The sequence below is a fragment of the Cherax quadricarinatus genome, chromosome 83 (genome assembly GCF_038502225.1).
Source record: "Cherax quadricarinatus isolate ZL_2023a chromosome 83, ASM3850222v1, whole genome shotgun sequence".
Taxonomy (NCBI): Eukaryota; Metazoa; Arthropoda; class Malacostraca; order Decapoda; family Parastacidae; genus Cherax; species Cherax quadricarinatus.
Window position 1 is genome coordinate 6859723 of NC_091374.1, and position 72089 is coordinate 6931811.

Sequence of the window (72089 nt, forward strand, 5' to 3'; positions counted from 1 at the left end):
CGAGTAGAAAGGGAAGGTAATGAAGTAACATCATTAGGAGATTGTCGTTGATGTTTAGAAGTGGGACCAGAGTTGGTCCGATGTGGGATGGGCTGGCGATTCGAAAATTGCCGCACCGTAGAGGGAGAAGCCGGAAGCATAGTCAAAGGAAAGCAGAGGCCAGACAAATCGAAGGAGTCAGTGGAAGCCCCAGTACCTGAAGCGGGTGAGGAAACAGCATAAGCAAGAGGTACAGGGGCCTTAGGAATATCCGAAGAGTGGCCAAAAGACGAGGTGAGGTCAGAATGGGGTGCGGTAACAATAAGGGGCCCTGGGGTAGCGGGGTCATGGATCGGGTACTCCATGGTTAGGTTACTTCTTTCTTTTTGTTTTTAAGAAAAAAAAGAAAGAAAATAAAATAAAAAATAAAAAAAAAAGAATAAAAAAAAGGGGGACCGGGGAGGGATAGTTCCTAGGAGGAATGAAAGGGCCAGAAATCTCCCTCCACGCCCAAGAGGACCTCAGCACCGCAAGTAGCGCAGATGCAGCATGGAACCCGTGGCATACCCTACCCATCATGCCAGTAAACCAGCAATCCGGGATAGCAACCTCACATCTGCCGAGCTACCTTGGTGGACAAAAGAGAGGGCGGCCGGATATCCGCCACAAAGCGTACCTCCTTCGGCCACCACCCCCGGAATCCAAAAGGTGGCTTCCAGAGATACACCCGTCGCCCGAAAGACACCCAAAGCCACCCTCCTGGATACAGGAGAGGGATCGGGACATCCCCAGGCGATCCAGATTCCATGGCAAACTACGCCACCGCTAAGAACCTCAACGGAATGGGATGGACCCTGGTACCCTTTCCCCTACCCAGGAACTAGCACGCCTGTGGGAAAAATCCCAAAGGCCAAAAAAGGAAGGGCAAAAGGGAGGGGTGGGGAGGAGGAGGAGGAAAGGAAAAAGGGGAGGATTGGGAGGATGGGATAGGGAAGGGGGGATTGGGGGGTAATTAGGTTCGGTCTGAGGAAGGAGACCAACAGGTCTAATTCCTCAGACCAAGAGCCTCTTCACCACGCCAAGGAGCCCCCCCCCCCCCTTGAAAAGGATGCAATCCAACAGAGGATGGTTACAATTTGAAAATGTCTCTTAGTGGTTTACAAGTCACAAATGTAACTATAGGTATCAACTAATAATGATGTTTTCCTCTAAAACCTTTTACAGATGGAGAGACTATATAATATCAAAATGTTCTCAAGACTTCCATTATGTAAACAAAGATGAAGGTCTGGAAAAAATTAAAAACAGGCTTTTTTCCAAGTAGCATTAATTACTATTGTATTCATGGAATTTGTTAAACCTATGTGGGCCATTTGGCTCTGGACAGAAAGAATGAGACATGAATGGGGAAGAGGGGTGGTCAAGCACATGTGTGGCTTTTGTAGATTATTATAATAAAAAAAAGAAGCACTAAACCTACAAGTCATACAGCACTACCAGGCAGAGAAGGATGCAGGGATATTGGGTAGCAAGAGGGAGAGGGATGATTATTAGGTCATGGAGTGCAGCTGGGCAGTGGACAGTGCAGGGGTAGAGGGTAGGAAGAGATTGAGGTAGAAAGGGCTGTGAGTAGTACTAGAGGCATCATCAGCAGAGTTTGTGCAGTAAATCAGTTGCTGTCAAAAAGTCAATAAGAGAGTCTGGGTCCATCAGCAAGAAGGGAAGGTAAAGTAAGGGCAGTAGAGCAGTGACAACGAGAGAGGTAAATTCTGCGTGCTCGTTGATAGAGTGGGCAGTCTAACAGAATGTAGCTAACAGAAACTGGAACCTGACAATACTCAGAGTGGAACAGGGTGCCTCTCCATGAGATACCTGTGAGTAAGACAAGTGTGGCAGATACGAAGATGAGAGAGAGTAGCCTCCCAACCTCGACACTGATGAGAAGACGGCCAAAAACCTATACTCGGTTTAATAGAATGTAGTTTATCATGGAGCAGATCAGACCAACGTTGTTGCCGAGTGCGAAGGTGGATAGCAATTACAGCAAAATGGTCAGTGAATGGAACACCTCTTTATGAAACTGGGAGGTCATGTACTGCTGACCGCGCAGCAGTGCCTGCCTGTTCATTGCCCTGTAAGTCAACATGACCAGGGACCCAACAAAAAACAATATCTTTTTGCTTGCAGCGTAACCAAAGTTGGATACGAAGAACTAGGGGATGAGGTGTATCAAATTTTCGTATAGCCTGTAAAGCACTAAAGGAGTCTGAAACAACCACAAATGGTGACACAGGCATAGATGCAATGTGGATAAGTGCTACGAGAATGGCATACAATTCAGCCATAAAAATGCTAGACGGGGATAATAAATGCCCTCGCACGACGCTGTCCGGAAACACTGCTGCGAATCTGACGTCGTCAGAAGACTTAGAACCATCGGTGTACATGGCTTCTGTAGAAATGCCACACATGCACCAAGTTTATGTAGACAATGATGGATAGCATGTTGGAAGAATGGTTAGAGGTGAATGTACCAGTAGTAGGCTTCCTCCTGCCATCTCTATGCTAAAACCCTTATCACTTCTTTGAAGATTTCTTACATGATTTCATTATTAATGTGATTAATGACTTGATGGAAAAATGGCCTTATATTTATGACCTAGTAATCTTGGAGTAAAATCAACACCAGTAAGAATATTTCTGAAAATGCACTAGACATATTTACTGAACCTCAAACTATTCTGGTGAATAACTGCTTTACCAAAGACAGTGCTTAATTTTCTCAGTAGTTATTGAACTTAATACTGTATTAATGTCATTTAAGCAATATTTAACCCTTTGACTGTTTCGGTCGTATATATACGTCTTACGAGCCACCATTTTTGACGTATATACGTATACATGTACTCATAAATTCTAGCGGCTTCAAATCAAGCAGGAGAAAGCTGGTAGGCCCACATGCGAGAGAATGAGTCTGTGTGGTCAGTGTGCACCATATAAAAAAATCCTGGAGCACGCAGTACATGAGAAAAAAAAACTCCGACCGTTTTTTTTAATTAAAATGCCAACTTTGTGGTCTATTTTCGTATCGTATTTATGGTTGTATTCTTGCTTTCTTGGTCTCATTTGATAGAATGGAAAACATATTATAGAAATAGAGGTGATTTTGATTGCTTTTACTATAAAAAGAACCTGGAAATGGAGCTCAAAGTAGGGGAAATGTTTGATTTTTGCCGATGTTCAAAAGTAAACAAATGTCATTGTCCAATAAATGTCCAACTACCCATTCTAATATGCAGTCATGAATGGGTTTACATTATTTGTACAATTATTACAGTATTGCAGTAATCTGCATAACAGTAAATCTTCTATATTTTGTTTGAATAAAAATTAAAAATAGAAAGCAAGAGTAATGTCAGAGGGGCCTGGAGACATGACTGATGAACAAAGAAAATGTTATTTTAGAGCCAGGAATGTCTGCATTGTTCATTCTGGACCTTATTTTGAAATTGTCATATTTTTTAATTTTCGTGAAATTGGCCAAATTGCAAATTTCTGACCACGTTATTGGGTAGTTGAAATCGGTAAATGGGCAGTTTCTTGAACTCAGTCGATAGAAAAAATGGAGTTCTAAAGAAATAGCTATGAGTTTGGTCGACTGGAACAATGGAATTAACCGAAAATAGGGCTCAAAGTGGGCAAAATTGCCGATTTGTAAATATTGCCGAGGTCACTAACTTCACGAGAGCGTAATTCCTTCGGTTTTCCATCAAATTTCGTTTTTGTGGTGTCATTACAATTGGGAAAAGATTCTCTATCATTTCATAAGAAAAAAATATTTTTTTTTTTTTAAATTTTGCTACACCAGGAGACACCTCAGGATTGGGGGTTGCAACAGTCAAGGGGTTAATCAAATATGGCCATAACATTCCCTGAGGATCTTGCAGTTTTTGCACAAAGTCAGTCATATATATTTTTTAATTATACTCATGGATTTACCAAACCCTATACCATTTTAAGATTCACTAATGAATTTCAGTATGAACACTATTAATATGATACTGTACAATATATAAGTAAATACACCCACATGAACTTTTAGTTTGGCACTTTCTAAGCAAAATTAAAACAAGCCATATTGGGTTACAATTCAACTTTAAAATCATTAGGACAATACCAGATTTAATATAGAAATGTTTAACATAAACCTAAATTAGGCTCAGCAACAGAGGCAGGATTCACAAACTGGGGAGTCACTATCTTGTTTCAATTATAGTTCTTACCTGATGCATTTTATCCTCTAATAATACTGAAGGCAGAAACTAAAAACTGCATACAGCCTTTATAAAATAACACTTACCTAGTGCTAGTTTGGCTGCCACATATTTGCTCATTCCAGAAGCTCACGGATACCCACCAGACCCAGGCAGCCTGAGGCGTTGCTATAATTTGTCATTAAGTGAGTCATTAACATAGTGCTGTCTTCCCCAATATAATCATTGTCATAAATCAAAATTAAACAGATAAATAGCTGTAGTCCTTTCAGGAAGAAAAATATACTTTGTTATCAGAAGATTGAAGAGGCTCTAATGTAATCATAGATTTTTTCATAACACCTTCGTAAGAGAAGTGCAAAGGATAGTGTGTCAAGGGACACAAAATTGTAATGAAGAACAGACTCACTCATCACCATCTTTGCAAGTTGGCTTTGCAGTAAAAATAGTGATCATATTCATGGTTAGCACTTCCTTTTGATTATAATAATAATAATAATAATATGTAGGTAGTAGGTTGGTAGACAGCAACCGCCCAGGGAGGTACTACCGTCCTGCCAAGTGAGTGTAAAACGAAAGCCTGTAATTGTTTTACATGATGGTAGGATTGCTGGTGTCTTTTGTCTGTCTCATAAATATGCAAGATTACAGGTAAGTCTTGCTACTTCTACTTACACTTAGGTCACACTACACATACATGTACAAGCATATATATACACACCCCTCTGGGTTTTCTTCTATTTTCTTTCTAATTCTTGTTCTTGTTTATTTCCTCTTATCTCCATGGGGAAGTGGAACAGAATTCTTCCTCTGTAAGCCATGCGTGTCGTAAGAGGCGACTAAAATGCCGGGAGCAAGGAGCTAGTAACCCCTTCTCCTGTATATATTACTAAATTTAAAAGGAGTTTTTTCTTTTGGGCCACCCCACCTCGGTGGGATACGGCTGGTACGTTGAAAGAAAGAATAATAATAATAATATTCATGGTGAAGCACTAAACCCATTAGGATCATACACCTCCTTTGAGGGTAGCAAACAACTTGACCATTTTATACTGTTCAAGGTGCTGCCTTGATACTGATTCTTGATGAACAGAATTTGAGCTACCCTTCCCTTCCTTGAAACAAACTTTATTCTCTCATTCCCCATGCACTGTATGACCCCTCACATGTTTAAAACTTCCCTTCGATCACAGTAATTCACAAATCTACTTTTAAAAATTTTCGTCAGACTTGGTTTATCTCACATCTTTACTGCTCCTAGTTAACTAGTAAAGTCTTTTTTTAAACCATCTCTGTTGTAACTCTTAACACATGCAGTGATTACAATGACAACATTCTGCGTGTTCATGTTTATCAATACTGACACCTATGTGAAAACGCTGTTGACACTAAAAATGTAAGTGGTAAACATTTCTTGTTTCTCAAACATTTGTTTATTGACAATTAGTGGAAATATTGTTTGAGAACCTACAATTAGGGAATAGTCTTGCCTATATCCTGATATGAAGAGAAATGGTACAAAATACTGACAACAAAAACCAATGCAGTAGAATGTGATCCTTTATGGACAATATTTCGTCCATGGAACCACCAACGGGCAAAACCTCGTCAATATCAGTTTCCAACAAAATGTATTGAACTCAAGATTTGAAATATGGTCTTTTTTCATTAACTCATCAAGAGTAATAATGAATTATAAAACTACTATTAATTACTTAGCAGAAATGGTATGCTACTCTGAAAAAAAAAACTGTTAATAACTTCAGTGATACAGTATTTCCTGATATGCAAAGCCCATGAGGGTTATTTAGGTCAGTCTATTACCTGTTGCTTGGTCTATGAACAGGTAGTTAGTTATTGCTAATTCAGTTATAGAAGAACTGTGCACAGGCACTTTTTTAGAGTGCATAACTGCAATAGGATTAAAGGTAAACAATACAAATAAACAGAGTATAAGAATTACATTGTAAAACTATGCTTAAAGTGCAAAAACATTTCTCCTTTCATAAATTTGTATGTGTAAAGTAGGTAAATGCTTGGAATATTGCTATTAGGGTCTGTGGTATTTTGAAGTAGAGGACATAAGGAAGGATTGGTATGCATCACCTTTCCTTTACCTTCCATAACCACAGACACAATACAGTCTTGACATTAAATTAAGAAAGTCAACAATAAGTTTTTGCTAAATGAAACTATTATATGCCTCAAAAACAAGGTGTCTCAACGAACATGACATTGAGAGTGGAGTGGCTTGTGCATAAACCACTTTACTGCTAAGTAGATTTAAAAGAAAGAACTGATAAATAAAATTAATTTTAGCCTATTTTCAGAGAGGTGCACAGGATAATGAAGACCCTGTAAGCAGGTTACATATAAAGATTCTAAGCAAATGAACATGTAATATTTTTGCCTTACAATTTTTAAGCTGCTCATTTTAAAGCTTACAAAGTTGGTCTACCTCTAGAATGGTCAACTAGTAACATTTAAAATGATGGTTTACCACAAACTCCCATTAAATACTGCTATAACCCCCCCCCCTTGCCCCACTCTTTTACTGACTGGATGAAAACATGTACAGGCATACAGTGTATACAAGTCTTTTCAAATCCTGAGGAAGTTCAAAATTCCCTGTTTTATTTTAAAGACAAAATATATAAAAAACATTTTAAAAAAAGTTTTTATCACTTGCATATAAACACATTTTTCAAGGCATTCCACTCTAAGGAATACAAGTACAAATTCTCAAGTGATGATGTATATGTACATATGATGAAGACTAGTTTTACAGTGGTGACTGGGGCAACAAGCCGACAAGTAGGAATAAAGCCACAATACATATCAGGTCTTTATTTAAAACATTTTGCTCAGGAATGAGCATTACCAAGTCCTGAGTAAGCTCAATCCTTGGTCAGGACTGACCTTGATAAATTACTCACAAAATCAAAATAACACAATTCCAAACAAACCACAGAATGGCCAAGATTTGAGCCAATGGCAAGCGAGTCCTGAAGTTTTAGGACTCACTCTCCATGGCCTCAATCTCACCCATTCCAAGGCTGGTTTTTTTGAGCTTAATAAAGCATAATCCCAAGTTCAACATTTAAAGTAAAAGCTTGATTTGCAATGCGAGTCTTTATGCCTACGGTAATTTTATAATGTATGTGAATCATTCAAAAATGTATGTCCATGGCCTTGTTTAAATACTATGGGAAAGACTTCAGGTTATGTACAAATCATCTGACTCATGCTAATACTCTGTCAACCAAGATGTTGTTGACATCTTGATGATCATGTGAATCATATTTTAGTCTTAATGATGAAAGTAAAACCAATGTTTATTTTAAAAGAGTAATGGTAGTTTATGCCAATAACAAAACTTCGAATTATCATGAGCTTATCAAAAACAAGTAAAATATGCAGTTGATATTCACTATAGATGTTAAAATAACACTCTTATAACACACAAAATTCCTAACCACTATTTTCCAAACGTGGTACTGTATTTAAAGCAAACAAGAACCCACATCATTTATTAGCTGAATATAAAGCCTCTCAATACACACAACACACCCCACTAGAAATGCACAATCTATCATCCAAACTTATCTGAAGTCTCTTCTTGCAGTAAAGAGAAATATTAAAAGAGCTTAACAAGGGCAAATGAGTGCCCTGAGCCAGCTCCTATAATTTGTAGGTTTCCTGGAAGCGAAACCCTTGATGGGCGATGAACGTTGGTTGTGGTGCCATCCCCACAGTTCCCATGTTCATTCCATCCCCACGTGTAGAGTGAAGTGCTTTCACCAGCACTACCAGTTATTGCAAGATTATGCTCTGATCCACATGCCACACCTCGTATACTGTGGTTGAGGTTCAAGCAGTTTGGAATATATCTGCAACAGAAAGTAACCTTGCTTAAAAAAAAAATAGATAAAATGTTCCTTTACAGTAGCAAGATACAGTCCCAAACAGTTTGTGACTTGGTAATGCATAACCTAATAATTATCAGTGATCCTAGGCACCTCTCCATGATACAGTGTATAAGTTAAGCATCCGATATGCAGTTGCTCAGGCATCCTCTCTCACAACCAATAGTGATGAAAAGGGGATAGCCAAAGCTCAGTTGTGGTTTGAATAAAAATAGCTTGTGTGCTACTTTGATCACTGGCAATTCCAGCAAATAACAAATTTCCATAGTCATGAATTTAAACAATAACATCACAGTTTTCAGGCTTTCTTGCTCGTGTTGACTATTCCTCCTGCACCAGTGTCCAGCAGTAGTCAGATTTCCCTGATATCTATTCTCCATGATGACTATGTCTTGGTGAAATATTTCACAGTGGGTTCTATTTCACTGCAAGTGTTGGGGCAAAACTAAATTCAGATTTGTATTCAGCGTACCAAAATTAGTTAAAAAGCATATTTTAAAATGTGAACTGGAGCCTCTGTTGGCCAATGCTATGCATGTGTCTGAGTCTGTTTTTATAACTAAAATTTTATTAAAGCCAGTAATTAAAATATTTCACAACCCTTAAGAATGCAAGAGTTACCTGCAACGCTTTCTAAGAACTTCACTTGCTGCAGTATCTGAGCTGGAATCATCTTTCTCATCTTCTGAAGGTCCAAGTTGACCATAATCTGCTCTGCCCCAAACATAGACAGCACCAGATGTCACACCCACTACACAGTGTGTCCAGCCAGCTCGCAGCCATGTTACACGTTCACCACCAAAGTAGTTATGTGGGATTGTCAAGGGACAAGTGAAGTAGGCCACATTCCTGTTAATTTGTGAAAGCTGTACAGTACAAATAGCAGTGACATTACAACTTAAAAATTATATGGCTAAAACTCCTGCATAACACAATTATAGCTCCTACTTAAAGACCCTTTTATTATGACATTTTGATCAATTTTAAAGGAAGCTATGTCAGTCTGAGTAAAAAGGTACATACACAAAAATTATGAATTTTTTTTTTTTTTTTTTTTTTTTTTCAACAAATGGGCCGTCAACCACCGAGGCAGTTTATAAAACTACCACAGGCTACATGGCAGCAATACTAAACGGCAGTCTCCCGTCAAGACAAAGTGAACCAAAGAAGAAAACGCATGCACCATCATTCATTCAAATGCCATATTTCAAGAAGTGTATTGACATCACATTTAGACTACCCTCCAATTACAACATCTTCACCCCTTTTCAGAGTGTAACCACTGCCCTTCTGACCTTCAGAACTCTTGTCTGGCTGCTTCCCTGAATCCCTTAATAAAAGTTACCTCACTCACATTCCAACAGCACATCCATTAACGAAAACTATTCTACGACAGCAAATACATATCAAAGAACTTTTGATTAGCAATTATTTAAGATGTACTATAACCCTGCCAACCCCAAATGCAATTAAAAACATAGGAAGTATCCAAAATTTCAACAACAGGGTTGCAGAAACCTAAAAACAAATTTTTATCATACCAGTAATGAAATGAATTCAGAGAGCTTTTAAAACAGTCTATAGAAAAAAAAAATGATCACACTGCCTTTAACTGACTCCTGCCTCACTGACTTGTGGGGTGATGCTGAATGTGGGGCACATTTTAACTGTGTGCCCATGGCATGCTAGATAGAAGTCCATGAGAATGCTAAATAGGAGTGAGTGGAGACGAGTGTTTTTTATGATGACTTGCTGTTGGAGTGTTATCAACATAACATTTATGAAGGGATTTAGGAAAACAAGTTAGCTGGACTTGGGTTATGGAGATGGGAAGGGTGGGGCATTTGCAGTTTTGAACTGTAGTATTGGTGCCCCTCTGGCAAGACAGTGATGGTGAAAGTATTTCTTCTTTTTTGGGCCACCCTACCTCAGTGGGAAACAGCTAAACGTTAAAAAAATGGCTTCTGCTTTTTCACCTTAAGTCTTGGTGCTTTAATTATAATTGCATTTACCCTCAACCTAGAGAAAATAGTCTCAGCCAATGATTATTGTTGAGAGACATCCATCTTGCAGAGCTCATCTAACTTGATGCTTGTCTGTAGTGCACACAGGGTTCATCACTTCCCAAAGATGCATCAATGTATGTGCGTCTAAGTCTCTGAGACAGAAGACTGCTTTAGAATGAGCTCAAGAAAGAAACTCATCTCCGTGTAGCTTCCTTCCATATTCTGGATCCTGGTATGTCTCATTCACCAACATATCAGTTCAATTTACAAGCTGTTTACATCTGGTTTATCTAATTTGTTTTTGTGGAGTACTGTACTTTCTTTTTCAATTTTTTGGTTTACAAGTCATTTTCAATACACGTACACGAGTTTGATGTGGGTGCTATCGGTTTTTACTTATGTTTCCACTGTGTGGCCTTCACCAGCCTGACTGGTCAGAGTTAGCCTCAATTAGTGAATGAAGGGCAGAACCTCCACCATGCCCGGTGCTGAATAACCCAATCAGGTTGATCACTTTATGAAATACATTTCGTTTTAGCATTTCTTAAGAGATTTTACACTTACTGGTAATACTACTACAAAAACCACCGAGTGAGACAAGGAAATAAGACTAGTCCAGATGGCCAGTACCTGATGAGCCGAGCTGTGGTTTGTATGTCGCTTTGCGTTCAGCCAACAGTAACAGCCTGGTTGATCAGGCTCTGATTCACCATGTGGCCTGATCACAGACTGAGCCAAGGAGGCAGTGATCCCTAAAACCCTCTCCAGGTATATCACATGTGGAAAAAACAGCAAAAACAATAGAGCTTGAATGTTATGCAAATGCCAATCTATGTTTTTAAAAAAAGATAATATAAAGATCCTCACCTTGGGTCATGTGCAAGTTGCCCCCATTTGTTATCTCCCCAGGCTAAAACATGGCCCTCAACAGTGAGAGCATATGTTGTGCTCTGTCCACACACAACACTTAGAACCTACAGGAAGAATGAAGATGAAATTTGTTAAAATTTTTGAAAAAGGTATCTTTCAAGATTTGCCTGGCAAATACTGCAAGTGTCATTTAGCTTTACCACTCTGCAAAATGCTTATGTCCATCCGCCAAATTAGAAGTATCGTGTGGACATTCAAAGGTATTGAGAATGACTTAAAGGAGAAAAAAAAAAGGACATGAGTAAAATACACACACTTGAGTTGTAGCCACACATTATGGAAACACAAAGTAAGATTATAAACAGGATGGATACCATGATGGTATATGGGGAATCGAGGATGGATTATGTTAGGAGACCTTAAATCTTTTTTAATATGTCCATTTCCTTGGTGGGAAGTTTCCCGGGAGTAACAAATTATTAGATATACCTGTAGTTATTCTCCATGGGGAAGTGGAACAGAATTCTTCCTCCGTAAGCCATGTGTGTCGTAAGAGGCAACTAAAATGCTGGGAGCAAGGGGCTAGTAACCCCTTCTCCTGTATATATTACTAAATTTAAAAGGAGAAACTTTTGTTTTTCCTTTTGGGCCACCCCACCTCGGTGGGATACGGCTGGTGCGTTGAAAGAAGACGACCTGTAGTTATATAGTTACTACTCATTTTGCACATGGACAACACAATGCTAATATTTCAAATTCACAAATTATCTACTTATCACTGTCAATACACAGTATTAACACTTGAAATAGATCAAAATGTGCAAAAATTTCAATTTAATTCTTTAATCAAAATCATGGATAACATTAATTTAACTCACTGACCATAAGGTTCATACAGCCCATAACTGAGAATACCAGTACTAGACTCTTACACCAATGAAAGATCTTTATTATAATTCTTCCATTATGTATTGCTTTCAAGTGTTAGTTGATACAGACTTACCTTTCCCTCGATGTGATCCACAATTCTTGGGGTTGGTTGTAACTTAACTAATTGTCCTTCACTGTCTATGTGTCCAAGTTGTCCACGATGACCATGGCCCCAGGTATAAACTCTTCCATCCCGTGTTGCAACAGCAGTATGACGCAATCCAGCAGAAACACTCACCACATTCGTCAGATCCAAGCAGATAGGAAGGCTTGTGAAAGGCACCTACAGCAAAATTTACTATTATACATTTTATTACAAAATTTAAAAAAAAAATGCAATATTAAAAGGCATCCCCAAATGTAAAAGGCATAATTAATACACCAACATGGATAAGACAGAAGAGTGCCTCAGTATTTTATATTATTATTTATTAACAAACTGGCCGTCTCCCACAAAGGCAGAGTGGTCCAAAAAAGAAAAACTTTCATAATCATTCACTCCATCAGAGGCTCACTTACACTACAGTTATAAAACTGCAACATTAACACCCCTCCTTCAGAATGCAGGCACTGTACTTCCCATCTCCAGGACTCAAATCCGGCCTGCCAGTTTCCCTGAATCCCTTCATAAATGATACCTTGCTCACACTCCAACAGAACGTCAAGTCCTAAAAACCACTTGTCTCCATTTGCTCCTATCTAACATGCTCTCACATGCTTGCTGGAAGTCCAGGCCCCTTGCATACAAAACCATACCCCCCTCTCTCCAACCTTTCCTAGGCCGACCCCTACCCGGCCTTCCCTCCACTACAGATTTATACACTCTCAAAATCGTTCTATTTTGTTCCATCCTCTCTACATGTCCGAACCACCTCAACAACCCCTCCTCAGCCATCTGGATAATAGTTTTGGTAATCCCACACCTTCTTCTAATTTCCAAACTATGAATTCTCTGCATTATATTCATACCACACATTGCCCTCAGATGTGACATCTCCACTGCCTCCAGGCTTCTCCTTTTTGCAGCATTCACCACCCATGCTTCACACCCATATAAGAGCATTGAGGGCCTCAGTGTGAGGCCAAAATAAAAGAGTACTCATCCTGTGTTTTGTTTTATCTTCAGGCAAGTTTTTTTTTTATGCCATTAAAGGGTATGAATACATATTTTATTAAAATTTATACAGGAATTATCAATCTCACCTCATCCTTCGGAAGCCCCAGCTGGCCATGACTGTTTGACCCCCAAACCCAGACTTGTCCGGATTGGCTAAGGGCAATAGAGTGAGCCCATCCACATGCAGCACCAATCATATGATGGCCCTCCAACCCCCTTATAAGTTGGAAACCTGACACAGCACGCACTTGAGTTCCATCACCAACCTGTTTATAGGCAAGATTAGACAATTATGTATAAAATTTAACAGATACAGCAGAATTATATAAATAAAATGAGACTCCACACATAGCACAAGAATCACCTATTTTCATTTAGTTAAATTAGTATACACTAATTTGCTAACTAGATATAGTTCCATTACATTAAGGTGATCAATAAAGGTATCCTTAGTCTCCTAGTCTAGTGCGCTCTACATTGCAATATTTTGAGTGTCTTGAATAACTGCAACCATCACATCTTCTCAACCCTAATCATTCCTTGGCAGTAATAATGTTGGTGCATAAGTGTTTTAAGCTTCACAATGTGTAGAGGCATTAAAGTTTTTGCCTAGATACTTGGGAGAAGAAACAAATAAAAAAATATTTACAATAACTATATAAGTCAGGAAAAATCCTAGAATGGAATTCAATACTGTTCACAAATCTAACAAAAAAAAAAAAAGAGCATTGTGTATCGCTCTAAGATTTCCTACTATATACCCAAATTGTCACTACTCACATTATACTAAATTAATATAATCATATCTCACCTACGATGTATGTGCTTGAGGGTTTATAAGAAAGCTTTCTAAAACAAATAACACAACGAGCTGCCATAAAAATCAGCTCGCACTCAGGATCCAAACATATTTTTTTTTTATAATCATAACTAAGCGCTAAACCCTTTAGGGTCACACAGCACTGTCCAAACAGAAAAACCTATATAACATAACCATTCGTGTATTCTACTATATTTACTCAACATTCAGGGGGACAGTGAATACAAATGCTGACCTAGACCTAAAGCTCTTCTTGGAGAGCTCTTTTCAGTCAGCTTGAAACATGAAAGATTTACACCATATGCCTGGGCAGAGAAGCATCTACTGGAAGCTTGTTATTTTTCAAATAAAGAATGTACAGTACCTGTCCACTGGTATTCCATCCAGCACCAAAAAGTCTACCCTGAGCAGTGAGTAGGAAGGTGTGACCTCCTCCTCCAACAGCAGTACGTATACAAGGCTCACTTATGTTGTCAGGGAGGTCCTCTACACGTGTAGGCATAGTCACCTGTATGTTACAATGCATATTAATTAATAAAACACACTAAATTTAAATTTTGATTTCTTTGCATAATATACAATATGTGATTTATATGTAATAAAATATCATTAAGTACAAAGAAAGCCTATACATGTGTACAATATTTGAATACACATAATCAGGAGTGTCTTAAAAAAAATACAAGTGATTCAAAATCATACATGACATTTTATAGATGGAACATGCTTGTGAAAAGAAATTATTAGTGAATCGAGCAAGCACGAGGAAATATTAATTTCATAGGGAAAGCGCTAAAATCGTAGGGGTTATATAGGAATACGAAGCAGTCAGCTTTGATCCAAGAAAAGGTAAGTCCAATTCTATGAATCAAGAGCCTTTCAATGGCAATAAGGCAAATCACCTGAAGGGAAAGATGAAAGAAACCAAGAATGAGACAAAAATGAAAGCAAGAAAATATAGACGTATGTATTGGCCAGATTAATACGTAATAATAATAATATCTATTTCTACAAGTACATGTACAAGGTACTGTACAGGTCTAGCTATATAGCATTTCAGGCAAATTAGGTCAATTTTGTCCCAGGATGCGACCCACACCAATCGATTAATGCATAAGTACCCATTTTACCGATGGGCGAACAGAGACAGGTGTCTTACAGAAACACATCCTAATGTTTTCCAGCCATACCAGGAATCGATCCCTGGACCTCAGCATGTGAGCTGAGAGTGCTAGTGATTGAGCTACAGAACAGAATGGGTATAAGTATAAAGTGTAATGTTGCAAAGGCATGCATGCATGAAAAGGCTTTAGCCATTATCACGCTTCTGTATTAAAGAAGACAGGGTACACCAATGAATTCATATAAAGTCCAATGTTTATTAATAAGTAGGAAGAATTGTGGTGAACAATGATGAATGCACTCAGAAACCAAAACAATAATGTTTCAATTTATTCATTAATATTTAGAGTTGTAAAATCAAATTACAGTAAATGAAGGTACTGGGACAGTGATCCCAGAAATAAATTTATGCACTGTACTGTATACAGCACAGTATTTATTAAAATAAACAAAAGCAAATTCATGTACTCTACTGTACATTTAAAATAATTTTCCTATATAGTATAATAGTACCAAGTACAGTGGACCCCCGGTATTCGATGACATCGGTATCCGATAAATCCGGTATTCGATACATTTTAACGCAAAAATTTTGCCTCGCTTCTCATTAAAAAACCCGCCACACGCGATTCGTCCAAGACGTGTCCACGTGTGTGCCAGTGTTTACAAGCCAGCCAGTGTGCTCGCATCTAAGGATACATTCGGTACATTCCATATTATCACAGTGTTTTCGGTGCTTGTTTCTGCAAAATAAGTCACCATGGGCCCCAAGAAAGCTTCTAGTGCCAACCCTGTGGTAAAAAGGGTGAGACTTAGTATGGAAATTAAGAAAGATTTTGAAGGGTTTGGGGCTAACCCTGAGAAGCCTATGCCAGTTGTGGAATCCATTGTGCCTACTTCAAAAATTAAGGAAATGTGTGTGCAAAGTGGGTTGAACTGCAAACTTTTATGGATGAAAATCATCCTAACACAGCTATTGCAAGCCATGCTGGTGATATTACAATGACAATGTTGTGGCCCATTTTAGACAAATCGTAAAGGAACAGGAGGTACAGAGCTCTATGGACAGATTTGTTGTGCGACAGAGGTCCAGTGACTCAAGCTGGTCCTAGTGGCATTAAAAGAAGAAGGGAAGTAACCCCGGAAAAGGACTTGCTACCTCAAGTCCTAATGGAAGGGGATTCCCCTTCTAAACAATAAGTCCGACACTCTCCCCTCCTCCCATCCCATCAATCATCACCAGATCTTCATTAAAGGTAAGTGTCATGTATTCTATTGTTAATAGAGTACTACTAACTGTGCATGTCTTCTTCAGTTTGTGTGCATTAAACTTAATATTTCATGTGGTAAAAAAAAAATTTTCATACTTTTGGGTGTCTTGCACGGATTAATTTGATTTCCATTATTTCTTATGGGGAAAATTAATTCGCCTTTCGATAATTTTGGTATACGATGAGCTCTCAGGAACGGATTAATATCGAATACCGGGGGTCCACTGTAATTATGTTTTACGTCACTTTAATGATAAATATGGAAAATCAAATAAAACATTTTTACAAACCTGCTCACTGACAAAGCCCAGGCCAAGCTGCCCGTGGCTATTTGCTCCCCAGGCATATAAGGCTGTCATTTTCAAGTATCACACTTCATCTATGAAGGAACAGACATTCACATATGAAAATAGGAAAGAAAAAAATAAATTCTAGCAAACAAAATAAAAAATTAGGTAAATGTAATCCTCTTGCTTTAATTTTCACATCAATTAAAAACATTTAACTTATAAACATATTGATAAATTATATTATCCCCAATATTCTCAAATTCAACGTAGATACAGTAACTAGATAAAACTGATAATGTAAGTCATACAATAAGAATGATAAAAGCCCTTGGAGAATAGTATAGCTGACAAGTGGTTAAAAAGACAAATAGCATTATCACATTTCATTTACAGGAGACTTTATAAAGCCTTGTGTACATGAAACAACATGATAAAAGGTCTTTTAAACCAGCTTGCAATGTCAATAAGCAACCTGGCAGGCATTATGGTTTCAAAAATACAGAATGCCCCATTCTAACCTTAAGCACAATGATGGTATACCTAGCATATTTAAGATGCATACTCTAATTACATCATTTAACCAGATTTAACTGAAAATAATTTTCATTTACAAAGCAGTAAGAGTTAATGACAGGTAGATCAATAGATCAGCTAGCCTGAGTCAGGAATCCATGTACTATCTACAAAAAAGCCTAAAGACTGACATTTCCTAGCACTGCCAGCTCTTTTTTTTATTTGAACTCGGAACTTCCATTTCTAAAACAGCATTCATTTTTTAATTACTAGTCGAAGATATTGTTAAAAAAATGCATTACCATAATGTAACCCTAACAATTTATTATGCTGAACAAGTCTTTCTTCCTATATTGTCCCTGCTCTTGTCTAGCATTCCTTCAACTTGTGTACCTAGCTTCATCCTTAATATATATCACTAATTAGAATTTCTTTTACTGAATTACTAAATACCTCCAATATAATAAAAGCTAGGTGTATTCTTATTATCATGCACTAGTAATCATAAGTTTCTCTCAAGGCTGCCTGAAATCATATGCCTTGTATAACAAGGGGCTTTCTATAATGTAGTTTATACATGTCAATTACCCTAATTTTATAATAGTATACTGTACTCGACTTTACACAAATAAAGTTCGTTTGTTCTATTAGTTCATTTGTTTGATTGTTCTAAAAGCTCATGTAAGTTTTCAATTCTTGAAGGTCACTGTCTGACTTGTTTGGGTTATCCTAGGTAATTTGCACTATGTATGATAATTGTACTTGTGTACCTGTACCTAAATGAACTTACTTGCTTAAGTATAAACAGTATATACTAGGAAAGATAGGTAATAAGAACATTAAAGTCAAAAGCTTTTAAAAGTCCGATACATATACGTACTGCAGCGAGTTTTCTTATTTTAATCCTAAATTTTTGTACGACTGTTAGTTATGCAATAGTTTCTAGAGCCCATACATAAACTTAAAGTCAGTCAGAAAACACATTACAGCTTACAGATGCATGCTAATGACTCGACTGACAGCAGCCTCAGTTTACAACTGGGGGATTGGTATTTAATCCCCAGACAAATGGAAAAAATGGGCATGTTTCGTTACACCTGCCACCCTTTTCCTATTCACCTAGGAGTCAGTAGGTACCTAAGTGTTAGTGGCTGTTGTGGAGTGGCATCATGAAATTTTACCATTACAAATCTGCCAGACAATCAGATGAATATGACTTTGTTGAGATATCTTTGGCTACTAACTCTATGAGTTAATAATCCAAATAAAATCAACATGATGGATTTGCAAACATGCATCATCCTTTACTGTAATTATACCCTAACCTAATTTGACCTATAACTGTCTCAAGGAAAGCGAGGGTCTTTTATATGCTATAATAGTGACTTAACTCCATCTCCAAAGAAGAGACCCATGGTTCTCCTACCTTAAAGTAGGTCAGCACCTTCAGGTCTCTGTAATACCCTCTCTCCCAGTCACCCCTCTGTGCATATCCCAATAATCTTGCTAAAAATACACACTCATCATAGAGAACTGAACCTCAAAATACTTAAGCATGTGCCATGAGAAATGATCCCTACCTCCTTTATCCCTCCTTCCCATCCTATTTAAATAGTTATCAAATCTACCTCCTTGAATTCCATATCACAAGTCATCATGAAAGCACTCTGATAAAGTAGTCATATATTGCATCTGTTTTGCATTCTAACCAATATAACCTTGCCTAATTTATGTAAAACTTACAATTACATGCTCTTAAATGGATACTGAACCTTAGCTTGCTGAGGAATTAGCATAAATTTCTAGCCTCAAAACTTCAATTAAATATTCATTAAAGACACTTTAAACAAACAAGGATTATTTTGTGCTGAACAGCACTGTTAAAGATAATAAAACTAGCAGATACATAAACTTCACAAAGGGTAATGGGGGTGTGGGGTGGAACAAGATTGTACAGTAATTGAGTATGAAAATCTAAGCTATAATAAAGATATCAGAAAACATGTGAAAGCATCCACAGTAGGTTTATTCAGGTACAGGTACGCAAATACAGTCACTACATAGCAGCATATGTGTAGATTACGTAGGATAACCCAAAAAAGTCAGACCCAAAAGACAGAAAGTGACTTATCTCCATTAGGATCCTTGATTTGGTACTGTGCTTAGATTATATTCAGGGGGAAGCACTAAATCAATAAATGATGCAGTACATATAGAACGCATCACTTAAAAGAGGACGACCAACTGCAAATATTTTTACAAATTTTTCAAAATTACGCTGAAATTATTTTTCTGATGCTGCCTCCAGTGAGGATATAGTGCTTGGCATTCTTCTCATAGCAGTGGTTCATGGTCAATGGGAGGTGCACTATATAAAGGTCTGTTAGTATTATCAGAGAGCGCTAAACCCATATGGATTATACATTGCTTGGGGGGGCCAGCATTCAGGCTGAATTCAGGGAACTGGAGCACAGATCCAATTCCCTAGATCAAGAGCCCCTCACCAGGGGATATACAGCTCTAACAGCCAAAAACTCAACAAAGACAGCTATGGTTGTGTATTATGGTAACTCAGACAGCAATGTCGGACATGTTTTTTTAGGGTTATCTTAGGTAATTTACACTATGTATGATAATTATACTTATATATACATGTGCCTAAATAAACTTACTAGTGGTGTTACTAGTGGTTTGTCTTGATCTGGCTTATTGCTGGGTTAGGCATTATTAATACCTTAATACCCTGACAGTAGCAACAGGTGGTAATTCTATGACCAGTAGTACTTAGTACTGCCCTATTTTTTTACAAATATATAAAAAAATACATAGAAAAATAATCGTGGACTTGTAATAAGCGACACAACAGTGGTAAATTATACCACTGCATCAGTACCTGCCTTGACAGGACTAACATGGACTGAGTCTGACATAATACCTATGCACAAATTTCATCCCTTGTGCTAATCTGAAGAACAAATCACTCTGGGATTTGTTAATTATTTTAACATTGCTAATATCACTTCATGTGTCGGGCACCAAGACATGACCAAAAAAAAAAAATGTGAAAATTCCCACTATCACCACTCACACAACTATAAATGGCTTCTACAAGCACATATCACTAGATAAAATGAGAGAAACAGCAAGCAAGTGTGTTGAGATAAGAGCCAGTGACGAGTACTCTCTCTTTAAGGTATTTGTAGGTGGTGGTGGGGGAGGTGTGAGTGGCTGTTATAGTGTGGTTCATAGTGGGTGTGGATCACTACCAGCATGGTGTGGTCACCATCATGGTGTGGTCACCAACATGGTGTGGTCACCAGGTCACACTCACCCTCAGTAAGGGCGTGGTTCCTCCTCTATGAGCCACCCTCCACTCGTCCTTGACACTCACCACCAACCATCTGTTTATCTGACGATGGTAATGGTGGTTCTCCCATAACCATTACCGTTACCCTTACACCACCTCCTACCTCAGCACCCTTTACCATTAACCCCCTACCATTCTTTATTTCCCCCACTCCTCCCACTCAGTTTTCTAGAAAAACGGTATTGTGTGAATCATGATAAACGCGTTTTCTTCTTTAGTTATTATTATTATTATTATTATTATAATTAAGGGGGAAGCGCTAAACCTGTAGGATTATACAGCGCCTGGGGGGGGATGTGGAAGGCATTCAGGCTTAATTCGGGGAACTGGAGCACAGATCCAATTCCCTAAATCAAGAGCCCCTCACCAACATCAAGGAACCTTCCCTGAGGGGTCTTCTTTAGTTAAACCTTCCCTTCTCAATTGAAGGCTGTTAATAAATTTATATATATATATATATATATATATATATATATATATATATATATATATATATATATATATATATATATATATATATATCGATAGAGATAGATAGATAGATAGATAGATAGATAGATAGATAGATAATATAAAATCTTTTAAGAACATAAGAACATAAGAAAGGAGAAACACTGCAGCAGGCCTGTTGGCCCATACTAGGCAGGTCTTTCACAGATCCATCCCACTAATAGAATATTTGCCCTCATAAGAACATAAGATCATAAGAAATAAGGAACACTGCAACAGGTCTACTGGTCTTTGTGAGGCAGCTCCAATACTCTCCACCAGCTTAAGCATCTGACCTAGTAGTTAGTCAGGTCCATACCTCTTGGGGAATATTCAAATGGCTTCAGAAAGATATCCAAAAATATTCTTCCTCGAAGCCTTTTCATCCACTTTTACACCAAAACATCCCGTGAAATTGCCGACCTAGAAAATGTACAGAGATCTTTCACGGCGCGCATAACGGAGATAAAACACCTCAATTACTGGGAGCGCTTGAGGTTCCTAAACCTGTATTCCCTGGAACGCAGGCGGGAGAGATACATGATTATATACACCTGGAAAATCCTAGAGGGACTAGTACCGAACTTGCACACGAAAATCACTCACTACGAAAGCAAAAGACTTGGCAGACGATGCACCATCCCCCCAATGAAAAGCAGGGGTGTCACTAGCACGTTAAGAGACCATACAATAAGTGTCAGGGGCCCGAGACTGTTCAACTGCCTCCCAGCACACATAAGGGGGATTACCAACAGACCCCTGGCAGTCTTCAAGCTGGCACTGGACAAGCACCTAAAGTCAGTTCCTGACCAGCCGGGCTGTGGCTCGTACGTTGGTTTGCGTGCAGCCAGCAGCAACAGCCTGGTTGATCAGGCGCTGATCCACCAGGGGGCCTGGTCACAGACCGGGCCGCGGGGGCGTTGACCCCCGAAACTCTCTCCAGGTAAACTCCAGGTCTCCAGGCCTGGCTGCCAAAGCTCTCGTTCACACACGGAGGGTCCGGGTTCGATTCCCGGGGAGGCAGAAACATTTCGACGTGTTTTCTTACACCTGTTGTCCTGTTCACCTAGCAGCAAGTAGGTACCTGGGTGTTAGTCGACTGGTGTGGGTCGCATCCTGGGGGACAAGTTTGAGGACCCCAATGGAAATTAAGTTAGACAGTCCTCGATGACGCACTGACTTTCTGGGTTATCCTGGGTGGCTAACCCTCCAGGGTCAAAAATCAGAAGAAATCTTATCTTACCATAACTCAACACAAAATATATCACATTACACAACATACAAAACAAATCACAACACTACACAATATACATCACAACACTACACAATATACATCACAACACTACACAATATACATCACAACACTACACAATATACATCACAACACTATACAATATACATCACAACACTATACAATATACATCACAACACTACACAATATACATCACACTATACAATATACATCACAACACTATACAATATACATCACAACACTATACAATATACATCACAACACTATACAATATACATCACAACACTACACAATATACATCACAACACTACACAATATACATCACAACACTATACAATATACATCACAACACTATACAATATACATCACAACACTATACAATATACATCACAACACTATACAATATACATCACAACACTATACAATATACATCACAACACTACACAATATACATCACAACACTATACAATATACATCACAACACTATACAATATACATCACAACACTATACAATATACATCACAACACTATACAATATACATCACAACACTATACAATATACATCACAACACTATACAATATACATCACAACACTACACAATATACATCACAACACTATACAATATACATCACAACACTATACAATATACATCACAACACTATACAATATACATCACAACACTATACAATATACATCACAACACTACACAATATACATCACAACACTATACAATATACATCACAACACTATACAATATACATCACAACACTATACAATATACATCACAACACTATACAATATACATCACAACACTACACAATATACATCACAACACTATACAATATACATCACAACACTATACAATATACATCACAACACTATACAATATACATCACAACACTACACAATATACATCACAACACTATACAATATACATCACAACACTATACAATATACATCACAACACTATACAATATACATCACAACACTATACAATATACATCACAACACTATACAATATACATCACAACACTACACAATATACATCACAACACTATACAATATACATCACAACACTATACAATATACATCACAACACTACACAATATACATCACAACACTATACAATATACATCACAACACTATACAATATACATCACAACACTACACAATATACATCACAACACTATACAATATACATCACAACACTATACAATATACATCACAACACTATACAATATACATCACAACACTATACAATATACATCACAACACTATACAATATACATCACAACACTACACAATATACATCACAACACTATACAATATACATCACAACACTATACAATATACATCACAACACTATACAATATACATCACAACACTATACAATATACATCACAACACTATACAATATACATCACAACACTATACAATATACATCACAACACTATACAATATACATCACAACACTATACAATATACATCACAACACTATACAATATACATCACAACACTATACAATATACATCACAACACTATACAATATACATCACAACACTACACAATATACATCACAACACTATACAATATACATCACAACACTATACAATATACATCACAACACTATACAATATACATCACAACACTATACAATATACATCACAACACTATACAATATACATCACAACACTACACAATATACATCACAACACTATACAATATACATCACAACACTATACAATATACATCACAACACTATACAATACACATCACACTATACAATATACATCACAACACTATACAATATACATCACAACACTATACAATATACATCACAACACTATACAATATACATCACAACACTATACAATATACATCACAACACTGGAGCACTACACATCACTAATGATCACTACACGTCACTACACATCACTAATGATCACTACACGTCACTACACATCACTAATGATCACTACACATCACTAATGATCACTACATGTCACTACACATCACTAATGATCACTACACATCACTAATGATCACTACACATCACTAATGATCACTACACGTCACTAATGATGACTACACGTCACTACACATCACTAATGATCACTACACATCACTAATGATCACTACACATCACTAATGATCACTACACATCACTAATGATCACTACACATCACTAATGATCACTACACGTCACTACACATCACTAATGATCACTACACATCACTAATGATCACTACATGTCACTACACATCACTAATGATCACTACACATCACTAATGATCACTACATGTCACTACACATCACTAATGATCACTACACATCACTAATGATCACTACATGTCACTACACATCACTAATGATCACTACACGTCACTACACATCACTAATGATCACTACACATCACTAATGATCACTACACGTCACTACACATCACTAATGATCACTACACATCACTAATGATCACTACATGTCACTACACATCACTAATGATCACTACATGTCACTACACATCACTAATGATCACTACATGTCACTACACATCACTAATGATCACTACACATCACTAATGATCACTACACATCACTAATGATCACTACACGTCACTACACATCACTAATGATCACTACATGTCACTACACATCACTAATGATCACTACATGTCACTACACATCACTAATGATCACTACACGTCACTATACATCACTAATGATCACTACATGTCACTACACATCACTAATGATCACTACACATCACTAATGATCACTACACATCACTAATGATCACTACACATCACTAATGATCACTACACATCACTAATGATCACTACACGTCACTACACATCACTAATGATCACTACACATCACTAATGATCACTACACATCACTAATTATCACTACACATCACTAATGATCACTACACGTCACTAATGATGACTACACGTCACTACACATCACTAATGATCACTACACATCACTAATGATCACTACACATCACTAATGATCACTACACATCACTAATGATCACTACACATCACTAATGATCACTACACATCACTAATGATCACTACACGTCACTACACATCACTAATGATCACTACACATCACTAATGATCACTACACATCACTAATGATCACTACACGTCACTACACATCACTAATGATCACTACACATCACTAATGATCACTACACATCATTAATGATCACTACGCATCACTAATGATCACTACACATCACTACTCATCACTAATCACTACACATCCCTACTCATCACTAATCACTACACGTTACTACTCATCACTACACACTACACATCACTAATAACTACTCATCACTACACATCACTAATGATAACTACTCATCACTACACATCACTAATGATAACTACTCATCACTACGCATCACTAATGATAACTACTCATCACTACACATCACTAATGATAACTACTCATCACTAATGATAACTATTCATCACTACACATCACTAATGATAACTACTCATCATAGTACATCACTAATGACAGCTACTCATCACTACACATCACGTCTCACCACTACTCATCATTACACATCACTTCCCATCACTACTCATCACTACACATCACTGAACATTAAAATGGTATAAAATACTGGTAACTACTCATCATTACACATCACTACACATCACTAATGATAACTACTCATCATTACACATCACTACACATCACTTCTCACCACTACTCATCACTACACATCACTTCTCACCACTACTCATCACTACACATCACTTCCCATCACTACTCATCACTACACACTACTCATCATTACACATCACTACACATCACTAATGATAACTACTCATCACTACACATCACGTCTCACCACTACTCACTACACATCACTTCCCATCGCTACTCATCACTACACACTACCCATCACTACACATCACTAATGATAACTACTCATCATTACACATCACTACACATCACTAATGATAACTACTCATCACTACACACTACACATTAATAATAACTGCTCATCACTACTCATCATTACACATCACTGATCACTACTTATTACACATCACTACTCACTATATATCACTACAAATCACTACTATACTGCCATACACGTCACAATGTCTCCATAAAACACTACCATACACGTCACCATACCCACCAGTCTTTATTTAATATCCTCTCCATACTTGTCACTACCATCTTCAGTAACCTCATATATATATATATATATATATATATATATATATATATATATATATATATATATATATATATATATATATATATATATATATATATATATATATATATATATATATATATATATATACCTGGAGTTTACCTGGAGAGAGTTCCGGGGGTCAACGCCCCCGCGGCCCGGTCTGTGACCAGGCCTCCTGGTGGATCAGAGCCTGATCAACCAGGCTGTTACTGCTGGCTGCACGTAAACCAACGTACGAGCCACAGCCCGGCTGGTCAGGAACCGACTTTAGGTGCTTGTCCAGTGCCAGCTTGAAGACTGCCAGGGGTCTGTTGGTAATCCCCCTTATGTATGCTGGGAGGCAGTTGAACAGTCTCGGGCCCCTGACACTTATTGTATGATCTCTTAACGTGCTAGTGACACCCCTGCTTTTCATTGGGGGGATGTTGCATCGTCTGCCAAGTCTTTTGCTTTCGTAGTGAGTGATTTTCGTGTGCAAGTTCGGTACTAGTCCCTCTAGGATTTTCCAGGTGTATATAATCATGTATCTCTCCCGCCTGCGTTCCAGGGAATACAGGTTTAGGAACCTCAAGCGCTCCCAGTAATTGAGGTGTTTTATCTCCGTTATGCGCGCCGTGAAGGTTCTCTGTACATTTTTTAGGTCAGCAATTTCACCTGCCTTGAAAGGTGCTGTTAGTGTGCAGCAATATTCCAGCCTAGATAGAACAAGTGACCTGAAGAGTGTCATCATGGGCTTGGCCTCCCTAGTTTTGAAGGTTCTCATTATCCATCCTGTCATTTTTCTAGCAGATGCGATTGATACAATGTTATGGTCCTTGAAGGTGAGATCCTCCGACATGATCACTCCCAGGTCTTTGACGTTGGTGTTTCGCTCTATTTTGTGGCCAGAATTTGTTTTGTACTCTGATGAAGATTTAATATATATATATATATATATATATATATATATATATATATATATATATATATATATATATATATATATATATATATATATATATATATATATATATATATATATATATGTCGGGCCGAATATGTAAAACTGGTCAATTAGCAAGAACTCATTTAAAATTAAGTCCTTTCTAAAATTTTCTCTTATACGTTTAAATATATATTTTTTCATTAATGTTAATGTAAAAAAGTTTAATTTTGCACCAAAAGAAACTTAGAAAACTTACCTAACCTTATTATAACAAGAACAATTTATTTTAGCCTAACCCAACTAAATATATTTTAGATTTTTTACAATAATTTAATACTAAACAAGCACAGTGAAATATATTTTTTTCGTTAGATTCAGAATGATTTTGGCGAAATTATTGCATACACAAATTTTCGCTTGTCCTATATGGCAAGAAGAACGTTGCTATTTAAGCCAAGATCGCAAGTTCTGCCTATTCGGCACGACACACATATATATATATATATATATATATATATATATATATATATATATATATATATATATATATATATATATATATATATATACATATATATTCCTAACATCTTCATAATAATGACTGCTGTTTGTCTTGTACTCATTATTATCCTTCACTACCCTAATCACTATCCTCATCACTACTACGCCTCACCATACTTACCAATATTATCATCATTATTTCTAAAGCACTTAAGCTGCACTATTCACACAGTTAGACTCCAATATATATATATAATTATTATTACTATCACCTCAACTAAATCAGTCCTTATACTTAAAAAAATAATAATATTACCGTCTTTAAAACTTAAAAGAAAATAACTTTTAAATTCGTGAAAATATCCTCATATACTTGGTGGTCTTCTTCAGTAACCTATGGGACATGTCAAGATATCTTATTAATGAAAATAAGATACCAGATATACTAAGCAAATTTCCTAAATTTGCTTGTAACAGATAAGTGAACTATAGATATGTAGATATAAATCCATATGTATTCCTGTTAACCCTTTGGGGCCTAGTTCCTAGGCCTTTTGTGTATCCATATACTCTCGCGCTACCGTCCACAGGATGGTTATAGGGTGCACAATAAACTAGCCACTTCGGTGGCAAAATCTAAAAAATCTAATCTTCTTCAGTGGATGTAGTTCTTGCTTGATCACTACGAGTGATGGCGTCCCTAAAGGTCCTGAACGATTGGTTCAGGGAAGGAGAGCTTCTAGGTCGATATTATACTCTGTTTCCCAGTCGAAAATATCCTGTACAGACTCTGGCTTTGTCTCCAAGTAGACAGGTGGAGTAGTTTCTTGATAGTTTGATAACGCGGTAGAATCTTGATTCTGGGTTTGATAACTCAAAGTAGAATCTTGATCCTGGGTTTGATAACTCAAGGTAAAATCTTGATCCTGGGTTTCATAACTCAAAGTAGAATCTTGATCCTGGGTTTGATAACTCAAGGTAGAATCTTGATTCTGGGTTTCATAAATCAAGGTAAAATCTTGATCCTGGGTTTCATAACTCAAGGTAGAATCCTGATCCTGGGTTTGATAACTCAAGGTAGAATCTTGATCCTGGGTTTCATAACTCAAGGTAGAATCTTGATCCTGGGTTTCATAACTCAAGGTAGAATCTTGATCCTGGGTTTCATAACTCAAGGTAGAAACTTGATCCTGGGTTTGATAACTCATGGTAGAATCTTGATCCTGGGTTTGATAACTCAACGTAGAATCTTGATCCTGGGTTTGATAACTCAAGGTAGAATCTTGATCCTGGGTTTCATAACTCAAGGTAGAATCTTGATCCTAGGTTTCATAACTCAAGGTAGAATCTTGATCCTGGGTTTGATAACTCAAGGTAGAATCTTGATCCTGGGTTTGACAACTCACTGTTCTATGATGTTTTTGTCTTGCATGATGTATCCACGAATTTCTTTTAGACGACTTTTATCTTCTTTAATTTTCATCTTATGAAGTTTGGGTTTTAATGTTCTATCTACGGCGAGGCCGAGGTCAATAAGATGGGCTACGTAATCCTGACCTTGTTTTCTAATCATTATATTTGATTCTGTTATGTCGTTATGGGCAAAACCAGTCTGGTGAAAATCCATTAATGCTCTTATAGCAGCTTTATATGCCTTAAAGCAATCTTCAGCGGAATTTTTTCCTATAAATTTTGCGAAAGTTACTCCGGGGCAGCGGGACATGACAATACCTAAAGGATCATAAATCATGCCATAAAGTTTGGGAGCTCCACCGGCGCCATCAACCTTGAGAAGAGCTCTGGCTTCCTTAACAGCTTCTTTCAGATAAACGTCGTCGAAGAGCTTCTTGACGACGACCTTGGTAGCGGAGCCATCATCTTGTTTTAAGAGAGCTGCCCATGCCTCTCCATATGCCCCTCTACCAAGTTTTGTCTTCATGTCAAGGCTGCTCCAGGATAACACGGGGATAACAGTATCGCTAGAGGTGTCTCCACCTGCTTTTGCTTCACTGTCTGGGGGACAGCAATGCTTCCATGGTTCGGTACTCTTCTCCAGGAGGACACTCTCATCCAATTTTGGCTTTTTGCAAGGTGGAGTGAGAGGGAAAGTTGTGGAGCGAGGTCTCTTCATGCTACCAGACAGTTCTTGTCCATTGGCAGCCATAGCGAAGTGATCGAAGTTAAGTCCTTCCACTTTTGTCGGCGAGAAAATCTTTTCTTTCTTCTAGAAAAATACGCTTAAGGTACTAGGAAAAAGCAGCGAGATTATTAATATAGTTAATCTGACGAGACTCGTACCTTAAATTTGTAGACGGTACGACCAGTAATATAGTTACAGGATACCAATAACATACTTAATCTGACGAGACTCGTACCTTAAATTTGTAGACGGTACGACCAGTAATATAGTTACAGGATACCAATAACATACTTAATAATATAGTTAATATACTGGATGACCAATAATATAGTTAAGTTACAGGTATCCTGTAACTTAACTATATTGCTGGTTGTACCGTCTACAAATTTAAGGTATGAATCTCCTCAGAGTATCTATATTAATCTCGCTGCTTTTTCCTAGTACCTTAAGCGTATTTCTCTAGAAGAAAGAAAATATTTTCTCGATGACAAAAGTGGAAGGACTTAAAGAAGACTTCGATCACTTCGCTATGGCTGCCAATGGACAAGTACTGTCCGGTGGCATGAAGAGACCTCGCTCCACAACTTTCCCTCTCACTGCACCTTCCAAAAATCCAAAATTGGATGAGAATGTCCTCCAGGAGAAGAGTACCGAACCATGGAAGCATTGCTGTCCCCCAGACAGTGAAGCAAAAACAGGTGGAGACACCTCTAGCGATACTGTTATCCCCGTGTTATCCTGGAGCAGCCTTGACATGAAGACAAAACTTGGTAGAGGGGCATATGGAGAGGCATGGGCAGCTCTCTTAAAACAAGATGATGGCTCCGCTACCAAGGTCGTCGTCAAGAAGCTCTTCGACGACGTTTATCTGAAAGAAGCTGTTAAGGAAGCCAGAGCTCTTCTCAAGGTTGATGGCGCCGGTGGAGCTCCCAAACTTTATGGCATGATTTACGATCCTTTAGCTATTGTCATGTCCCGCTGCCCCGGAGTAACTTTCGCAAAATTTATAGGAAAAAATTCCGCTGAAGATTGCTTTAAGGCATATAAAGCTGCTATAAGAGCATTAATGGATTTTCACCAGACCGGTTTTGCCCATAATGACATAACAGAATCAAATATAATGATTAGAAAACAAGGTCAGGATTACGTAGCCCATCTTATTGACCTCGGCCTCGCAGTAGATAGAACATTAAAACCCAAACTTCATAAGATGAAAATTAAAGATGATAAAAGTCGTCTAAAAGAAATTCGTGGCTTTATCATGCAAGACAAAAACATCATAGAACAGTGAGTTGTCAAACCCACGATCAAGATTCTACCTTGAGTTATGAAACCCACGATCAAGATTCTACCTTGAGTTATGAAACCCAGGATCAAGATTCTACTTTGAGTTATCAAACCCAGGATCAGGATTCTACCTTGAGTTATGAAACCCAGAATCAAGATTCTACCTTGAGTTATGAAACCCAGGATCAAGATTCTACTTTGAGTTATCAAACCCAGGATCAGGATTCTACCTTGAGTTATGAAACCCAGGATCAAGATTCTACCTTGAGTTATCAAAGCATCAAGAAACTACTCCACCTGCCTACTTGGAGACAGGATATCTTCGACTGGGAAACAGAGTATAATATCGACCTAGATGCTCTCTTTCCCTGAACCAATCGTTCAGGACCTTTAGGGACGCCATCACTCGTAGTGATCAAGCAACAACTACATCCACTGAAGAAGACCACCAAGTACATGAGGATGTTTTCACGAATTAAAAAGTTAATTTTTTTTAAGTTTTAAAGTCGGTAATATTATTATTTTTTTAAGTAAAAGGACTGATTTAGTTGAGGTGATAGTAATAATAATTATATATATTGGAGTCTGACTGTGTAAATAGTGCAGCTTAAGTGCCTTAGAAATAATGATGATATTGGTAAGTATGGTGAGGCGTAGTAGTGATGAGGATAGTGATTAGGGTAGTGAAGGATAATAATGAGTACAAGACAAACAGCAGTCATTATTATGAAGAGGTTAGCAATATATATACATATATACATGAGGTTACTGAAGATGGTAGTGGCAAGTACGGAGAGGATATTAAATGAACATTGGTGGGTATGGTGACGTGTATGGTAGTGATGTATGGTGACGTGTATGATAGTGATGTATGGTAGTGTTTTTATGGTGACGTGTATGGTAGTGTTGTATGGTGATATTGTGACTTGTATGGTACTGTAGTAGTGATGTGTAGTGGTTATTAGTGATACGTAATAAGTAGTGATCAGTGATGGGTAGTGACGAGTAGTTATTGTGATGTGTAGTGATGAGAAGTAATGTGTAGTGATGAGTAGTGATGTGTAGTGATGAGTAGTTATAGTAATGTGTAGTGATGAGTAGTTATTAATAGTGATGTGTAGTGATGATCGGTTATTATTAATGATGTGTAGTGTTTAGTGATGAGTAGTGATGTGTAGTGTTTAGTGATGAGTAGTGATGTGTAGTTATTGTTAGTGATGTGTAGTGATTCGTAGTTGTCCTTAGTGATGTGATTAGTGATGTGTAGTGATGAGTAGTAATGAATAGTGATGAGCAGTTATCAATAGTGATGTTTAGTGATGAGTAGTTATCATTAGTGATGTGTAGCGATGAGTAGTTATCATTAGTGATGTGTGTAATGAGTAGTTATCATTAATGGCGCTGGACAAGCACCTAAAGTCGGTTCCTGACCAGCCGGGCTGTGGCTCGTACGTTGGTTTGCGTGCAGCCAGCAGCAAGAGCCTGGTTGATCAGGCTCTGATCCACCAGGAGGCCTGGTCACAGACCGGGCCGCGGGGGCGTTGGCCCCCGGAACTCTCTCCAGGTAAACTCCAAGTAAACTCCAGTTATCATTAGTGATAATTAGTGATGTGTAGTGAGCAGGTGTAAGGATACTAACACTCAGGTACCTACTTACTGCTAGGTGAACAGGAGCAGCAGGTGTAAGGATACTAACACTCAGGTACCTACTTACTGCTAGGTGAACAGGAGCAGCAGGTGTAAGGATACTAACACTCAGGTACCTACTTACTGCTAGGTGAACAGGAGCAGCAGGTGTAAGGATACTAACACTCAGGTACCTACTTACTGCTAGGTGAACAGGAGCAGCAGGTGTAAGGATACTAACACTCAGGTACCTACTTACTGCTAGGTGAACAGGAGCAGCAGGTGTAAGGATACTAACACTCAGGTACCTACTTACTGCTAGGTGAACAGGAGCAGCAGGTGTAAGGATACTAACACTCAGGTACCTACTTACTGCTAGGTGAACAGGAGCAGCAGGTGTAAGGATACTAACACTCAGGTACCTACTTACTGCTAGGTGAACAGGAGCAGCAGGTGTAAGGATACTAACACTCAGGTACCTACTTACTGCTAGGTGAACAGGAGCAGCAGGTGTAAGGATACTAACACTCAGGTTCCTACTTACTGCTAGGTGAACAGGAGCAGCAGGTGTAAGGATACTAACACTCAGGTACCTACTTACTGCTAGGTGAACAGGAGCAGCAGGTGTAAGGATACTAACACTCAGGTACCTACTTACTGCTAGGTGAACAGGAGCAGCAGGTGTAAGGATACTAACACTCAGGTTCCTACTTACTGCTAGGTGAACAGGAGCAGCAGGTGTAAGGATACTAACACTCAGGTACCTACTTACTGCTAGGTGAACAGGAGCAGCAGGTGTAAGGATACTAACACTCAGGTACCTACTTACTGCTAGGTGAACAGGAGCAGCAGGTGTAAGGATACTAACACTCAGGTACCTACTTACTGCTAGGTGAACAGGAGCAGCAGGTGTAAGGATACTAACACTCAGGTACCTACTTACTGCTAGGTGAACAGGAGCAGCAGGTGTAAGGATACTAACACTCAGGTTCCTACTTACTGCTAGGTGAACAGGAGCAGCAGGTGTAAGGATACTAACACTCAGGTACCTACTTACTGCTAGGTGAACAGGAGCAGCAGGTGTAAGGATACTAACACTCAGGTACCTACTTACTGCTAGGTGAACAGGAGCAGCAGGTGTAAGGATACTAACACTCAGGTACCTACTTACTGCTAGGTGAACAGGAGCAGCAGGTGTAAGGATACTAACACTCAGGTACCTACTTACTGCTAGGTGAACAGGAGCAGCAGGTGTAAGGATACTAACACTCAGGTACCTACTTACTGCTAGGTGAACAGGAGCAGCAGGTGTAAGGATACTAACACTCAGGTACCTACTTACTGCTAGGTGAACAGGAGCAGCAGGTGTAAGGATACTAACACTCAGGTACCTACTTACTGCTAGGTGAACAGGAGCAGCAGGTGTAAGGATACTAACACTCAGGTACCTACTTACTGCTAGGTGAACAGGAGCAGCAGGTGTAAGGATACTAACACTCAGGTACCTACTTACTGCTAGGTGAACAGGAGCAGCAGGTGTAAGGATACTAACACTCAGGTACCTACTTACTGCTAGGTGAACAGGAGCAGCAGGTGTAAGGATACTAACACTCAGGTACCTACTTACTGCTAGATGAACAGGAGCAGCAGGTGTAAGGATACTAACACTCAGGTACCTACTTACTGCTAGATGAACAGGAGCAGCAGGTGTAAGGATACTAACACTCAGGTACCTACTTACTGCTAGATGAACAGGAGCAGCAGGTGTAAGGTAACATGGCCAACATTTCATCCGTGCCTGGAATCGAACCCTGTTCCTCGGTGTGTGAGCTTTGGAAGCTAACACCTGTTTTAACTGCTCACTTCATGTATAAAATCTATACTGTGTGATGGAGTATGACAGGAAAAGCATCATGTGTGATCCACTATGACAGGAAAAATAATTGTGAAGAAGCAGAAGACAGCTCACCTATCAGTAGGAATATAACAGGAAAATCATTGTTATACATTATAATAACATTACACAAATAACCCGCACATAAAAGAGAGAAGCTTACGACGACGTTTGACAAAGTCACACTGACTTTGTCAATGGTCCAAGTCGGACCGAAAAGTCGTCGTAAGCTTCTCTCTTTTATGTGCGGGTTATTTGTGTATCGTTCCAGTCACGGTATTGTGCTTTTTTGTTAATTATGATAACATGATAATAATAATATCTTTATTTACTACAAGTACATGCACAAGGTATACAGGTCTAGCTGACATCATTGACATACTACTATACAGAAAGCACCTTGTTATGCTGAGACTTTCGGGCAAATTAGGTCAGTTTTGTCCCAGGATGCGACCCACACCAGTCCACTAACACCCAGGTACCCATTTTACTGATGGGGAACACAGACAACAGGTGTCAAGAAACACGACCAATGTTTCTACCCTGGCTGGGAATCGAACCCAGACCCTCGCCGTGTGAAGCGAGAGTTTTAGTCACCAGGAGCATGACAGGAAAACTATTGTGTGATACAATACGACAAGAAAACCATGGTATGAGATGGAGTATGTGATAGAATATGACCAGAAAGCCACCTTGTGGTAAAATAGGAAAGGTAAATTAGTCTGAATGCTGAAGTATGATAAGAATAATCCTGTGTGATGGAGTATGACGGATACATTATGTGTGATGGAGCAATATTGTACAAGGAAAACCATCCTGTGTGATGGAGTATGACAGGAAAGTCATCCTGTGTGATGGAGTATGACAGGAAAGTCATCCTGTGTGATGGAGTATGACAGGAAAGTCATCCTGTGTGATGGAGTATGACAGGAAAGTCATCCTGTGTGATGGAGTATGACAGGAAAGTCATCCTGTGTGATGGAGTATGACAGGAAAGTCATCCTGCGTGATGGAGTATGACAGGAAAGTCATCCTGTGTGATGGAATATGACAGGAAAGTCATCCTGTGTGATGGAGTATGACAGGAAAGTCATCCTGTGTGATGGAGTATGACAGGAAAGTCATCCTGTGTGATGGAGTATGACAGGAAAGTCATCCTGTGTGATGGAGTATGACAGGAAAGTCATCCTGCGTGATGGAGTATGACAGGAAAGTCATCCTGTGTGATGGAGTATGACAGGAAAGTCATCCTGTGTGATGGAGTATGACAGGAAAGTCATCCTGTGTGATGGAGTATGACAGGAAAGTCATCCTGTGTGATGGAGTATGACAGGAAAGTCATCCTGTGTGATGGAGTATGACAGGAAAGTCATCCTGTGTGATGGAGTATGACAGGAAAGTCATCCTGTGTGATGGAGTATGACAGGAAAGTCATCCTGTGTGATGGAGTATGACAGGAAAGTCATCCTGTGTGATGGAGTATGACAGGAAAGTCATCCTGTGTGATGGAGTATGACAGGAAAGTCATCCTGTGTGATGGAGTATGACAGGAAAGTCATCCTGTGTGATGGAGTATGACAGGAAAGTCATCCTGTGTGATGGAGTATGACAGGAAAGTCATCCTGTGTGATGGAGTATGACAGGAAAGTCATCCTGCGTGATGGAGTATGACAGGAAAGTCATCCTGTGTGATGGAGTATGACAGGAAAGTCATCCTGCGTGATGGAGTATGACAGGAAAGTCATCCTGTGTGATGGAGTATGACAGGAAAGTCATCCTGTGTGATGGAGTATGACAGGAAAGTCATCCTGTGTGATGGAGTATGACAGGAAAGTCATCCTGTGTGATGGAGTATGACAGGAAAGTCATCCTGTGTGATGGAGTATGACAGGAAAGTCATCCTGTGTGATGGAGTATGACAGGAAAGTCATCCTGTGTGATGGAGTATGACAGGAAAGTCATCCTGTGTGATGGAGTATGACAGGAAAGTCATCCTGTGTGATGGAGTATGACAGGAAAGTCATCCTGTGTGATGGAGTATGACAGGAAAGTCATCCTGTGTGATGGAGTATGACAGGAAAGTCATCCTGTGTGATGGAGTATGACAGGAAAGTCATCCTGTGTGATGGAGTATGACAGGAAAGTCATCCTGTGTGATGGAGTATGACAGGAAAGTCATCCTGTGTGATGGAGTATGACAGGAAAGTCATCCTGTGTGATGGAGTATGACAGGAAAGTCATCCTGTGTGATGGAGTATGACAGGAAAGTCATCCTGTGTGATGGAGTATGACAGGAAAGTCATCCTGTGTGATGGAGTATGACAGGAAAGTCATCCTGTGTGATGGAGTATGACAGGAAAGTCATCCTGTGTGATGGAGTATGACAGGAAAGTCATCCTGTGTGATGGAGTATGACAGGAAAGTCATCCTGTGTGATGGAGTATGACAGGAAAGTCATCCTGTGTGATGGAGTATGACAGGAAAGTCATCCTGTGTGATGGAGTATGACAGGAAAGTCATCCTGTGTGATGGAGTATGACAGGAAAGTCATCCTGTGTGATGGAGTATGACAGGAAAGTCATGTTGTCTGATGGTGTATGACTTCTCTGTCATACCGATGCCGAAGAGGCATCACCACAAACACCAAGATCAAGGTGTACAGAGCCATAGTCCTCACCACACTTCTCTATGGCTGCGAAACCTGGACTGTCTACAAACGTCACGCCAGAAAGTTGAACCACTTTCACACCACACGGCTCAGAAAAATTCTCGGTATCAAATGGCAAGATAAGATCGCAGACACAGAAGTGCTGACTACAGCTGTCCTGCCTAGCATCTACACCATCCTGATGCAGACACAGCTTCGCTGGGCAGGTCACGTTGCTCGCATGCCAGACCACCGGCTGCCAAAGAAACTCTTGTTTGGCGAACTGCAGCATGGAAAGCGCTCTCAAGGAGGCCAAAAGAAGCGCTACAAGGATACCCTTAAGACTGCTCTGAAAGCTTTCAACATCAACCACACCATGTGGGAGCTGATAGCTCAGGACAGGAATGACTGGCGAGCAGTTGTCCAGAAAGGGGCAACATCCTGCGAGGCAAGCAAAATCTCACTAGCTGAGCAGCGCAGGCAGGCGAGGAAGACCAGAGCCATCAAACCCCTCGATGCCGCCACCCTTCCCTGTCCACACTGCCAGAGAACGTTTCGTGCGCGGATTGGCCTGACAAGTCATCTGCGTACCCACCAACTTCGACCCCAGGATGACTAGATGGTCCTCGTCGAATCGACGGACAAAAAAAACACACCATTTTATGTGACGGTGTACGACAGTAAAACCATCCTGTGAAATATGACAGAAAAAATCATATGTGAGAGGAAAATCATCCTGTGTGATGGAATATGACAAATAAATCATCTGTGAGAGAGAAAAAAAAAGTCTGCATGATGGGTGTGGCAGTGTAATACTCATTAAAAATAACTCAGTATTTATAGTTTAAATTTCCTTACACGTTTACAAACTGTTGTTTTAAAATTTGTAAAATGTTTAAGGTAGCCCCTGATTATTATATACATACTGTAGTAATACATAAATTATCTAGCATAACTCATAAAAGGCATATATAGGCATCCTGCCATCACACTCAACACAATAATAATAATATATATATACACAGAGATGTACTTCTCGTAGCGTATGGTTGATCAGGTTCTGATCCACCAGGAGGCCTGGTCACAGACCGGGCCGCGGGGGCGTTGACCCCCGGAACTCTCTCCAGGTAAACTCCAGACTATTTTAATTCCTGTTCCCCTCAAGGAAGATTCCTTGATGCTGGTGAGGGGCTCTTGATCTAGGGAATTAGATCTGTTCTCTAGTTCCCTGAATTAAACCTGAACACCTTCCACATCCCCCCCAGGCGCTGTATAATCCTACGGGTTTAGCGCTTTCCCCCTTGATTATAATAATAATAATAATAATAATAATAATAATAATAATAATAATAATAATAATAATTTAATTCCTGTTTTAGATATTAAAATATTATTTTCTGGTGTAAAATGGTCGATAGGCTTTAAATCCTATTAACCAACCAATAATAATAATTATATAATACATCCTGCAGAAATGTTGTAGATGGGTATAGGGTACATAATGATAATACACTAAATTACAGAAATGTTTGTATAGGCCTACCTTATTCAAATTAACTACTCCCGGTGCAACAATTTGTTAAAAAGATGAGGGGAGTAACTGTCTTTCCTTACTTCAGATTTATTAACTAGTCACTCCTTAGTTTTAACTTAAATCGGTGATATTAATGACCATGTTATAATGAGGTAGACCTGGAGAGTTTACCTGGAGTGGGTATCAGGGGTCAACGCCCCCGCCCCCTGATATCTTGTTGCATACAGTAGGTACTGTAATATTCAGTTTTCCTGGAACAGTAATGATTTTTTGTCAGTTATATTCAGTTTTCTTGATCCATTATTCATTCTTGTTCAAATGTGTTCAGTTTACTTTGTACTTTATTGATTTTTGTTTAATTATGTTGAGTTTCCTAGTAAATTATTGATTTTTGTTCCATTATGTTCAGTTTTCCTGGTATATTACTGATTTTTGTTCAGTTCATTTTTTTCTAGTACAACTGATTATCCTTTCTTACATATTCCCTTGTACCATGTAGGATATCCTGGCTTACATGTTCCCTTGTACCATGTAGGATATCCTGGCTTACATGTTCCCTTGTACCATGTAGGATATCCTGGCTTACATGTTCCCTTGTACCATGTAGGATATCCTGGCTTACATGTTCCCTTGTACCATGTAGGATATGGCCTGTTCCCTTGTACCATGTAGGCTTACATGTTCCCTTGTACCATGTAGGATATCCTGGCTTACATGTTCCCTTGTACCATGTAGGATATCCTGGCATACATATTCCCTTGTACCATGTAGGATATCCTGGCATACATATTCCCTTGTACCATGTAGGATATCCTGGCTTACATGTTCCCTTGTACCATGTAGGATATCCTGGCATACATATTCCCTTGTACCATGTAGGATATCCTGGCTTACATGTTCCCTTGTGCCATGTAGGATATCCTGGCTTACATGCTCCCTTGTACCATGTAGGATATCCTGGCTTACATGTTCCCTTGTACCATTTAGGATATCTTGGCTTACATGTTCCCTTGTGCCATGTAGGATATCCTGGCTTACATGTTCCCTTGTACCATGTAGGATATCCTGGCTTACATGTTCCCTTGTACTATGTAGGATATCCTAGCTTACATGTTCCCTTGTACCATGTAGGATATCCTGGCTTTCATGTTCCCTTGTACCATGTAGGATATCCTGAAAGATAAGATATAAAAGGAGAGATAAGGTAAGATGAAAAATGTATAAGACAAGATAGATAAGAGATAAGATTAGATAAGCTTAATTCAGGAAAATATACAAATACCTTTCCGAGTACAGGCAGCATAAACCTGTACAGTTGTACTGAGTGTACACAGATATTTAAAGTCAGTGTGACTTATTTCCATTGGGGTCCATAATTAAGGTGGTGGATCGTATGTAACTTTCTTTAGTAGGTTAACATTGGGTTAAATTTAACACACTTAAAGTTTTTTTTATGAATTAATTAACATATTAAACACTCAGTAGTATTTAGGGCATTGGAGCACTGCAGTGCTAGCCGGAAGATGGTGTATGTATGTATGTATGTATGTATGTATGTATGTATGTATGTATGTATGTATGTATGTATGTATGTATGTATGTATGTATGTATGTATGTACGTATGTATGTATGTATGTATATATATATGTATATATATATATATGTATATATATATATATGTATATATGTATATATGTATATATGTATATATGTATATATATATATATATATATATATATATATATATATATATATATATATATATATATATATATATATACATATATATACCTACATACATACATACATACATACATACATACATACATACATATATACTGTGAGTGTGTGTAGGTATTTTATAAGGGTGTTTGACTTTACTGCATTATCCTAGGTTAAGTCTCCATAATGTGCCATTGTACTCCTAAAAGCTGTACTCTTACAAGCATTTGTAAATGCTGTATGTACTGTTGTCTATAAAATATTTGTTAATTTTAGTATATATAATAATAATAAAAATAATAATAATAATAATAATAATAATAATAATAATAATAATAATAATTATTATTATTATTATTGTTATTATTATTATTATTATTATTATTATTATTATTATTATTATTATTATTATTATTATTATAAGGCCTATGAGGCATTCCTTTAACTAGTATATGACTTGTTATTATGGAGAAATAAAGAGGCTAAGCCTCATTCATGTGAAATTTAATTTACAGATACTCTTATTGCTTGCTATCTTAAGAATTAACAGTACTTGCTTATTACCACAATATTATAGGCTTATAATGTTAATGAATTATTAAGATCTACTGCAAGAAAGCTAAATGGTATGACTGATTTCCATAGTGACTGATGTAACATAAGTTTGTAAAAACATTCTACATATTTAGTCGATAAATAATAGCTTATATGACTTGTTACTTTGGGCTCAGAGTAAAAATGAAAGTAAATATAATGACTATTGAGTAGTTTTAGATAAATATATAAGAGGAAATGTGCTGGGTGCAAGTAGGAGCTGCCTGTCACTGGCCAGTAGGCCTACTATTGTACTCTAATGTGTCTAAATTTTTTTTATAAAAATTTTTGTTCTTATGTTCTAAAGGACATTGGTGCTGAAATACAGAAATACATGATGGGGAATAGGTGAGGATGTGTGTATATAGGATCTGCCTAGCAAAGGCCATTAGGCCTACTTAATTACTCTTCTATTTTTATATTAGTAAGGAAACTTATGCTGAATATAGTAAAGAGATGGATAATGATTAAAAATAGGCTGAACATATATTCTGCATTAGAGAGAATGGTTGGTTGCGAGTAGGATTTGCCTAGCATAGGCCAATAGGCCTACTTAATGATTTCTATTGTTATATTGGTAAGGAAACTTATGTTGAGTGTAATGAGAACGAGTACTGAAATTTAGGCCAAGCAAATACTACAAAAAATAGAATGAGTAGAGGTATGTGGATAGGAGTAGCCTGGGATGAGCCAGTAGGCCTACAGAACCGCTCCTCTATCCATATATAGTGTAAGACATCCCATGTAGATGTGGTTGAGCAATCTCTTGAAGTTTAGTGAGGATGGGATAAGAATAAATTAGACAAATGCATGAGGGAATAGATAGTATGTTTGTAGGACCTGCTTAGTATCGGCCAGTAGACCTATTGAGGAGCTCCTCTATTCTATATTATCATAATTTTATATTAACTGACAGCTGTATGTGGCATGGTGAAGGTAGACACAATATATGATGGCTAATGGGTGGAGAAGTGAGCAGTTGCTTAATTATTCAGGTTATTTACACAAGATTACATTTTTTTTATAATTATTACATATAGTAACATGTGCAAATCACATAGAGGGACTTAATAAATTCAGAGTGACATATTTCCTTTGTTGTCCTTAGATAAACTAGCAGTTTTGCTTGCTTACTGCTAATGTATCATTATGATATAGCAGTGTGTGTGTTTTACTGTAGTCAAGCCACACTAAAATATAGGTTAGATAAAACCATGAGTGTTTATGGCTGAAAGATGTGAGCAGAAGAAGGTAAGTTTATTTAGGCACAGGTACACATAAGTATAATTATCACATATTGTGTAAATTACCTATGATAACTAAGAACAGTCAAAGTGCATGCAGAAGACCACTAGTTATGCAAAGTATTTCAGGTGGTGGATGATGACTTAAGTATTATGGGGAAGGTAGTGAGTGTGTGGTATTATAGTGTGTTTAGAGAGTGTATAGAGTATGTATAGAGGGTGTATATAGTGTGTGTATGGAGTTTGTAAGTTTATTTAGGTACAGGTACACATAGCTACACAAATTATCATACATAGTAACACATGTATAAATTACCTAGGATAACCCAAAAAGAAGTCAAGGTGACATATGCATTACGATCCTCGAGTGCATATGAAGGGCACATACAGAACCTATACAAAAGACACACACAAGAGTGTACACCTATCTAGTATATATATACAGAAATAATACACATATATAGCAGAGTATAGAGTATAGTGTATGCGCACACTGAGGTTCTAGTGTCTTAACAATATATTCAAACTTGGCGGCGGCTCCTCCAATCACATTTGAGTGAGCTTCCCGCGCCACCAACACCAATGGCTGTCACCCAGGACACACACACACCTAAATACAAGCTTTAAAAATCGGGTAGGTTGGTTTGGTTTGTTGTTGCTTGTGTCTTGGTGGAGGCGGGATGAGAGGAGAGGAAGGTGGAGGTGGGATGAGTGAGGGAGAGGAGGTGAGAGGAGCCTCCAGGGAGGTGTAATAAGGTTGTAAAGATGAGGTAGTACAGAGGCTGGGGCAGTCACAGGTCGCTCATCTCAACTCTATTTCACTAACAAGTGGAAATGGCGGCTCTCTTTTAGCCATCCTCGGTGTTTTTTCCGCTGTTTTACCCCGCAGCTTAAGATGCTTGTATTTAAAAAGCTCTGGTAATGTGTAGTGCGATTTTGGACTTTGAAATATAGATTGATTACCAGTTTGAGTGATGTGGAGGCGTTATTATTTAGTGTGTGTGAGGCTCAGACGGGCGTCCATTAGCCTCATGATAGTCTAACTTAATCTCACTCCTTTTCCACACCATAAACTCGCCTTAAATCATGAATAATTCATCTGGAAGTAGTTATAATGGTGTGGTTGGCTTTGGCTTGGCCAAAACTCGACTATGTCTATGTGAATCCCTTTTGCCTTCACACTGGACAATATTAAGTCAGTTATCATCACCTTGACGGAAAATACAATTCACAGCATTCCATTCTTGAAATTTTCTGAAATTGTTGGTTTTTTTGTGGGAAAAATGTCGAGGATTCGGTGTTTGCTTTAATTTTTTTGATAGGGAAGCACTTTCAGTATATTTTGAGATCTGTGGTGAAAATAATGCAACTCGCCCCAGAAATTTTCTGTGACTAGAAATTTTTATTAAAAGAAAAATGAAGTTTAAGGGTTTATTCATAGTTGTGTGATATTTGTGGATGGGAAAATACTTTTTCTGTGCATGTGTGTGTGGAGTGTGACATGTGGGTGGAATTTTTATATAAGAAAAGTGGACTCTAAATACTGTGAAAGAACTGAAGAGTTTTTCCCTACTTAATTTTAAATTACAACAGCTTATGTTTATCTAAACCAATTAAATTTGGTTTTCCACCCAGTCCCCCCTCCCCCCATCAAAAAATAAAAAAAGGTCTGATAACACAGTATCAATAATAATTATTGATGACATTTTTCGATACTATTTTTAAATATTTTCTTTTATATTCACCATTACCATATTGATTTTGGTATTTAACCCTTTCCAAATTTAAAAAGTTATTTTTGACATGTTTAAAATTTTATATAGAGGGCTTTTTTTTATATAGTGATATTGCTGAAATTTAATTTAATCACAGAATTTTTGGCCATTTGTATTCATATTTAACCATAATTCAAAGAAAGAAGAATCAAAATTAACACAGATTTAGGGAAGTATTTATTGATTTCGGTTAGTTATACACCGAGGAGTGAAGAGTAACACAATTTTTTCTTTACATATTGCATATCATTATACAGTAATGGTAGAAAGGTGACATTTTGTAATAACTTACTCTAGGAAATCAATATAATTCCCAAAAATATGTAATTCCATCATTGTCCTCAAGTTTAGACACGGTTTTTATTGCATAGTATGTATAAGTTATTTTCATTTTGTCTTATATTTCATGTTAAGAAATATGCAGAGGTGACATCTTAATTTTTCAGCCAACAAGTACCGTTTATACATTTATAAACATTTTTATTAATCATCAAAGCCAGTAATAGTAGTAGTAAAAAATAAAGCTGAGCAATTAATAAATCTGCAGTAAGGAATAGAATGCCATATATTATGGTGATAAGTGTAACTAAGATGCATGTGCATTATTGAAAGACTTTAATGAGGATACATTTTCTCCCACCAGGAGCTTTACTTATCAGATTGATAAAGTCCCTGTATGCAAAACTTGCCTTCACTATAGTTTCCTAACATTGTGTATGCCCCCAATGGAAATAAGTAAAGGACCCTAATGGAAATAAGTCACTCTGTCTAAACTTTTTTGGGTTATCCTAGGTTCTCTACACATATGCTGCTATGTATGATAATTCTATGTAACTGTATTTGTGTATACCTGAATAAACTTACTTACTTACTTGCCTTATTTGGTATCTGGGGAAGTTTCTGAATTACCAGGTCATTGAAGTCGACTAGTTATCCAGGCTGGGGTTTCAGTGACTTGGTAAAATAAAGCAATAAATTATCTAACAATGTAAATACATTAATTTATTAATAGTAAAGTATAATTTTGCACTGTCCAAAATTTATTCTTAATTCCTTGGTACCGATACTTAAAACTTTTTTGGTGCTTTAACCTTGAAGTCACACTTGCAGGATCAAAACTTTATTAGTAAAGGTGTCATTAGTGAATACATTCACGTCCATTTCCCTTCAAGTTGTCAGCAGTCGTTTGCCTTCATCTTACAAGTACATATAACAGCTGATAGCTGATACCATGTATTGTACTGTATGTAGATTTGCTTGAAATTATGTATGGTAAAGTACCTTCTCAAATATCAACACACCTCTGGCTGTCTTTCAGGAGACAAGCTCCTTAAATCAGCTCTTGATCAGCCAGGCTGTGATTCATTAGTTGTATAGCCTGCAATTACCAGTAAAATCCTGGCTGATCAGGCCTTGATCCACCCGTAGGCCTTGTCAGGGACCAGAACATAGGCATGCTGTTCCCAGGAAACATCCTTCAGGTTTCCTTCTGGCATTCACAATGTTCTTTCAATTTAGCACAGTCAGAAACTATTGACATAAACGGAAAATTAAAATTGTATTTTTTTTTGGTTTGGTCTGGACCACTATCAAACTGAAAGAAAGATATTTAGTTCTGCCTTTTATACTTCAAGTTCTTATTCTGTTTTCTACTTCTGTTGACTTCTCCATTATAAAATACTGGTAAAACTGGTTGCTTCTTATACATGTATGAAGAATGTCAAAGCAGTGTTTACCTTGTTGATACTAAACATTGCTCTTTTCTTTCATATGAGTGACTACAGTACTGTACCTGTATATCTATTCCATAAACAAAGCCTGTTCCAAAATTGTATTTCTTATTTTTGAGCCTTCATGGCCATTGTTTTGTTGAAAAGACCTTTAATACTGCTCACAGCATTCCTAATATGTAACATAGCCCTGGCTTGGTTCTTATAAATGCTTGCCTCTTCCAGTACACTCAAATTCTTGAATCTTTAAAGTGTGACAGTCTGACCTAGGCTGCCTTGCTCTCCATTACTTTTATGCAACTTCTTCCTTACTCACTTTTCCTGCTCACTTTTAACATGATAATGGTTGAAGAGGTCAAAACTTTGTCCAGTTTCCTCTTAGTTTTTGGGTTATCGCTATTATGGCTTCACAGTCTGCCCTGTAATTCTTTGTACATAGTATATTTTGTTGCATGTGGAATTGTTGTGGGTTACAGTAATTAATAAGGGCTAGAGATTTTCACCATTGTGAAATGAAGGCATTAATAGTAATACTTTAACATCTCTTGGTAAAATAACTAACTTTAATGTGATTACTACCTAAATTTTTTCTACTTGTATCTAGCCCAGCTTAGTCAACCTTCAGCTGTCTGTTAAAACTGCCAGAATCTTGCTGCATATTGTACTGTCAGTCGGGAACAGCCCTAGTCATGTTATCCATGATCATTGAACAGTTGATGTAAGCATGTATTTCAGCTAGTCCAGTAACTCGCCTTCATAAATAATGAATACTGTTATTCTCCTATGCAGAAAATACAGAAGGTTAAATAAATGTTCATGCTCTAGTCTCTTAGGCATAAGAATTTTTCAGATTGCCAGTAAAGTAGTATGTTCTTGTGAAGTACAGTTCTGTTTTACAGTACTACAGTGAACTGATAAATACAGGAAGTACGTTCTTAAGTATTTGCAGTGTTTGGTATGTTAAAACTACAATATTTGTAAACAATATGTGAAGGTATTTTGAATTTAATAAGGTAACATTGTGTAGATTGACCTTGTGGTAATGTTGAAGGTGATAAGGTTGATAAGAGTTTTCAGAATAATTCCTTGGGCAGATAACCCAAGTTCAACTTCTCTTTTGATTATGGGATCAGACAGTTAATGTAGGTGGAGGTCACTTCAGGTAGTTGGTGTCAGCAATTATATTTTGATTGTGGGATCAGACAGTGTAGGTGGAGGTCACTTCAGGTACTTGACGGTGTCTACAGTTGTTGTAATGATGGACACTTTAATCCATGGGTGAGGAGGTGGCTGTAGCTGTCACAGCAATGTGACTGGTTGTTGAGGTGTTAGAGATTCTGGTTAAGATGGTGGATCATGTTGGCGAGTATTTTTAACTTGAAGAAACTGTGGTGGAACATTGGCAGCAAGCAGATGGCATCTACAGAGCTATTATGTATTACAGAAACAATCTTCCAGTTTTCCGTTCATGCTTCACTCTATCACAAGTTCCAACTCAAATAGTGTCTGTAGGATTATTTACAATACACCTCGTAGGTAATAAGTAATTCTGATTGAATTTACCATCTTTACCTTTATCAGGATTGGTGCAAGATAGTCAAGAAGTGGATAGAGACAAAACAGTGTAAGTCTTCATTATAATGATATTTTCCTCAAGGAAATCTTTTTCTTTCTTCACTTTAAAACCGCTTCACTGTCTCACTTGTAGATTTACATTATTGATGCCAGTGTCACTCACGTAGATCTGCATTTTGAGCTCAGCTCCCTCGGATAAGCTGTGAGCGGTAAATTTTTGCCTAAATATGAGAGACTGGGTCTGTTTTGTGAGTTTGCATAGTATAAAATGAAGTCCTACCTCACACAGTGCATGATGGAAAAAAGGAAATCCCTAGTTTAAAAGAGCAACTTTGAGGTGTTTCGTAGGGTAGATTTTATGGTTTTATTGCCTGTTTCTTGCTCACATTTGATAGAATGGAATACAGCCTCTCCTCACTTAGCGATGTATCACTCGTTTACCAACGACTCAGACTTACGATGGGTTCTTTGGCCAGTATGCATACCTAAATAATGCAATGTATATTGGAGCTGATTTCCTCTATTCTGTTTATTACAATATACAGTACACTGATGTATAAACATTTAAAAATATACCAGAAATGTTATAAATGGTGCAAAGGTGATATTAAAATATTATCAAAGATGGTTGACACAAACCCACCACGATTATAGTGTGCTCCTCACTTAGCGACGAATCATTTACCGACGTGGTCCTAGTAACGGAACTTCACCATTAAGTGAGGAGAGGTTGTACATACTACTGAGGATTTGGGTTGGTTCCACCAACAAGTACGTACCTTGAAATCAGGCTCAAAGTAGTGGAAATATTAAATTTTTAACGATTTTCTTGAGAACAGATAAGGTCTTCCCTACACCCTCAGGTTTGTTTTATGGATTTTTACTAGGTCTGCTTCAATTATTGGTACACCCTAAGTCATGACCAATTATTCCTGGTTATATGTTATTATCCAAGAAATAAGGAAAAACTTTGATAATTCAAAATGGAGGGTAGGTGTAAGATAGGAGAGGCCTAAGGACATGATTCGTGAACAGAAAGTGTTGATTTAGTGCCTGGAATATCTGCAGTGTTTATAGTATTTTGGACTTAGTTTTTAAATTGGAATTTTTTAGTTTTGTGTAAAATTGGCCAAATTACTGATTTCTCTGCACTTTACATGGTAGTTCTCATAGTTAAATGGGCAGTGTCTTGTGCTCAGTTAACAATAGCAAAATAGGAAAGAATTTACTCACTGGGCAAAATTTCCGATGCTGTCTCCAGTATAAGTCTTCAGTGTATTAGATTGAAAAAGCCTGATGCACAGGTGAAACATCTCATCAGTGAAGATACCCTGGTGTTGCACATGTCATATCAACTTGTTAGTAACGTATACCATTATTGTAATGGTCATTTCAGCATGTCGCACTGTTCACTGGTCAGCTGCTTACATGCTGCGAACTGGTCTGTTTTTACACCTTTTTATTTTGTCTTTTGTTTTTACCTAAATAGTTCTGTATTTTAATGCTGCTTTTGCACAGGAAACAAATGTTAGTGTTGTTATTACGTATAGTGATGCCTTATGTGGAGAGAGAGATTGTGGAAGTATCTTGATTAAGGTAACACTTGAATGGTATATTACGTTTTCAAGAGTTCAGGGAATTTATACACATTTCTAAAGAATTTTTAATTCAATACTGTACTCTGTGAGTACAGTATCTCACTATGGCTTATCTCACTATGTATACCTGGAGTTTACCTGGAGAGAGTTCCGGGGGTCAATGCCCCCGCGGCCCGGTCTATGACCAGGCCTCCTGGTGGATCAGAGCCTAATCAACCAGGCTGTTGCTGCTGGCTGCACGCAAACCAACGTACGAGCCACAGCCCGGCTGGTCAGGAACCGACTTTAGGTGCTTGTCCAGTGCCAGCTTGAAGACTGCCAGGGGTCTGTTGGTAATCCCCCTTATGTATGCTGGGAGGCAGTTGAACAGTCTCGGGCCCCTGACACTTATTGTATGGTCTCTTAACGTGCTAGTGACACCCCTGCTTTTCATTGGGGGGATGTTGCATCGTCTGCCAAGTCTTTTGCTTTCGTAGTGAGTGATTTTCGTGTGCAAGTTCGGCACTAGTCCCTCTAGGATTTTCCAGGTGTATATAATCATGTATCTCTCCCGCCTGCGTTCCAGGGAATACAGTTTTAGGAACCTCAAGCGCTCCCAGTAATTGAGGTGTTTTATCTCCGTTATGCGCGCCGTTAATGTTATGTTTTAATGTTGCAGTTTAAAAACTGTAGTGTAAAGCACCCTTCTGGCAAGACAGTGATGGAGTGAATGATGGTGAAAGTTTTTCTTTTTCGGGCCACCCTGCCTTGGTGGGAATCGGCCGGTGTGATAATAAAAAAAAAAAATAATAAAATAAATATGCGCGCCGTGAAGGTTCTCTGTACATTTTCTAGGTCAGCAATTTCACCTGCCTTGAAAGGTGCTGTTAGTGTGCAGCAATATTCCAGCCTAGATAGAACAAGTGACCTGAAGAGTGTCATCATGGGCTTGGCCTCCCTAGTTTTGAAGGTTCTCATTATCCATCCTGTCATTTTTCTAGCAGATGCGATTGATACAATGTTAAGGTCCTTGAAGGTGAGATTATCCGACATGATCACTCCCAGGTCTTTGATGTTGGTGTTTCGCTCTATTTTGTGGCCAGAATTTGTTTTGTACTCTGATGAAGATTTAATTTCCTCGTGTTTACCATATCTGAGTAATTGAAATTTCTCATCGTTGAACTTCATATTGTTTTCTGCAGCCCACTGAAAGATTCGGTTGATGTCTGCCTGGAGCCTTGCAGTGTCTGCAATGGAAGACACTGTCATGCAGATTCGGGTGTCATTGCAAAGGAAGACACGGTGCTGTGGCTGACATCCTTGTCTATGTCGGATATGAGGATGAGGAACAAGATGGGAGCGAGTACTGTGCCTTGTGGAATAGAGCTTTTCACCGTAGCTGCTTTGGACTTTACTCTGTTGACGACTACTCTCTGTGTTCTGTTAGTGAGGAAATTATAGATCCATCGACCGACTTTTCCTGTTATTCCTTTAGCACGCATTTTGTGTGCTATTACGCCATGGTCACACTTGTCGAAGGTTTTTGCAAAGTCTGTATATATTACATCTGCATTCTTTTTATCTTCTAGTGCATTTAGGACCTTGTCGTAGTGATCCAATAGTTGAGACAGACAGGAGCGACCTGTTCTAAACCCATGTTGCCCTGGGTTGTGTAACTGATGAGTTTCTAGATGGGTGGTGATCTTGCTTCTAAGGACCCTTTCAAAGATTTTTATGATATGGGATGTTAGTGCTATCGGTCTGTAGTTCTTTGCTGTTGCTTTACTGCCCCCTTTGTGGAGTGGGGCTATGTCTGTTGTTTTTAGTAACTGGGACGACCCCCGTGTCCATGCTCCCTCTCCATAGGATGGAAAAGGCTCGTGATAGGGGCTTCTTGCAGTTCTTGATGAACACAGAGTTCCATGAGTCTGGCCCTGGGGCAGAGTGCATGGGCATGTCATTTATCGCCTGTTCGAAGTCATTTGGCGTCAGGATAACATCGGATAGGCTTGTGTTAACCAAATTTTGTGGCTCTCATAAAAAATTCATTTTGATCTTCAACTCTCAGTCTGGTTAGCGGCTTGCTAAAAACTGTCATATTGGGACTTGAGTAGCTCACTCATTTCCTTGCTGTAATCTGTGTAGGACCCATCTTGTTTAAGTAGGGGCCCAATACTGGACGTTGTTCTCGACTTTGATTTGGCATAGGAGAAGAAATACTTTGGGTTTCTTTCGATTTCATTTATGGCTTTTAGTTCTTCCCGCGATTCCTGACTCCTATAAGATTCCTTTAGCTTAAGTTCGATGCTTGCTATTTCTCTGACCAGTGTCTCCCTACGCATTTCAGATATATTGACCTCTTTTAGCCGCTCTGTTATTCTTTTCCGTCACCTGTAAAGGGAGCGCCTGTCTTTTTCTATTATACATCTACTCCTCCTTTTTCTTAGAGGAATAAGCCTTGTGCATACATCGATTGCCACCAAGTTAATCTGTTCTAGGCATAAGTTGGGGTCTGTGTTGCTTAGTATATCTTCCCAGCTTGTATCGGTTAGGACTTGGTTTACTTGGTCCCACTTTATGTTTTTGTTATTGAAGTTGAATTTGGTGAATGCTCCCTCGTGACTAGTCTCATTATGTCGGTCTGGGGCTCCACGCATACATGTCTGAACCTCAATTATGTTGTGATCTGAGTATATTGTTTTTGATATGGTGACATTTCTTATCAGATCATCATTGTTAGTGAAGATGAGGTCTAGTGTATTCTCCAGTCTAGTAGGCTTTATTATTTGCTGGTTTAAATTGAATTTTGTGCAGAGATTTAAAAGCTCGTGTGAGTGTGAGTTTTCATCAGTATCAGTATTTTTACTGAAGATTAACTTGAGTTATAATTAATTAACAAATTTATTGGATATGATTAATGCTCATTTTATCAGTGAAGACCATGTTACTAGGACATTTTATAATGTAAATACTGTACTATACTTTTTTTAATTTGGTTGAATATTACCAGACACATAACTAAAGCTTTTCCATGTATTCTTTGAAGTTCTTTTGTATATTAAATAAATACTTATAATTCACAATGTCTCAATATAAACATACTTTCTTGAACTCCAGTAATTTTTTATGCAAAAAATATATACATAATTTCCTCTAGTTTGAAGTACGTACTGTAATTGTTAAATTTTATAAGACTGAAAGGCAATATAGTATTTTAGTATTGGAAAATTTAAGTGCATTTTTTTTTTTCAGCATATTTGGACAACACGGCTTACAAGGCCTCGATGGATGATGTCTCCTCTGGACCTGGCATGGGATATAATGCCTTATACCTCACATCAGAGGTTTCAAGTGCTTTAGAAAACATGTCTCAGGATCCTGAAGTATGCAATGATGTGCATTATTCCAGGAGACCAGAAGATGACGGTGAAGTAAATATCCATCAAGAAAACAGTATGGAAAATTGGATTTCTCATGATGAGATCAGTAGAGATGGTGAAAAAATTTGTGGTGTTATAAGTAATGATGATGTCAGAATAGGAGAAAATTGGTTAGAAGGCAGAGAGGCAAATGAGGCTGTAAAATCTAGTGCAGAGGAAGAAGACAATTTTAGTGAAGATGAAGAAGACAAGTTTGGTGATGATGATGATGAGGCAAAGTATAGTGCAGATGATGAAGATAAATTTAGCACAGAGGAGGAAGCCAAATATAGTGCAGTAGATGATGATACTAATTTTACAGAAGAAACGAAGTCCAGTGGAGAGGAGGAATACAGTGTAGATGGGTGTAAGCTTATCACACAAGAAGAAGGGAAGTATAATGAAGATTTACATGATGAGTGGCTTGAAACAGGGGGTCATGTTGATGGTCAAGTTGAACTGAGGGACACAGGCTGGGTGAGAGATACTGAATTTAATAGTATAATCAAAGATAAAAAGCCTTGGCCCAGTAGTAGTGAGGATGAGAGGCATTCTTCCACAGAGAGTGAAGCAGAATTAACAGAGGATGATCAAGAACAAGCAACCAGCGAGGTAAAAGTTAATTTTCCGTCTGCTCCATCCATTTCCCCCTCTAGTAAAGCAGCTCGGCCTCAACCAGTACTGTGTTTTGATGAGTATGGAAATCTAACAACAGCATATCATAGCCCGGAAATAAGCACAGTTAGTGAGATTCAGACTTACGCAACAGAACCTGCTCATCACGAACCTGAAATTGTTTCTGTACCTTTACAGACAAGTGAAAAAAATAGTTCCTATATAAGTGAGGAATATCCTGAGTATTCTTCTTGCAATGGAGAAATTAGAACATTAACAAATAAGCCAAAGCCTAATCATGAAATTGAAGAAAATGTATTATCAGACCAAGAATTGAAACAAGCTTTTAAGGAAGAATTTATGACTGCTGCTACTAGCCGTTATGGTAGAACACGAAAGCGTAAAACAGAAGATGGCTTTTTCTTTGGGACCCTCAATTTTAATGAATTGAGAAAAATAACTGGAGGTAGTCCAAAGAAAACAAAGAGCTTAAATTCTAAAAATTTCAGTCCAGAACAGAAGCTAAAGGCAGTTACTAAAGATGAACGTAAATCAAAGCACATTTTGGGAGAAGTAGATGAAATTATAACACAAAATGGGGCCATGGAACATAAGAACAGTGTGATAGAGGCAGGAATCAAGAATATTTCTACAAGCCAAGTACAAATAAGTGAAACCAAAGATGAAGCTATACCAGTTCAAAATGTGAATGTTGAGCAGGGTGATAATAGTGATAAAGATTTAAGTAAATGCATTAGTAATAATAATGACTCTCAAAAAGACCCACAGCAGAAAAATGACAATACCTCAGACACTGGTTCTGGTAATGATGGTTTTACAGAGGAGCCTTTTACAAAAGAGGCTTCTGCAGTAAGTATAGAAACCACAGAATCGGCTACGAGCAGTGGGGCCTCGGTAGTATCGAGCACTTATGATAGACGAAGGAGGTTAAGCCTCCGAAAGCGTTCTGAACCATCTTTGGGAACCAGGGCCACTGAAACTCATTCTGTCGTCTCTGATAGACTACTTAGGGGGCGGTCAGATGTGTCTATAATAAAGCGTTCTCTCCAGCCATGTGATCAAGTGGTTCCACACAGGCGATCTAGAAAAATCCACACAAACTTAGAGCCTCCAATATATGCATCTAACTCAACTACAGATTGTCAAGATGAGCATCAAGAAATTTCTACAGTCTCACAAGATGAGCAGCAGGAAATTCCTACAATATCTCAAGATGAGCAGCTTGAAATTTCTACAGTCTCTCAAGATAAGCAGCAGGAAATTCCTACAATACCTCAAGATGAGCAGCTTGAAATTCCTACACCTTTGAGAGAAGAGCCTACCACTTTTAAACCATCTCGAAGATGTAAAGCAAATGTAGATGAGGTAAGTAGTCTTGTTTGTATGTTGCATTTTGTTAGTTTGATTTATGTGACATTTATTTTCTAGTTAATTTCTTTTTTCACTTACTTTTTTTTTTAATTTTGTCATTTTATTAAGGTGCTTTAACAAAATATGTACTGTACATTACATAAAGTTTTAACCCTTTCAAGGTTTCGGTTGTACTAGTACGGCTTACGCACCAGGGTTTTTGATGTACTAGTACGCCTAAATTCTAGCGCCCTCAAATCTAATGAGAGAAAGCTGGTAGGCCTACATATGAAAGAATGGTTTATGTGGTCAGTGTGCATGGTATAAAAAAATCCTGCAGCACACAGTGTGTAATGAGAAAAAAAAAAACTGACCGTGTTTTTGGATTAAAACAGCGACTTTGCACTGTATTTTCGTATGGTATTTATTGTTGTATTCTAGTTTTCCTGGTCTCATTTTATAGAATGGAAGACATATTACAGAAATTGAGATGATTTTGACTGGTTTTACAATGAAAAGTACCTTGAAATTGAGTTAAAAGTAGCAGAAATGTTCGATTTTTACCAAAGTTCAAAAGTAAACAAATCATGCTATGCGTCCAATGCACATCAACTGGCGAGTCTAATATTCTTTCACAAGTGTGCTGATATTATTTATACCATTTCTACACAGTAGTCTGCATAACCGTAAATCTTCTATTTTTTTTTTTTGTGAGAATAAAAATTCGAAGTGGAAAGTAAAAGAATGTAAGAGGGGCGTGGGGACATGACTAATGAACAGAGGAAATGTTATTTTAGTGACAGGAATGTCTTTCTTGTTTATTCTGGACGCTATTCGGAAATTGGCTTCTTTTGAAATATGTGTGAAATTGGCAAAATTGCTAAATTCTGACCACTATTGGATAGTTGAAATCGGTAAATGGGTGGTTTCTTGTACTCATTCGATAGAAAAAATGAGTTCTAGCGAAATAGTTATGATTTTTGTCGACTAGTACACTGGAATTAGCTGAAAATAGTGCTCAAAGTGGGCAAAATTGCTGATGCATAAACATCGTCGAGACTGCTAACTTCACAAGAGCATAATTCCGTAAGTTTTCCATCAAATTTCATACTTTTGGTGTCATTATGATCGGGAAAAGATTATCTTTTCTTAAGAAAAAAAAATTTTTTTTTTAACCCCTTCAAGGTCCAAGGCCATAATCTGAAGTGGTGCCCCAGTGTCCAAGAATTTAAAAAAAAAAAATTGTTATTTTTTCTTATGAAACAGTAGAGAATCTTCTTGTGAAGGTAATAAAACAAAGTACGAAATTTGATGGAAAATTGACGAAATTATGCTCTTGTGAATTTTGATGTGTCAGCGATATTTATGAATCGGCGATTTTGCCGACTTTGACTCCCATTTTAGGCCAATTACATTATTCCAGTCGACCAAATTCTTAGCTATTTCACTAGTATTACCTCTATTCTATCGATTGAGCACAAGAAATCGCCAAGTCAACTGTTTCAACTACAAAATAGTGATCGGAAATTGGTAATTTGGCCAATTTAACACAGTTCAAAATATTCCAATTTCAAAATAGGGTCTAGAATAAACAATGTAGGTATTCCTGGCACTAAACTAACATTTTCTCTATTCATTAGTTACGTTTTGAGGCTTTACAAATAAATTCCATTTTGATTTTTTATTCACAATGAATTTTTATTCACACCAAAAAATACATTTACTGTTATGCAATATTGTAATAATTGTATAAATATCAACACCTCAATTACCGGGAGCTCTTGAGGTTCCTAAACCTGTATTCCCTGGAACGCAGGCGGGAGAGATACATGATTATATACACCTGGAAAATCCTAGAGGGACTAGTACCGAACTTGCACATGAAAATCACTCACTACGAAAGCAAAAGACTTGGCAGACGATGCAACATCCCCCCAATGAAAAGCAGGGGTGTCACTAGCACGTTAAGAGACCATACAATAAGTGTCAGGGGCCCGAGACTGTTCAACTGCCTCCCAGCATACATAAGGGGGATTACCAACAGACCCCTGGCAGTCTTCAAGCTGGCACTGGACAAGCACCTAAAGTCGGTTCCTGACCAGCCGGGCTGTGGCTCGTATGTTGGTTTGTGTGCAGCCAGCAGCAACAGCCTGGTTGATCAGGCTCTGATCCACCAGGAGGCCTGGTCACAGACCGGGCCGCGGGGGCGTTGACCCCCGGAACTCTCTCCAGGTAAACTCCAGGTAAACATTTGTGAATGTATATTAGACCCACCAGCTGGCGTGTATTAGATGTATGAGGTCGTTTGTTTACTCTTGAACATCGGAAAAAATTTAACATTTCCGCTACTTTGAGCTCAGTTTCAAGCCATTTCCAGTGCTAAAACCAATCAAAATCATTTATATTTCTGTAACATGTCTTCATTCTATCAAGTGAGACCAAGAAATCGCTAATACAACTATAAAAACATACGAAAAACCACTGCAAAGTCGCTGTTTTAATCGAAAATCATGGTCTCAGTTTTTTTCTCTCATTATACACAGTGTGCTGCAGGATTTGTTTTATGTGATACATACCACATAGATGTATTCTCTCATATCTAGGCCCAAATGTACCACTCACAGTATATCAGAGTGAGCTGAGCTCATGGCGTAGATCTACTGTTTGGACCCTGAACGTAAAGCCGTAGATCTACGGGACGGACCCTGAAAGGGTTAAATTTGGGCGACCTCTGAGAGGGCCTGTCGACCCTGAAAGGGTTAAGGATATTCCAAGCATAATAATGTTATGTGCTGTATCACAATTTTTTTAAGAGGACAATTTCCATATAGAGTTCAGATAGAAATGTGGTTAATGGTTATGTTACCATAGAATTTAACCCTTAAACCGTCCAAACGTAGATCTATGTTCACTCAAGTAGCGCTCCGAACGTAGATCTACGTTTTATTTTACATTTGAAGGCATGAGGCCTGTTCTCAGACCGGGCCGCAGGGGCATTGACCCCCGAAACCCTCTCCAGGTCCAGGTAATGTAAAATAAAACTTAGATCTATGTTCAGAGCGCTATGCGAGTGAACATAGATCTACGTTTGAACAGTTTAAGGGTTAATTACAATGTAAATGAATAAAAAAAATTACAGCGTTACTGATGAATAAGAGATTTTATTATATCTTCATAATTTTTTTTTTTTATGTATTTTCTAGACACTTCTAGGGTTAACTTTAATCATTGCACATCCCCATCGCTTATTCAGAGTGCAGGCATTGCTCTTCCTAGGACTCGAGTCTCTAACCGGGTTCCTCTGAATCACTTCATAAATGTTACTTACTCACTCACTCAGGGATGCACCCACTTTTATACGTACATACATGTATATGTATGCATACATAAATTCATGCCCACATACAAAATAACCACTGAAAAAATAGTGAATTTCGAAGTGCTTTCGTGATTTCTCGGTTATTTTGCAAATTGCGATATCACCTGTTCAATGATCTTATTGCAAGGCACGTATGTATAAATATGTCTTGCCGAATACCTAAAACTTGCAATTTTGGCTTAAATAGCAATGTTCTTCTTGCCGAGTAAGGCAAGCGAAAATTTGTGTACGCAATAATTTCACAAAAATCATTCTGAACCTATCAAAAAAATATATTTCATTGTGTTTGTTTATTATTAAATTATTGTAAACTTCATTTGTTGGTAGACAGCAACCACCCAGGGAAGTACTACCGTCCTGCCAGATGACTGTGGAACAGAAACCTGTAACTGTTTTACATGATGGTAGGATTGCTGGTGTCTTTTTCTGTCTCATAAACATGCTGGGTAACAGGGATATCTTGCTACTCCTGCTTATATTTGGTCACACTTCACAGACATGCACATGTATATATATATACATACATCTAGGTTTTCCCCTTTTTCTAAATAGCTCTTGTTCTTCTTTATTTCTTCTATTGTCCATGGGGAAGTGGAAAAGAATCTTTCCTCCGTAAGCCATGCGTGTCGTATGAGGCGACTAAAATGCCAGGAGCAGTGGGCTAGTAACCCCTTTTCCTGTAAACATTTAGTAAATAAGAGAAGAAAAACTTTATAAAACTGGGATGTTGAGTGTGTGTGGATGTAGTGCGGATGACAAGAAACAGATGATTGCTGATGTTATGAATGAAAAGAAGTTGGATGTTCTGGCCCTAAGCGAAACAAAGCTGAAGGGGGTAGGGGAGTTTCGGTGGGGAGAAATAAATGGGATTAAATCTGGAGTATCTGAGAGAGTTAGAGCTAAGGAAGGAGTAGCAGTAATGTTGAAGGATCAGTTATGGAAGGAGAAAAGAGAATATGAATGTGTAAATTCAAGGATTATGTGGATTAAAATAAAGGTTGGATGCAAAAAGTGGGTCATAATAAGTGTGTATGCACCTGGAGAAGAGAGGAGTGTAGAGGAGAGAGAGAGATTTTGGGAGATGTCAAGTGAATGTATAGGAACCTTTGAACCAAGTGAGAGAGTAATTGTGGTAGGGGACCTGAATGCTAAAGTAGGAGAAACTTTTAGAGAGGGTGTGGTAGGTAAGTTTGGGGTGCCAGGTGTAAATGATAATGGGAGCCCTTTGATTGAACTTTGTATAGAAAGGGGTTTAGTTATGGGTAATACATATTTTAAGAAAAAGAGGATAAATAAGTATTCAAGATATGATGTTGGGCGAAATGACAGTCATTTGTTGGATTATGTATTTGTAGATAAAAGACTGTTGAGTAGACTTAAGGATGTACATGTTTATAGAGGGGCCACAGATATATCAGATCACTTTTTAGTTGTAGCTACACTGAGAGTAAAAGGTAGATGGGATACAAGGAGAATAGAAGCATCAGGTAAGAGAGAGGTGAAGGTTTTTAAACTAAAAGAAGAGGCAGTTAGGGTAAGATATAAACAGCTATTGGAGGATATATGGGCTAATGAGAGCATGGGCAATGGGGTCGATGATGTATGGGGTAGGTTTAAAAATGTAGTGTTACTGTGTTCAGAAGTTTGTGGTTATAGGAAAGTGGGTGCGGGAGGGAAAAGGAGTGATTGGTGGAATGATGATATAAAGAGAGTAGTAAGGGAGAAAAAGTTAGCATATGAGAAGTTTTTACAAAGTAGAAGTCATGCAAGGAAGGAAGAGTATATGGAGAATAAGAGAGTGGTGAAGCAATGTAAAAAGAGAGCAAATGAGAGAGTGGGTGAGATGTTATCAACAAATTTTGTTGAAAATAAGAAAAAGCTTTGGAGTGAGATTAACAAGTTAAGGAAGCCTAGAGAACAAATGGATTTGTCAGTTAAAAATAGGAGAGGAGAGTTATTAAATGGAGAGTTAGAGGTATCGGGAAGATGGAGGGAATATTTTGAGGAATTGTTAAATGTTGATGAAGATAGGGAAGCTGTGATTTTGTGTATAGGGCAAGGAGGAATAACATCTTCAAAGAGTGAGGAAGAGCCAGTTGTAAGTGTGGGGGAAGTTCGTAAGGCAGTAGGTAAAATGAAAGGGGGTAAGGCAGCTGGGATTGATGGGATAAAGATAGAAATGTTAAAAACAGGTGGGGATATAGTTTTGGAGTGGTTGGTGCTGTTATTTAATAAATGTATGGAAGAGAGTAAGGTACCTTGGGATTGGCAGAGAGCATGCATAGTTCCTTTGTATAAAGGCAAAGGGGACAAAAGAGAGTGCAAAAATTATAAGGGGAGAAGTCTGTTGAGTATACCTGGTAAAGTGTATGGTAGAGTTATAATTGAAAGAATTAAGAGCAAGACAGAGAATAGGATAGCAGATGAACAAGGAGGCTTTAGGAAAGGTAGGGGGTGTGTGAACCAGGTGTTTACAGTGAAACATATAAGTGAACAGTATTTAGATAAGGCTAAAGAGGTTTTTGTGGCATTTGTGGATTTGGAAAAGGCATATGACAGGGTGGATAAGGGGGCAGTGTGGCAGATGTTGCAGGTGTATGGTATAGGAGGTAGGTTACTGAAAGCAGTGAAGAGTTTTTACGAGGATAGTGAGGCTCAAGTTAGAGTACGTAGGAAAGAGGGAGATTATTTTCCAGTAAAAGTAGGCCTTAGAAAAGGATGTGTGATGGCACCGTGGTTCAATATATTTATAGATGGGGTTGTAAGAGAAGTAAATGCGAGAGTCTTGGCAAGAGGCGTGGAGTTAAAAGATAAAGAATCACACATAAAGTGGGAGTTGTCACAGTTGCTCTTTGCTTGATGACACTGTGCTCTTGGGAGATTCTGAAGAGAAGTTGCAGAGGTTGGTGGATGAATTTGGTAGGGTATGTAAAAGAAGAAAATTAAAAGTGAATACAGGAAAGAGTAAGGTTATGAGGATAACAAAAACAGGTGATGAAAGATTGGATATCTGATTGGAGGGAGAGTGTATGGAGGAGATGAATGCATTCTGATATTTGGGAGTGGACGTGTCAGCGTATGGGTCTATGAAAGATGAGGGGAATCATAGAATTGATGAGGGGAAAAGGGTGAGCGGTGCACTTAGGAGTCTGTGGAGACAAAGAACTTTGTTGTTGGAAGCAAAGAGGGGAATGTATTAGAGTATAATTTTACCAACACTCTTATATGGGTGTGAAGCATGTGTGGTGAGTGTTGCAGCGAGGAGAAGGCTGGAGGCAGTGGAGATGTCATGTCTGAGGGCAATGTGTGGTGTGAATATAATGCAGAGAATTCGTAGTTTGGAAGTTAGGTGGAGGTGTGGGATTGCCAAAACTGTTGTCCAGAGGGCTGAGGAAGGGTTGTTGAGGTGGTTCAGACATGTAGAGAGAATGGAGTGAAACAGAATGACTTCAAGAGTGTATCAGTCTGTAGTGGAAGGAAGGCGGGGTAGGGGTCGGCCTAGGAAAGGTTGGAGGGAGGGGGTAAAGGAGGTTTTGTGTGCGAGGGGCTTGGACTTCCAGCAAGCATGCTTAGTGGGAATCGGCCAGTGTGTTAATAAAAAATTAATATTGTAAACTTACCAAAAAATATATTTATGTAGTTGGATTAGGCTAAATTAAATTGCGCTTGTTATAATAAGGTTAGGTAAGTTTTCCAAGGTTCTTTTGGTACAAAATTATAAATTTTCACATTAACATAAATGAAAAATATATCTTTAAACATATTTATATTTATTATCACACTGGCCGATTCCCACCAAGGCAGGGTGGCCCGAAAAAGAAAAACTTTCACCATCATTCACTCCATCACTGTCTTGCCAGAAGGGTGCTTTACACTACAGTTTTTAAACGGCAACATTAACACCCCTCCTTTAAACATATAAGAGTAAATTTTAGAAATTGCTTAATTTTAAATGGGGGAAAGGGAAAATGAACAGCAATCTTTTTTAGACATAAATGAAATGATCAGACCAAAGAAAGAGAAAAAGGGAAAATGCTACAGATGGGAAACACAATAGTACATACCAAACCAGGCATCAGCCCATCAGGGCAGAATACACAATCAATTGCAATGTCAATATTGGAGAAACCAGGGGTATGTACACCAGGGGCCATACCAGGTAGTACACCAGTGGTACTAACGAAACACACAGCAAAACAAAACATCTCAAATGGTAATTCCTGCTTCATATTTGCAAATACATATTAGGGTCTGAAATCCAATAAAAACGACAGTTATGTCAGCGGGCTTCTGTCAGAAGCGAATGCCATGTTTGGGGCATTTACAGAAACACACACAAGGGATGTTTTGGATGGAGAGTTAAAGGTAGAAAACTATAACATGTATAGATGTGATAGAAGTAATAGGTCACTGGGAGAAGTAGGATTCTGTGTAAAAGATACTTTCTGTTGCTTAGAAGTGCTGATTTCTGTGAAAGATGTAATAGAAATCTTAGGCATTAAAGTTGAAAATAGGAATTTGGTAATTATCCTAGTATTTAAACCTCCATCAGCAACTGCTGAGGAATTCACAGATCAGTTAAGAAAGAAAGACAGTTATTTAGATAGGCTAAAAAATTCCACACCAAATATTTTACTCCTTTGAGATTTTAATCTTCCTCATGTAAAATGGAAGATGGTACAACACAATGTTATACCAGAAATATCTCTGGGAAGCACCCTGGCTCAACAGACACATACCAGGGAACTAATGAGGCTTTGTGAAAAGTACTCATTGAACCAACAGGTAATTGATCCCACTAGAAATGAAAATTCCCTGGATTTGATATTCACAAACAACGAGGAACTAATCAGACACAACAGTTACAAAAACAATATACGTGTACTCTGATCACAACATCATAGAAGTTCAAACGAGTATTAACTCAGGGTTAGGGAACTGCATCACTAATGTTGGAGATGGGGTGTTCAGTAAGTTTAATTTTAACAACCTTAGAATTGACTGGGAAATAATATACCAAGAGCTATCAGACATATCCTGGGAATCAGACATGAGCACCCTAAATCCCCACCAGTGCCTAGAGAAGCTGAATACAGAAGCATACAAGGTATGTGTGAAGCTCGTACCATTGAGGAAACCCAGAAGATCAGCTATAGAAAGCGTAGGAAATGGTACAGGAGAAAATGGGTTACTGAATTGCTTAAAAACACAAATGTCACAACAGAGGAAAGATAGATTAGAAATCACTGAATTAGAGCAAGAACTTAGGGTGTCATACCTAACAGAAGAAGTCCAAAGGGAACAAAGGGCCATACAGGATATTGCAAGAAACCCAAAATACAGTGGACCCCCGCATAACGTTGGCATCGCATAGTGTTAAATCCTCATAGCGATACATTTTATCGCTAAAATTTTGCCTGGCATAGTACTAAAAAATTCGCTCAACGCGATTCGTCCGAGACACGTCCATGCGGCCTGAGCCAGCCTCACTTGTTCTGCCAGTGGCATTGTTTACAAGCCAGCCGCTGCGGTAACATTCAAGCATACAATCGGAACATTTCGTATTATTACAGCCTTTTTATATTGATTTCACCTGAAAAATAAGTGACCATGGGCCCCAAGAAAGCTTCTAGTGGCAACCCTACAGGAATAAGGGTGAGAATTACTAGGGAGATGAAGAAAGAGATCATTGCTAAGTATGAAAGTGGAGTGCATGTCTCCGAGCTGGCCAGGTTGTATAGTAAACCCCAATCAACCATCGCTTCTATTGTGTCCAAGAGAACGGCAATCAAGGAAGCTGTTCTTGCCAAAGGTTTAACTGTGCTTTCGAAACAGAGATCGCAAGTGATAGAAGATGTTGAGAGACTGTTATTGGTGTGGATAAGCGAAAAACAGATAGCAGGCGATAGCATCTCTCAAGCGATCATAAGTGAAAGGGCTAGGAAGTTGCACGAGGATTTAATTAGAAAAATGCCTGCAACTAGTGGTGATGCGAGTGAATTTAAGGCCAGCAAAGGTTGGTTTGAGAGATTTAAGAGGCATAGTGGCATACATAGTGTGATAAGGCATGGTGAGGCTGCCAGTTCGGACCAAAAAAGCAGCTGAAAAATATGTGCATGAATTCAAGGAGTACATAGACAGTGAAGGACTGAAACCTGAACAAGTGTTTAATTGTGACAAAACAGGCCTGTTTTGGAAGAAAATGCCAAGCAGGACCTACATTACTCAGGAGGAAAAGGCACTCCCAGGACATAAGCCTATGAAAGACAAGCTTACTCTGTTAATGTGTGCCAATGCTAGTGGTGATTGCAAAGTGAAGCCTTTATTAGTGTATCACTCTGAAACTCCCAGAGCGTTCAGGCAAAAGAATATCCTCAAGGCTAATTTGTGTGTGCTGTGGAGGGCAAACAAGGCATGGGTCACTAGGGACTTTTTCTATGACTGGTTACACCAAGCATTTGCCCCCACTGTGAAAAATTACCTAACTGAAAAGAAATTAGACCTTAAGTGCCTCCTGGTGTTAGACAATGCCCCTGGTCATCCTACAGACTTGGCAGAGCGACTTCGTGGGGACATGAGCTTCATTAAGGTGAAGTTTTTGCCTCCTAATACCACTCCTCTCCTGCAGCCCATGGACCAGCAGGTTATTGCAAACTTCAAAAAACTGTACACAAAAGCTCTGTTTGAAAGGTGCTTTGTAGTGACCTCAGAAATTCAACTGACTCTAAGAGAGTTTTGGAGAGAGCACTTTAATATCCTCAATTGTGTAAACCTTATAGGTAAGGCTTGGGAGGGAGTGACTAAGAGGACCTTGAACTCTGCTTGGAAGAAACTGCAGCCAGAATGTGTAGACCAAAGGGATTCTGAAGGATTTGAGGCTAACCCTGAGAATCCTATGCCAGTTGATGAATCAATTGTGGCATTGGGGAAGTCCTTGGGGTTGGAGGTTAGTGGGGAGGATGTGGAAGAGTTGGTGGAGGAGGACAATGAAGAACTAACTACTTATGAGCTGCTAGATCATTTTCAACAGCAAGAGGCCACACCTGAGGAAATTGCTTCAGAGGAGGGGAGAGAGAAATTGAAGAAGTTGCCTACTTCAAAGATTAAGGAAATCTGTGCAAAGTGGCTTGAAGTGCAAACCTTCATGGATGAAAATCACCCTCAGACAGCTATTGCAAGCCGTGCTGGTGACTATTACACTGACACTGTTGTGAAACACTTTAGGAAAGTCATAAAGGAACGAGAGGTACAGGCCACTATGGACAGATATGTTGTACGACAGAAGTCCAGTGACTCTGAAGCTGGTCCAAGTGGCATTAAAAGAAGAGGGGAAGCAACCCCGGGAAAGGACTTGACACCTCAAGTCCTAATGGAAAAGGATTCCCCTTCTAAACACTAAAACCATCCAGTCTCCCCTCCTCCCATCCCATCAATCATCACCACATCTTCAATAAAGGTAAGTGTCATGTAACTGCATGTTTTCGTAAGTTTGTGTGTATTAAAATTAATATTTCATGTGGTAAAAATTTTTTTTTTCATACTTTTGGGTGTCTTGCACGGACTAATTTGATTTCCATTATTTCTTATGGGGAAAATTAATTCGCATAACGATAATTTCACATAACATTGAGCTCTCAGGAATGGATTAATTGCGTTATGCGGGGCTCCACTGTATTTCTATTCCTATGGAAAATCCATGCACTAAGAACTACCTGTAGAATTGAACCATTATTGAGAGGAGATTTGTATACTGACGATGAACAGGAAATGAGTGAAATCCTAAAAGAACAGTATGAGTCGGTGCTCAGCAACCCACTACGTGACAGCAAGGTAGAAAATGCAGAAATATTTTTCACTCCAGCAGAACACCGCACAGACCAGCTAACTGACATTAGTACAAATCCCCTAGATTTCGAAAAAGAAATGGATAACATGCCCAGTCACTCAGCACTTGGACCAGATTCATGGAATGCCCTATTTATAAAGATGTGCAAAGCACCATTAGCATGAGCCCTCAGTATTCTTTGCAGAAAGAGCTTAGAGTTAGGTGAAATACCAGAGGCCTTAAAGAGTGCAGACATAGCTCCTTTGCATAAGAGAGGTAGTAGAACACAAGCTGAAAATGCAGACCAGTAGCCATAACTTCTCACATCATAAAAGTCTTTGAAAGAGTGATGATATGGCAGATTACAATTTTCATGAACCAGCATAACCCAACCAGCATGGTTTTAGAGCAGGACGATTGTGCCTGTCACAGCTGCTGAACCATTATGAGAATTATGGAGGCGGTGGAGGACGACCAAAATGCAGATGTGATCTACACAGATTTTGCAAGGCGTTTGACAAATGCGATCATGGAGTGTTAGCACACAAAATGAGGGCCATTGGCATTACAGGGAAGGTAGGCAGGTGGATTTTAGAGTTCCTAACACACAGAACACAAAAAGTAGTAGTAAACAGAGCAAGATCCAGAATTAACTAGGTAAAATGCTCAGTGCCCCAAGGCACTGTCCTGGCACTTCTGCTGTTTCTCATCTTCATAGCATAGATTAAAAACACCTGTCACACTTTTGTATCATCATTTGCAGATGACACTAAAATAAGCATGAAAGTCACTATGGTAGAGGACACTGAAAAATTACAGGATGACATAAATCGGGTTTTCCAGTGTGCAGTGGAAAACATGACGTTCAGTGGCTTAAGTATAGAAAGAATGAACTCAAAAGGAACACTATATACAAAACTCAAGAGGGTCAATAAATAGAACAAAAGGAACACACAAAAGACCTGGGAATAATTATGTCAGCTGACCTTTCTTTTCAAGACCATAACAAGACAAAGATCACAACAGCCAGGAAGATGACGGGGTGGGTATTGAGAACTTTCAAAACAAGGGAAATAATGCTGATGGTGACATTCTTCAAATTTCTAGTGCTCCCTCATTTAGAATGTTGCTCAGTGCTGATGGCCCCGTTCAGGGCAGGAGAAATATCAGAACTGGAACAAATAGAGAATGTTTATGGCTCACATTGAGCCAGTAAAGCACCTAAATTACTCGGAATGCCTTCAAGTCTTGAACATGTACTCACTGGAGCAGAGGAGAGAGAGATACATAATGATATATACCTGGAAAGTACTTGAGGGCTTGATCCCAAATCTGCACACTGCCATAACAACATACTGGAGTGAGAGATATGGGAGGAACTACAAAATAAACCCAGTGAGGAGCAAGGTGCTGTGGGGACACTAAGGGAACACTGTACAGTGAACCCTCAATTAACGCCTTTACTCCGTTCCAGAGAGCTAGCCTTTAACCGAATTAATTTTCCCCATGAGAAATAATGGAAATCCAATTAATCCGTTCCAGACACCCGAAAGTATTAAACAAAATAATTTTTTTACATGAAATATACATTTCCCTACACAGAAAACAATGATACATGAATAAAACTAATATCGCACTTACCTTTATTGTGGACTTGTTGATGAGTGATGAGACGGGAGGAAGGCAGAGGATGAAGGTGTTCTATTGTTTGGAAGGGGAATCCCCTTCCATAAAGACTTCAGGTAACAAGTCCTTTTCTGGCTTGGGTCCTGGGAATGCCTTTTCCTCCTGAGTAATGTAGGTCCTGTTTGGCATTTTCTTCCTAAACAGGCCTGTTTCGTAACAGTTGAACACTTGTTGGGGTTTTAATGTTTCAGCCTCTATGTACCCCTTAAAGTCCTGCACATATTTTTCAGCCGCTCTTTTGTCAGAACTGGCAGCCTCACCATGCCTTATCATACCATACCATACCACCGTCACAATCGCTATCACCCTCTACCACAACCTCCACCACCATCACAATCACCACCACCCTCTACCATTACCACAACAACCCTCTACCACCATCACAATCGCTACCACCCTCTACCACCACTACCACCCTCTACCACCCTCTACCACCACTACCACCCTCTACCACCCTCTACCACCCTCTACCACCACTACCACCCTCTACCACCACTACCACCACTACCACCCTCTACCACCACTTCCACCCTCTACCACCACTTCCACCCTCTACCACCACTACCACCCTCTACCACCACTACCACCCTCTACCACCCTCTACCACCCTCTACCACCCTCTACCACCACTACCACCCTCTACCACCACTACCACCCTCTACCACCACTACCACGCTCTACCACCATCACAGTCGCTGCCACCCTCTACCATCACAGTCGCTGCCACCCTCTACCACCATCACAGTTGCTACCACCCTCTACCACCATCACAACCACCACCTTCGTATTTTTCTACAAACTTTTTCTTAAATCATGTGCGTTTCTCACATTCTTTACCATAGGGCTGGCACTAGAAGCTTTCTTGGGGCCCATGGTGGCTTATTTAGAAGTTACAGGCACCAAAAACAATGGAATAATACAAAATATATCGCATGTGCGTGCGGAATCGTCCTCACTGGCTTTGTAAACAATGGCACACTGGCTGGTACACGGAGTGAGTGGCCGGGCCCTCTCAGGGCGCCGTGCAGACACGTTTGGGATGAAAGATCCTAACCAAGTTTTTAGGTGTTATCCGAGCCAATTTTTTTACGCCAAAGCGATGCGTTATCCGATTTTGGCATTAGCCGATGCAGGGTCCACTGTATCAACATCCGGGATCCCAGACTATTCAACATCTTTTCAGAAGATAACAGAAACATGGCTGGAACAAGTGTAGAAACCTTCAAGAGGAAACTGGACAGGTATCTTCACCTGGTCCCAGATCAACCAGGCTGTGATGGATATGTGGGGCAGCAGGCCTCCAGCAGCAACAGCCAGGTTGACCAGGCAAGCACCGGATGAGCCTGGCCCTTGGCCGGGCTCCAAGAGTAGTGAAACTCTCGAAACTCATCAAAGGTAAGGTATTGACCAATTTTACCTATTCGGCATGATAGATACATGCCCACGTATATATATATATATATATATATATACATGCACACGTGTATGCATGTACACATCAAGAAATTAGAGAAAATGCAGAGGTTTGCAATGCATCTAGTCTTAAGCTAGGAGGTATTTCCTATGAAGAGAGATATTAAGGGAACTCAGCCTGATGTCACAGGACAGGACAGGACTAGGGGTGATAATGATAACATAATACTACTGAGAGGAATTGATAAGTTGAATGAGGACATATTGTTTGAGAGATATTAAACTGGAACACAAGGTCACAGCTGAAAGCTGAAAATTCAGACAAGTCACAGGGACGTTAGGAAGTATTTCTTCAGCTTTACAGTAGTCAGGAAGTGGAACGATCTAGAGAGTGAAGTGGTAGAGGCAGGATCTATACATAGCTTTAAGAGGTTGAGCTGAGACTCAACCTTTGCAATCACATATAGGTGAGTACATGTGTACATACATGCATACATATATATCTGCCTACATGAAAGATGTTCCAGGGGTTAATGCCCCTGTGGCCCTTTTCCATGACCAGGCCTCCTTGTAGATTAGGGCCTGATCAACTAGGCTGTTACTGCTGGCTGCACATGGATGCATATACACATACATGCATACAGTACATACATTCATAAATAAATACATACATATGTACTCACATACATTCATATATTGTATGTTAATGTACAAGAGCTTAATATTGATGTCTTATTGTTTTTAAAGCTGGGACCTATTACAAAATCAGGAAGAGTGGTCCACAAACCTCGCTTAATGGATATATCAGATGAGGACAAGCGGCAAAAACTGTCAAGGGAACAGCTAAGACAAAGTGTTGCATTGATGAACACCAGCTTAGATGAGGTAAGATACATGTACCTTTATTTTGATAGCATAAATGTAGTGAATGTTTAGTATGATTGCAGAGCCTAAGTAGCATATTAACCCTTAAACGGTCCAAATGTATATATACGTTTTTTCAACATTTGAAAGTATGTAAAAAAATGTACATTATCTTTTTTTTTTTTTTTTACATTTGAAAATCTGTAAAAAAAACTTTTATCTATATTTTTTTGTTTTTTTGTTATACAGTGGACCCCCCGGTTAACGATATTTTTTCACTCCAGAAGTATGTTCAGGTGCCAGTACTGACCGAATTTGTTCCCATAAGAAATATTGTGAAGTAGATTAGTCCATTTCAGACCCCCAAACATACACGTACAAATGCACTTACATAAATACACTTACATAATTGGTCGCATTCGGAGGTAATCGTTATGCGGGGGTCCACTGTATTTGAAAATATGTAAAAAAAAAAACATAGATCTACTTTTGGAGCACTACGGATTTGAACGCCGATCTATTTGGACCGTTTAAGGGTTAATGAATGTTTCAGTGTGTTCGTCTGTGCTTGTCTTGGGTAGTGTGTTTGTTGTGTGTCTTGTGTTCAGTGACCCACATGAGTTTAGTGCTTTACATTAATGTATCTATGTACAGTGGTACCTTGACTTAGGAGTGCCCCAACTTACGAATTTTCCGAGTTAGGAGATGTTGCTTGGTTGATTTTTTGCTTTGAGTTGCGAGGCAAAATTCGAGTTATGAGAGAGCTTCAGATACATCCGCCAACGATACCACTATGTGAATAACATATTTTATTCATTCTAGACTATATATCAGGTTTCTGTGTTATTTATATTGTTATGTCATATTAGATGAATTGTGATGGATAAATAAGCCATATAGATGATACTAGGGAAATTATTGAATTAGTTTCTCGTGCTTGGAGTTCCACTGGAACGGATTAATTGCATTTCAATTAATTTAAATGAGGAAAATTGACTCTGGAAATGAGCAAATCCAGATGTGAGCAAGGTCATGGAACGAATTAAACTCGTGAGTGGAGGTTCCACTGTATTTTCTCCTGCCTCCCAAGAGCCAGAAATTCCACTGGAACGAATTAATGGCATTTCAGTTAATTTCAATGAGGAAAATTGATTTACAAGCAAATTGAGTTATGAGCTCGGTCATGGAACGAATTAAACTTGTAAGTTAAAGTACCACTGTATGTATCTTTGGTAGGATCGTATTATATCTGTTGTTAGTCTTAGGTTGGGGAGTGTGAATACTCTGTGGTTTTGGATTTTCTCTTGCTTCTGGCTACATTGTTTCTAAATGATGTCTTGCGAATCTTTCAATGCATTGACTTGAGAACATGTGCATAAGAAAACTGTTTCCTATTCCAATAATTTATATATATATATATATACACTTGGGATTAGGTTGTTCTTTCATCTGTACTACAGTATAACACGCTCTATAAACAGTAAACATTATTTTAATGAATTCCCAATTACAAATCATTCAAGAAATGATAAAAATGGATGAATAGAACTGGCTCAGAGAGTGATCACTCTGAGACAGGGCTGCATTAAAGAAAAAAATTGCATTTGTAATCTGATGTGAATAATGAGAAGTGCTTTTGCATACAGGAGTCCCAAATTATATTGTCAACAATTTAAGAAAATATTAAGTATTTGCTGTGTTAGGTTATAATTCTGAAAACCACTATTCATCTTAACTTTAAAATCATATTATATAGAAGACAGTTTCCAAAAATTTTGAAGTTCTAGTTTCCAAAAGCATAAGGTTAAAACTGCTTCCGCCTCCCCCAACCTTGAAAAAATGCAAATATAGTCACGTAGAATTTACCTTTCTATTAGCTGGGTTAGGTAAGGCTGTATGGCTAATACCATTCCTTGCTGAGGACTGGCTACTGAGTACTGTACCTGTAAGTGGAGAAAGTACATGTTAGAGTTTGGTGATTGGGCAGTGAGCACCAGTGAATTTTGAAGGTGAATAATCCAAAAATTTTTACACTTAATCAAAGCTACGGTATTTGTTGGAGGGGCATTGGTGAAAATGTATAATTAAGATTCACATTATTAAGCCTGTAAAATTGGAGTTTTGGCTGTATGTATATGTGAATACAATTTATTTGTGGAGAATGTTAAACCCATGTTGAGTATTTAAATTCACTCCTTCCAATTTGACTGTAAGTGTTATTTCTTTTTTTTGTCATAATATTGTCTTCCAATTTATAGCATCACTAGCATCCTGTTGGCTAATTATAT

General features: G+C 38.5%; 2 protein-coding genes across 8 annotated transcripts in view; one reads left to right on the forward strand and one right to left on the reverse strand.

Annotated features, from left to right (window-relative positions):
- Positions 1-6199: 6199 nt before the first annotated feature.
- On the reverse strand, positions 6200-20593 carry LOC128702198 (secretion-regulating guanine nucleotide exchange factor). Of its 4 annotated transcripts, none has more exons than XM_053796318.2 (8): positions 20450-20593; positions 16606-16694; positions 14287-14430; positions 13189-13368; positions 12059-12268; positions 11053-11159; positions 8801-9028; positions 6200-8143 (listed from the first exon to the last, which is right to left on the reverse strand). In XM_053796318.2, the coding sequence occupies exons 2-8, from the start codon at positions 16672-16674 to the stop codon at positions 7891-7893; spliced, it is 1191 nt and encodes a 396-aa protein (XP_053652293.1). In that variant the 5' UTR covers positions 16675-16694; positions 20450-20593; the 3' UTR covers positions 6200-7890. The 4 variants fall into 4 exon arrangements, with proteins under 4 accessions (XP_053652293.1, XP_053652296.1, XP_053652295.1 ...); XM_053796321.2 differs by lacking the exon at positions 20450-20593 and adding an exon at positions 20385-20432; XM_053796320.2 differs by lacking the exon at positions 20450-20593 and adding an exon at positions 20300-20342.
- Positions 20594-43093: 22500 nt separating this feature from the next.
- The window catches only part of NSD (Nuclear receptor binding SET domain protein), a 103684-nt gene continuing 74688 nt past the window's right edge, over positions 43094-72089 (forward strand). For 3 of the 4 annotated variants that reach the window (XM_053796323.2, XM_053796324.2, XM_053796326.2), the window contains exons 1-3: positions 43094-43206; positions 52482-54649; positions 69685-69822. In XM_053796323.2, the coding sequence (XP_053652298.1) occupies positions 52514-54649; positions 69685-69822 (2274 nt within the window). In that variant the 5' untranslated portion in view covers positions 43094-43206; positions 52482-52513. Of the gene's footprint in view, positions 43207-43280; positions 43298-52481; positions 54650-69684; positions 69823-72089 lie in introns of those variants that run through there. The other variant, XM_070102780.1, reaches the window with a different exon arrangement.

Coding starts and splice junctions, on each gene's coding strand:
- LOC128702198 (XM_053796318.2), bottom strand. CDS start 16,674: ATGACAGCCTTATATGCCTGGGGAGCAAATAGCCACGGGCAGCTTGGC. Junction 14,431..16,605: donor TGGGCTTTGTCAGTGAGCAG/GTTTGTAAAAAT, acceptor TGTAACATACAG/GTGACTATGCCTACACGTGT. Junction 11,160..12,058: donor TGGATCACATCGAGGGAAAG/GTAAGTCTGTAT, acceptor TTCTTCCTGTAG/GTTCTAAGTGTTGTGTGTGG.